The sequence below is a fragment of the Aplidium turbinatum genome, chromosome 7 (assembly GCF_918807975.1).
Source record: "Aplidium turbinatum chromosome 7, kaAplTurb1.1, whole genome shotgun sequence".
Taxonomy (NCBI): Eukaryota; Metazoa; Chordata; class Ascidiacea; order Aplousobranchia; family Polyclinidae; genus Aplidium; species Aplidium turbinatum.
In genome coordinates, this window is record NC_137478.1 from 23,977,176 (window position 1) to 24,049,264 (window position 72,089).

At 36.6% G+C, this 72,089-nt stretch overlaps 2 protein-coding genes across 2 annotated transcripts in view; both read left to right on the forward strand.

The window, feature by feature from the left end:
* Positions 1-24,470: 24,470 nt before the first annotated feature.
* LOC145774630 (kelch-like protein 6) lies at positions 24,471-53,743 on the forward strand. Its single transcript, XM_082585917.1, has 4 exons — positions 24,471-24,681; positions 45,395-45,553; positions 51,830-51,971; positions 52,316-53,743. Exons 1-4 carry the CDS (start codon positions 24,639-24,641, stop codon positions 52,416-52,418), a joined length of 447 nt encoding a protein of 148 aa, XP_082442043.1. The 5' UTR covers positions 24,471-24,638; the 3' UTR covers positions 52,419-53,743.
* Positions 53,744-62,444: 8,701 nt separating this feature from the next.
* Positions 62,445-72,089, forward strand: part of LOC145773871 (kelch-like protein 12) — an 18,121-nt gene continuing 8,476 nt past the window's right edge. The window contains exons 1-6 of the mRNA XM_082584992.1: positions 62,445-62,503; positions 63,199-63,322; positions 64,311-64,464; positions 64,897-65,114; positions 65,767-65,916; positions 67,599-67,701. Of these exons, the coding sequence (XP_082441118.1) occupies positions 62,445-62,503; positions 63,199-63,322; positions 64,311-64,464; positions 64,897-65,114; positions 65,767-65,916; positions 67,599-67,701 (808 nt within the window). The remainder of the gene's footprint in view (positions 62,504-63,198; positions 63,323-64,310; positions 64,465-64,896; positions 65,115-65,766; positions 65,917-67,598; positions 67,702-72,089) is intronic.

A 72,089-nucleotide genomic window follows, 5' to 3' on the forward strand; every position in this document is an offset into this window, starting at 1 on the left:
CGATTTTCAGCAAAATTTTTCACCGATATGTTTATTCCATACATGCTCAGATTTTGTTCAAGACACTTCCTTTGAGTTGCATATTTACTGCAATGAAATAGAAAATGATTCACCGTCTCAGGGGTCATACATGTGTCGCATAGTCCAGAAGTGTGGCATCCGATCTTGAAGAGGTGTTGGTTTAAACGGCAGTGACCGGTGATAAGTCTAAAGACGGTTGGATGGTCAGGTACTTTGTTGGTTTCTGCTCTTTTGGTGTCAGGATATATAGATTTGTAGAGTTGGCCTGTGATACTGTTTATATAATGATTATTCCATTTTTGCAGAGCTAGATCTTCGGTGAGGTTTTTGACATCACTTAGGCTGAGTTTTGTGTTTGCGGAGATGGGGGTAATGGCTGATGTTGGTATTGCTGGTATGGCTCCTGAAGCAAGTTTTGCTAAGAAATCAGAAGTTTCGTTTCCAGGAATGCCTACATGACTAGGAATCCATAAAAACTTTACTTTTGTTGTATTTGATATAATGCTGGAGTGAAGCAGAAGTATGTCATTGATTAAGCTGTGTTTTGTCCAAGTTGGATTTGAAATCGTCCGTAGTGCACTTAAGCAGTTGCTAATGATGACCGACTTACTTGGTTTGGTCTCTTTTATCCATATAAGTGCAGCCTTTATTGCAAACAGTTCGGCACCGAACACAGATGCGGATCTATTAATTGTGAAACAGCGTTTTATTCCATGGCGGTTTACAAGAAAGGAAGATCTGGTTTGCGTGTTGGTCTTGGATCCGTCTGTGTATATGTTGAGAAATTTTGAGTAATTTTTTGTGAGGTACTCAGCGACTATTCCAGAGATGGCATTTGGATGGTCAAGCTGGGAGGTTTCAGTTACAAGGATGTAGTCAGTTGTGGGTATATAGACTTCCCAGGGTGGGATAGATGGTTTTTGGATGAGGTTTACGGTAATATTCGTGTCTATTGTCTCGGTGAGGGAATGGAATGGTTGGTAGTTACTTGTGTTGATCAAATTTCTTGGCAAACTTTCCTCGAGGATGTCATGTGCTGGGTGGCGTAAAAATGTCAGAATGTGGGCTTTGTAGTTTAGACAAAGTTGCTCGTATCTAACTGACAAGGGTAATTCATTGCAGTAGTGTTGTAGGTTTGAAATTGGGGTACCTTTCATTGCTCTGGAGCATATTCAATTCAATTCAATTTATTTTTCTTTGTCGGAAAACAACAGTAATGATAAAGTTACAAATAGTGAACGGGAACAAAACCAACAAAAGGAAAAGGTGGCAAAACTACAAAAGTTTAAAACGTGCATGCGATGCAAATTCAAAGGTTACGTACACGAAAGTAAATTAAGCACGGCCACCAAACCTAACAGTTTAAAGTAGATGAATTAGTTGGAAGAACCAGTTGGCTCCACATACCTAAAGCAACTGGAGGTGTGCCAGTTGATGAAACCATGCGGGGACGACTGAACCTTACAACCAATATAAAAAAGAAAAATCAACAACACGAGCATTTAAGAATAAACAATGAACATACGGCTTATTATTACATATTAAACATATTACATATTATTTACATATTAAATATTCATACATATTCTTAGAGCTTCATTTTGTAATGTCAGAATTGGTTGGAGTGTGGTTTTGTTTGTGGCAAAATATGCTTCCATACCATATTCAATAACCGATCGTATTATGGCTCTGTAGATGCAAAGAAGTTTCGTTGCTGATTTTCCTGTTCCCCAGTTTGTGCCCTTCAGTACACGAAAAACATTTAGTCTTGATTTGGATTTTTCTGCAACATGTTTAGCATGGATGCTATACTGTCCATTTGACTGAAATGTGATTCCAAGGTATTTGTAGTCTTTTTTGATGGGGATTAACGAATTTTTTATTTCGAGTGTACACGGATCATATTTACGTTTGTTTGTAAAGAGCACAACCGCTGATTTGTTTGCGGAGATCTTGAAGCCCCATTTATCACACCAGTCTTTGGTTTTTGAAAAGTCAGATTTGATTATATTAGACAGAGTTGAGATGTCTTCTCCTGTTTTCCAAAAACAGAAGTCATCTGCAAAAAGTGCTGTAGAAGAGGTAATTGAGTTTGGTAAATCGTTGATCGCTACGTTGAATAGTAATGGACTAATAACGCTGCCTTGAGGAATTCCGTTTTCTAGTTTTCTTGTGGTAGATAAAGCTTTAACAACCTTGACTTGAAAAGTATGATTTGACAGGAAAGATTTGATCCAAGATAGCATGGCTCCTTTGATACCTAAGTCATATAGTTTTAGGAGGACTGCGTCGTGATGCGTGAGGACTGTTAGGAGGACTGCGAGGACCATATCATAAGCTTTCTCAAGGTCAAGAAATACTGTTTGTACTGATTCACCGCAAGATAAAGATTTTTGGATGGTGTCGTGGAGTCTGATAATATGATCTGTCGTTCGACGTCTTTTTCTGAATCCAGACTGTTGAAGATGAAGTAGATTGTTCTGTTTTAGATACCATCTGAGGCGATTAGTTACTATTTTCTCCATAGTTTTGCAAAGGGTGCTGGTTAAAGAAATTGGTCTATAGGAGGAAGGTATACCCGTTGGTTTGTTTGGCTTATGAATTGGGATGATGATTGAATGTTTCCATTTGAGTGGCAGTGTACCTGGTGACCAGACGTAGTTAAAGAAGTCGAGGAGGATATTCAAACTGCAAGGGGGTAGATGACATAACATTTGATAATAAATGTCGTCCGCTCCGGCGGCAGTGTTTTTATTACCTTTAAGGACTGTCTTCAACTCGTTCATTTGCAGGGGTGAATTGTAAGATTTATTGTAGAAATGGGTTGCCAGTTTTGTTTGTAGATTGTTCGAAATTGAAAGACTGGAATTTTCACGGAATGTTTTTGAACAGTTGGTTGAGCTGCTAACTGAGAGAAATTGATCTGCAAAGATGTTGGCTTTGTTGGTATCACTTTCTACTTTAGTGGCAAGAGTGGGAATTCTTTTGGTTTCCTTTATGCCTGAAAATTTTTTAATAATTTTCCACACTTTGTCAAGCTTTGTTTTACTATCGAGAGAACAGCAGAAACTTTTCCAGCTTTTTTTTTTGCTTGGATGATGGTTTTTCTGGCAATTACCCGGAGGCGTTTAAAGGCTTGGATGTCTGTTGGGTGTCTGGTACGATGAAGACGTTGTAGTGCTATTTTTATTTTTTTGTTCCTTACTGCTCGTTTACAATCGTCATTCTACCATGGAACGCCATTTAATTTGAATGGTTTGGTTTTAGGAATTGCTATAGACGCGCAGTGTTAGATAGTTTCGGAGAGGTTTTGGTTAAATGTATTTATATCATTTGAGACAACAGAAGAATATAGATTTTCTTGGCATAATTTGGAATACTTTGCCCAATCAGCTCTTTGGAATGCCCATGATGGTACAAACTCTGCATTATCTGAGGAAGAAACATTGACTGTAGTAGCGACTATGCAGTGGTCACTACCCAAAAATTCATTGGTGACATCGGTGATGCATTTGTGACTAAGGGAAGTAGAAGCAATAGTGAGGTCTAAAGTGTTCCATCGGTTTTCCGGCTTGTTTAAAGACATGTGGGTGGGAACAGTGGTGTTGAGGATTACTGCGTCATGATTTTCAACTAGTTCAAGTAGAGCATACCGTCTATTATTATTGTTGTTGCACCCCCACATGACATGGTGGGCATTGAAATCACCGCAAATTAATAAATTATCATGGTTAGAGAAAATACAGTTTATTTGGTCACCTGCAAATGAGTTTGTGGGTGGGTTATATATACTGCATACCGTCAGGTGTTCGATTTTAATTCCAATAATTTCCAGCCGTGGGTCTGCATCCGGGATGGGTAGCTCTGTAAAGAAGATATTTTTTTTAATGCAGATTCCAACACCACCTCCTTTTCCCAAGTAAGCAGGTCTGTCTTTTCTGTAGAGATGATATCCATATTAGGGGAGTATTTAGGAGTTAGGTGTGTTTATTGTAAGCAAATGATATCCGGTGGGGTTTGTGAGCTTGCTATTAGTTGATTCAATTTCGGGATTTTCCTATAAATTGACCGACAGTTCCAGTGCCACACTGTGAGGAAGATTAAATTATTAGTGATTTTAGCATGTCCGAGTTTGTTAGGAATCCCATTCTAAAACCTGCTGCATCGGCGATAATTTGAAAAATGTCAATTTCTTTATTTTGGCTTTGAGCAAACATTGTTTTTGTAATCACTTCTGCTAAAAAGGCAAGAAATAGGATTGGGTTATTTATAAAGTGGCCGCTCTCGTCTCCTACATTGGTTGGTTTAGAGCAGTGGTTCTTAACCAGGGTTCGATCGAACCCCTGGGGTTCGACGAAGCTGTTTCAGGGGTTCGGCGCTAACCTCCTCTGAAACATTAACACACGGCCTACTGAATGGTATATCAGCGAATATTTTTGAAAAATATTGTCCAGCTGAAACTTGAATGCGGCTTACGTGATGGTAAATAAACATCTGTGTGTGTGACGCGTGATGTAATGATGTCATCTGCATGTAACACACAAAAAAATTTTTTTACGTAAACACTGTAAAACAATCGCTAAGAAAAACGTCATTTTCTCCAAAGATGAATTTCCTCACATTTGTATTTGGTATGGAACGGCAGAAGCAGGAAGTTTTTGATTTTTGAGGAAATTTCCTTAAAGTTCAAGGAAATTTAGTTCTATTTTCAATTTTTTTCAACTACAGCAGATATAAAAAGTCCATATTTGGATGACATTATCGAGTTGCAAGAAAGCGAGATGCAAAAAAGAAACTTCAACACAACAAATCTTCAAACGTTATGGTGCCAACAAATGGAAAGTTATCTTGTTATTACAAAAGTTGCTCTTAAAGTTCTCATGCCATTCGTAACTACTTATTTATGCGAGCATGCGTTTTCTATTCTGGTGGAAGTTAAAGCAAAAAAGGAAACCGGCTGCATGCGAAAATGTCATGAGAATTGCTGTTTTCGAGACCAAGCCTCGAATCTCACTATTGGTCACAGAAAAAGAACAACAGAAGTCTTATTACTAAATGTGGTAGATTCTTGTTTTTCTGATTCAGCAAAAATTTGGGGTTCGACGAAAGCTTGCAGAATAGCGTAAGGGTTAGGCAGGTTAGTAAAGGTTAAAAACCACTGGTTTAGAGGGTCCGGGCTTTTCCATTGTGACTGGAGTTATATTTATACTGTCATTCGTTTGGTTAGAGGATAGATTTTTATTCAATTGGTTTGTTTGAGTTGTGCTTGCTACAAGAGGAGAGAAGTCCAGATCATAACTTGGCATTTCTGTATTTACAGCTCTTTGCTGCTTGCAGGCTTCAGCATATATGTTAGGTTCTTAGTGGTTTTTATTTTCTGAATGGCTTTTTCTTTCAAGTACTTGGGGCAGTTTTTAGAAATAGCGACGTGAATTTCCACCACAATTTGAGCATTTTACTGCTATACTTGGGCATTCATCATGCTTGTGTTGTTCACCGCATCAGAGACATTTGGTTTTAGATCTGCAGAATTTTGCTATGTGTCCAAAGCGATTGCAGTTGTAACATCTTAAGGATTTTGGAATGTATTGCGAGAGTCTAAATCGTTGATAACCTATTTTTTTGAGTCTGGTAGTGATTTGCTATTGAAGAATAATAATACAGTAGTAGATGCAATTAGTTCAGACGAGTCAGAATTTCTTTTATTAAACCTTTTAACCAACCTTATGTTCGCATCCTCCAGCGCCGCAAGAATATCTCCATCCTCCATGCCGAAAGGAACATTATATATTACTCCACTTGCTCCAGGTGGTCTTTTGGCGTAGGCGGTGATCGGAATGTTGATGGTGTTTCCATCCGTCAGTGTCTTCGTTTTGAGGATAACCTCTATCTGGCTTGGGTTTGCATTTATCTGAAGTCCTCCATCTTGTCTTGCTGAGCAGATTTGTATTCGCCTATTAGATATTGCAGACATCGGTCGATCAGTATCGGCGAATACATTTTTAATGTTTTTTTTTTGCTCTCCCGGCTGGTTCGATTTCAATATGACTGTAGTAGTATTGTTGCCATTTTCGTCTGGGTTGTTTTCCGTTTGGTACTCCTCTTCGGAATGCATTTGTTTTCTTTTTAGAGACGGCGTCTCCTTCTTGTTTTCTGGGTCGTCTGTCTCCAGCTTGGTTGAGTTGATTTAAAATTGAGAGCTCAAATTTGTATTTCAAACTGCACCTTCCTTCTTGTTCTGCACCACGCAAAACACTTGCTTCTCTGGGCAACTCGCAAGCAAAAAATTGGCTATGCTTGCTAGAAAAAATCTCACAAAGAAACTGCAAACTCTACTGTAACATATGGTACACAACGTATGTCGTATAGTATAGTGAATTCCGGTAACCAACTGACTGATGTTCTTCATAAATTGAAAAACCAAAACCGATCTACATACACAAAAATCGAAAAAAGAAACGCATAAGAAAGAAACGGCAAGGCAGAGGAGAGGCAAAATCACATGACGCTTAATTGCCTTGAAAAAAAACAAGGCAATTAAGCGTCATGTGATTTTGCCTTTCCTTTGCCTTGCCGTTTCATTCTTATGCGTTTCAATTTTTGTGTATGTAAATCGGTTTTGTAATTTCAACTTATAAAGAACATCAGTCAGTTGGTTACTTTAAAAGGGCTAACATGAGTATGACCGAAAACTTTTGTAATTTTCATTTTATTTTCGTGTTATTATGTTAAGGTTTGTTTGCCGTCCGGTTGGTAGGTTTGTATGTCTATGGTTAAAAAAATTGCTTCTCTACCAAAATTGAATCTTAAATTCTTCATCAAGTTCATGTCCTTACATATCGTGTGGAGCATTGTTATTCTTAAATTTTGTTCTTGAATATTTGTGGCTATGCTTATCAAGGAAAAGCACGATTTCGACTCTGGCTTGATATAAATCGAGGAATAAATCAGTTTTGCTGATGTTGTGTTACCAATTTTCTTTTCAATTATTCTCTAAAATTCATAGATGAAAGTTAAAAGACGTTATTATTCTGTAGTTCTTTTGGACGATCAAGTCTATGCAATAGGTAGAATGATTTGTGTTATTTCATCATCTTTTATTACCATGTTTATATTTATCTGCAACAACTCATCATCATCATCATCGGCCATGCCTGAATAAGGCGTCGTCTACCGTGAGTCTCCACAACGATCGATTGTCCATACTTCTAATTAGGTTTTCAAAATTTTGGTTTGTCCATGTTAAAAGATTTTTGAAGATTTCCAAACGTGGACGCCCCTGGTGTCTCTGACCAGGAAATCACCCCATCATTGCCGAGTGTTCAATTCCGCGTTTGCGGTAGACATGCCCGATAAATGTCATTTGCCTTTTTTTGATAGTTGTGATGAGGACGCCAGGGGTGCGCCCAGAGCGTCTCCACACTTCATCGTTAGTGATTTTATCCATCCAGTTAATTTCCATCATTCTACGAATGAACCAAATTTCAGCACTGCAATTTTACCAAATTTCTGCAACAACTAGGACGTCTAAAATCTGAAGTTTTTCTGAGTAGGCTGAGTAGACTATAACACAACAAACCCAAGTTGCTCCAGGCAAATATAAGAAAACGTTTCGAAGTTGTTAAATCAATAAGAAACCAAAAAAATTATCAAATGAGTGCTTTTACAAATTTTGAGATTTAATGTTACTAACCAATTTTTTGACCTTGTATTTGGATCGTTTGTTTATACAGCATTTGATTTGATAATAAGCGAAATAATTTAACTAAACAAACCAAATCTGGTACCCACAATCCTCCCTTAAGGTGTTCAGACTAAAGCAATATGGAGCAACTACTGTAAACAGACGATTGCATCACAAGACCAGTCCTTCACTGGCGTGTACTGTAGACCAGTGCTTCCCAACCTTTTTCAGTTCGCGACCCACTTTTGATGCAAGTTTTATTGTGCGACCCACAATGAGATATGACATCTTTATTGTGGCATCTTTACTACTGGCGTACGTACTGAAATAGTTAATGCAACACAACCGTGGCCTACGAAAATACACACGGTATACATTTTCGTAGGCCAAGAAAATCTATTTTAGTAGGCTACGAACACAACACATCTAATTGTTACATATTTGTTGCATAATTGTTGCGTAACTATAATGCGATAATTTCCCGATCTAATAGAAAACATGGTGCACAATTCATGAAAATGGAAAGTCAACAAATGAAGTGAAGATAAAAGTAGCGATGGCGAAGTCCTACTGTTCAAGACCAAACTGCGGCTTATTAAATCCATAGCAATGTCGGTATTTTTTAGAAAATTGTAACATTCAGTAACATTTAGAAATGCTTCGCGACCCATCTGAAATAGTTTCGTGACCCACCAATGGGTCGCGACCCACCGGTTGGGAAGCACTGCTGCAGACTACAGCGCTTTGAGTTGTTTATTTCGCAACAGTCGGAAAAGTCAGTAGAAGTCTGCAAGTTGTAACAAGCCATTGAAACAAGTGAGCCAGAATTCACGAGCATATTAGTTGCAGCAAAAACGTCTATATTTCTGTCAAAACGATGTTTTATAAATAGTTGTCACCAAGATTATGGAGAGAAGTGATAAACGGAATCAGAAACTCATGCAATTTATTTTCTCTAAATCGAGGTTCAGCCATGGCCACCTGGAGATGCGGCCTGATTTGTCACATTTTGCAGATTTTCATTACTGCTACTGCTAGTGCTTGACTGACATTTTCTGGGATGTTTTTACTTTTTACGGTTTCCTAATGACATAAAACTTTTTTGTTGCCTTGGGGAAGCAGTAGCAAATGAGAAAAAGTAAGTTGAAAAACGCAAAATCAGACTGTTATTGAAAATTAACAGTCTGACTAAAATCTTCGAAATCAAATTTTCTTTGTTTTTCAACATGTAAGGATGTTAAAACCTATTGTATCATCTGGGGAAAAGAATAAAGAAAGCGTAAAAATCTAATTTTTAGAAAAATGTATTTAAACTTCCGCCCAAAGTTAGAAAAACCTGGAAATTTCTGCAAAATGTGACAAATCAGGCCGTATCTTTAGGTGGCCATGGTTCAGCTAATCATCATTCAGAGGCGTATCCTCAATGGAAGCAAGGGAAGCATTGCTTCCCCTGTTAAAATTGAAAAAAGAGAAAATTATATTTTTCAGTAAAACGGTTTCGTAATTTCTTTACCTGAATACAAATTAGAACGGTTTCTAACTCATGTCAGCGTGTGATTTCAGCTCGGTTTTAATTTTAAAAAAGTTGGAAGCTCAAGGAAGTAGAGATTCGTATCGCTTCCCTTGCTCTCGTTTTTGCTACACTAAGAAACAAGTGAGAGACAAAGGAAAAAAAGCAGAGCAAAGTTTGCGCGAGTTACGTTTCTTTTAACTAATCCATGGAAGCAACTTTTCAATCGCTTCCCTGTCGCAGGGTTACCAGATTGGCTAAATTCCTCAAATTAGGCTTTTTTTAAATTAATTCTTCAAAATGCATAATAATCAATAGCTACTTCTCAAATATTGTAACCCTACCAGATGAAACCATGTTCTCCATTGTTCAATATATGTTCTATACTTGTTGTAATACTCGTAATGTGGCGGATTAAAACTCATCCACTACAGTCCTTTTATACTTGCTATTTTTCGGGCTATACTTGCAGAATTATTTTTGCTACAATTTATTGAAATCCGCTACAAGTCATAAAATGTATGTACATTTTAGTATTTTTAATAGAAACAGGTAAATATATCCATTTGGCCCTTTTGTCTAATATTTTCCTTGTTTTGGCCTATTTTTGTATTATTTTAGCTTTTAGACCTTATCATAGTCTGGCAACTTTGCTCTGTTGGATTTTGCGTCGCGGGCTAAAAATGAAAAAATTTAAAGCGCTGTTATGGTTATAATATCGGCCTAGTAAGCAAAAGTTTGAGCCAAATGTTGGCTTTACACTGCTATCCTGGCTGGATAAACTTTGGCATAAAACAGGATATGTGAGGTCGAGGCTAAGCGTGACTGAAATGAATTCTGGCTTAAGCTAGCAGTAGGTAACTGTAGCTGAGTTTTTGGTGTTTTCCAATTTTAGCCGTATTTTTTGCCCGTTCGTGCGTAAGAACTATACCATTAATAAGTTAATAGCTGTTTATCTGCTTATAAATTTTATACAAATATTACCCTAAAAGTGTTTCCAGAAAGCACTATAATCCATTATTTGAGTGTAATTTTGCAAAAAAATTTCCGGGGGGCATGCCCCCGAACCCCCCTAGAAACCACGTGCCTTTGGCACGCTCTGATCCCCCACGAGTTTTATTGCTTCCCTTGCTCAACCAACCAGGATACGCCACTGTCATCATTTTTTTACTAGTGCGTTCTGCTACGTATGATAAGTTATTTTCAAATGCAATCATTCACTGCTGTAGCTGTTCGTTATGAACAACCTTGTTTTAGGAAGCATTTTTGAAGAATTTTGGTCCCATGTTTTGACAGATTCAAACTGTAAAAATCTAAATGCAAAACATGTTTGCAGAATACGAAGAAACTTGACGCATAGGGTTTTTCAGCATCAATTAGTTCTTTAATAACTTCAGTAGCGGTTTTTTTATCATATCATTGACATTATCAGTAATTTAAACATCCCCTTTCTTATAGTTTCAAAGTTTGCGCGCAATAATTTTTTGTCTAAAAGTTCAATTTTGGTTTTGCATGTTTAGTTGATTTCAGCTACATGGTCCTGTGTTTTGCCATGCTAGACAGGTAGTCATTACCTGGTCTAGCCCCCTGAAGAAGTCAGTCGTGTCTGATTGACGAAACGTCGGAATAAAAACAGATAGTCAAATTATACATCTTGTGATAGTTCAGCTTAATTTGCACCAGTAGAACATCATGTTATTTAACTAAATGCCTGGTGAACAGCCTCATTCAATTTTTAGTTATATCACTTTATCAGTAGGTGTTGATGTTTATAAAAGCGCTTTTCGTCATTGCCATCTTGCATTACAAAATGATGCAGAGTCACTTAGTTTATCCATTGCTCAGCTCCAAGTTGTTCATTTGTAACATGAGAATTTTTTATCGTAAAAACAATGCAGAAATATGTAGAAAACTAGTTTTTAAAATCACGTCATTTGCAAACCCTCCTATGGCTAAACAGCCCAGTGCGTGACTGGCAGGCTCGGCCACACAAACAAAGCACAAGTTGATGCAAACTCGGAAACTTTCACGGACTCCTTGAAAACGCTTTGCGGACCCTTTGGGGTCAGCAGACCCCGATTGAGAACCGCTGGTCTACGCCAAGCTGTAGACGACGAAACGTTGACTTAATTCACTTTATATCAGAAATGTTTGGGTTTTTTCTGTTTTCCCTCCAACTTCTGATTGGTTGAAACGCTGTTCCTGTAACTTTTGATTAGTTCAATGTTTCATTGGCTTTACAAAAAAGTTATATTTAAAAGTGCCTACCTTTTTTTCAGTGAGAACACTCGTTTTTCTGACATGCTTTATGATTTACGTTTATGCTTGTCAATGTGAACCCCGCTTAAGAGTTGACGATCAAGCCTGATTTGTTATATTTTGTTTTGCACCAATCTACTGTCTGAAAAAACAAAAACTGGTAATCAGAACAAATATAAAATGATGTTGCCAAGGTTCACTACGTCATTTCAATTTTTATTATATCACTGTGCCATAAAACTGCCAAATGGTTTTGTCATTTAAAATAGTTCGCGTTCATCGTAAAATTAAATCTTATTTGTAAAAGTGTTGTTGCTGAGCAACTGCAACCAAACAGGGTTTGTTCACCTCTATTAATGATTGAATGGATTGGAAATATGTTTGTCATGACATGGTGTTTCTGTTGACTTTGCTTTGCGTGTGATCAACTTGGTTTGATTGTTTGGTGCCGCAGTATTCTCGTATCGTACTAACTTGAAGAGTTGTAAAGTACAGTAATACTGACTTGAAGTCAAACTCATAAGCGCTGTCAAAAAAATGCAAACGAAACATTTTTGTGTGAAGATGAGAAAGTCAGTGGCAGATTTAGGAGACGGGACGAGTGGGAGAGGTGATTGAGGTAATAGCCCCTCCTTAAAACACAAAAAAGCATCATTTATATGATGTATTTGCAAGGTCGCTTTAACGTACGGTATTGTAGATCTGCACATCATTGTGTTTTGTTGAAACTGCTCTCTCTAAAGCTACTTGCTGGATCCACCCATGGAGGAAGTTTATGCAGGTTGAGAAGTGGTAGTTGTTCAAAGACCGGAAAAAACGTATATTTTTAAGATCAAACTTTTACAGTAGAATCGCATTCAATTTAAATACAACAGCAGTAGTTATATAATGTTTACAACCAAATTTCTTTTGATTTAATGAATTCCGCTTTTACAGGATATTCTTGAAAGTAATCTAAGTGTAAATTTCAAAAGACTTTGATTCTTCTCAACCGCACCTGTTTATCAAATACTGAAAAATCTCATCTACTTTTTACTGCAATTACATCTAAGGTGAATAATTCTGCACAGAAGGGATTACAAATGTTTAACGAAACACAGAGTTGGCATTTGAATCATCATCGATGCATTGCATAGCTACATATTTTATGTTACTTTTGTTTATATGCGTTTTTCATCCCTTTTTTGTAAGTTTATAATAACACAATTTTAGAATGAGTTATTGCAGCATGGTGAGGTTTCGTTCATAACTTTTAATTTTTTTCTGTGCACCCCAATATCCTGATTGAGCTTGCGTAATTATAGACTTAACCTAATTCAATTTAAAACATTACCGTTAGCATTTTAAACTAAATTTTATCGTAAAAACAATCCACATTGCGTTGATAACATACATTTTGAAACTTTAATCATGGTTTTGGGATAAAAAAGTTTGGCGAAGAAAATTAAAGCAAATGTGAGTGACAGTGCTTTGTTAAGTGGCAACCATGTACTGAAAAACAATCATAGCCAATGTTTATTATAACTTATGTTGCAGAAAAATCATAAAAAATGGGCTTCAAGCAATTTAAAAGCACGCACATGGAAGACATCATGCACAAACTGAACGAGTAAATACGCTTCTTTATATTTTACCTTTTCATTTGTACACACTGGTTTGTTGTGGTGATAATTGTGACAACTCAGTAAAGCAGAAATGGCATTGAATTGCTTTTGGTTTCACATAGAAGCCTTTTATCATTTTTACCATAATATTAATATGATGTAGAACTGAAAACATTTGTAAATTCAATGCTTCTGCTTTTTATGCACAGTATATCTTGAATTAATTTTATATATAACGTTGATACAGTAGGCTACAGGAAACTATAGGCTATGCATAATGCACTAATCTTGCAATGGTAAATTATATAACAATGCTATTTTCTCTGGTGTCATGCCTTTTTCTTCTTTCCAACACTTCTTCCTGATGCTGAAATTGGCTACTTTTGTTCCAAATAAGTTTCTGTAACATTGTATTGAACATAATCCTATATGGATATGGAGTTTTTTTGGTTCTTCTTGGTTTTTTTTGAAATGTTTTAAATCAGCTTTTTATTTCAGCAAAACAAAACTTCAGTGGATTCAAAGCAGTTGCTAACAAAATGGCCACAGAGAATTGTTGCATTGAAATAATATCTTAAGTTTTTTTAGTTTATTAAATTCAAAAGTACTTTGGTTTCTATGAATTTTTACAGCAGTTGTTTAAATTGTAATTTAGTTGCTTTGATTGATGTTTCTTGGAGTGAATCTACTGAAGGTTGTAAAAAAGTATTTGATTTATACTTGAATTTGTTCAAAATAGAGAAAGGAAATCTGGAAATGGTTATTGTGACGTCACTTTGACTGCTGGAGATGGTGAATTTTCCAGCCACAAATGTATCCTTGGAGCGTTTTCAACCTTTTATCAAAAGCTTTTCTCTGCAGAGGTGAATTTTGTATATTATTTGTTTCTTTGTTGATAGTGAGTATGGAAAGTGGTTACACATAAATTACTAACTACAGCCCAAAATTTGTTTGCTTTTTTATTTAAAATGTAAAAGTTTTACGAAAAAGTGGTAAGCCTTTTTTGGTTATAACTTGAACCAAATTTGAGAATCAACGCTTTTATATTTTGTAGATAATTCAGAAATTTAATCTGTCATCGTTTATTTTCCTAAAACAATGTATGGAATTATTCATGTACCCTGAAGAAGTTGTTTTTCCATATTGTAACTAAATATTGGAATTCCTTAACTTTGAACACACAGGACTGCTACATGCATTGTGAATTTATTTGAAGTGTGAAATTATAATTTTAGAGCATTTGTACAGAAGATTTTCCTGCTTAACAGCGCCAGTCCTGGTATTGACAATGCAGCTCTAACTGTAAACAAGAAAAAAAGAACTATTCATGAAATGATATAGAAAAAAAAGGTTTTATGAAGATTTACTAAATTATAAAGAATTGAACAATGCGGTTATTACTTTTTTCAAAACTATTCAATCACAAAATACATAGCAATTGTATATTGCGGTCTAGGCTTGGCATAAAAAAAATAATTTATTGGCGTGCTTCTGGACATTTTTTGTGTAAGCAACTTTATATAACAAGTACATTGACTGTGGGCAGAGACGCCGCTGTTTCGACCTTAAAGTCTCCTCCATGCAGTAAGCGTTGATGTAGATCTGACAACATTGTTAGAAAAACAAAAGTAACTAGATAAAATGTGATAACGTAATTTAAAATTGTTTTCACTTGAAATTTGGCTAGGCTAGAGATGATATTATTAGTTAAGCTGAAAGGCATTTTCATTTCTGTACAGCTCCCGATTGTTTATTTGTACAAACTCATTCATTAGTCAAACTCATTCATCAACATCATAATCTTGGTAAACGCGAAATGCAATCACCCAGCTTTGATCATTTTGTGAATTGTTAGATGAAGGAAAAATATGAAAGCAAAGCAAATATCCACGGAGTGAAAGAGGATACTATGGAAGCTGTTTTAAACTTCATGTATACTTGTGAAGTGGTGGTCACAAGTGAAAACGTATACAATTTGCTTGAAGCTGCAAATTATTTGCAAATTCCAAGTAAGTGTTAACGATTGCTTAAAAATAAATTAATCTTTTTTTGTTCTACGATTGTGAAGAATCGTTTTTCACAACAGCTTATGATACCTTTAATCATTCAAAACAATCAGTTTTTTTTTGAACATTTTTTGTTTTTAGATTGTGGCGAAGAAATCAGCACAACGGCAGAAGTTATAATTTTTAACTTGTTGATGAATAATTTTGAAGCAATTTTTATTGAACTTACTTGTTAGTGTTGGCTCCTTTCCTGAGCTCATTTTTGGTCACAGTAGGCTAGGTTACCTCGAAACATTAACAAACAATTATTGTTTCACGTTTTTACATTTATTTATATTTCAAATTTCATAGCAAAGGCACCATGGCAGGAGTTGGCAGTTTTATTTATTTATAAATTTTTTCAACAGGTTTCATTGCACAATAAGGTTTTTCATTGTTGTTTAGATCTCAAGCAATATTGCATCGAATTTCTTCTTGATGAAATTGATGTGACGAATTGCTTAACAATTCAAGCATATTCGAAAATGTATGATCTGGACCAAGTTGTAGCAAAAGCAAATATCGTCATTGCTGAAAACTTTGAATCAGTCATCGATGGAAAAGAGTTCAAAGAGCTAACACCAGACGTGATGTTTGAAGTGATGCAAGTGAAAGAGAAAAAGGTTTGTAGGCCTATTTAAAATTAAGACTACAAACAGAATTTGACAATCACAAATTCAACTAACAAAATTAAATCAGACTTTTCGCCAGTTATTTAATTTGTGAGCATTGTACATGTTCTCGGGCAAGTCGCATAATCATGGCAAGTGCTACCTGTGGGTGCGAAGAAATGCAGACGGCAAGTCACATTCAAGTAATCATTGCCCGTACAATGCAAACCATCCCTTGATATCAAATGCCTATTATCCATGGTAAACACACAGTAAGCAATAACTAATTGGGGAGTGCCTAAATAGTTAATAGGCTACGCGACAAAATATCGATGTTTACATGATTTATAAAAGCTTCAATAAGTGAATTCTACTTAAATGTACGGTAAGTCGATTTGAACCAGTGCAGAACAGCAGCTTTTAAGGTTGTAATGCTGATACTTACAAAACAGTTAAAATTTGTGACTGCCGTTCTTATTCATAAGTGTAAATAATGTTAGCAAGTACTGGATTTAGCGGTGGGATGGCGCAGCGGATAAGGAGCTCGTTTTCCAATCATGCAATCCTGGTTCGACTCCTGGCTTAAGCTGGTTGTTGAAAAACACCGCTCACCTCTACCCAGGGTGTAACAAATTGGGTGGGCGTAGTTGCTGAAGGAAAGGCGGCTGAGAGAAAGGAACTGGCCACCCTACTCTCGTTAATGCCGAAGGCTTAGTCTAATGAGAACCTTATCTTCTCGTTCCCCGAGGCTTGGATCAAGTATGGGACTCACCTTTACCTTTTACCTACTGGACTTAACATTCTGGTAAATTGTTGACTTTGGCATTATCTGCTTTCCATTCAATGAACTGAGCAGAAGAACATGGAGTCGACATTTCATATCTTGTTCTGTGACGTAATACTCATTTGTGATGAAGTGCAGTAATAATTGATGTCGTCATTCAGGTATCCTCTGAAGAAAATGTTTTTCGTGCGCTCATAAGTTGGGTCAAACATGACATCGCCACACGTAAGAAGCACATGGTTAAACTTTTCAGTTTTGTTAAACTTGGAAAACTATCCTGGAATTTCTTGCAAAATGTTGCATTGAAAGAGGTAAATCTGACAAATATTACAATTAGTAATTGCTAACTAACAAGTACTAACAGTGAGCATATGTTGTGAATGATAATTCTTATATGTTTGTAACGGGCATGGTAGTGCTAGGAAAAGTAATGAAATAAATATCAACAAAACAGTGTTGCCCAATGCTCATTCAATATTGTCACTTACGTGGTCACTTTGAAAGTTTGTAGGAGATGGCATAATGTACTATATATAATACTTGTACAACTCGTGCACGGACATTTTGCCGAAAGGACATTTTGCCGAAAGACATTTTGCCGAAAGGACATTTTGCCGAAAGACATTTTGCCAATGGACAAATTGCCGAAAGGACTAAAGTTGTGAACGATAGACTAAAAGTCCTTGTGGAGATCAAAATGGCTTTCGGCAAAATGTCCTTTCGGCAAAATGTCTTTCGGCAAAATGTCTTTCGGCAAAATGTCCTTTCGGCAAAATGTCCGGGTACCTGTACAACCATAAGTCTAAACCAACTTTTTCAAGATTAAATAGTAAGAATTATGAGAAGTGTTACATTCAGCTCACCATACCGATGTGAAAAATAACACGAGTTATTGCAATGACAAGAAGTTTTTCAATACAACGTTATAAAGCAATAAACTAACGTACTGATGTAATCAATATAAACTAAGCAAAAGTGGTTCCACTCCAACATACGATTTATAGTGTAAAAGAACTTGAATATTTTTATCTGCAACCATTTGTGAATTTTGGTGCCGAAGTCTAATTCACAAATGATTTTATGTAAATTTGTGAAACCGATTTTGCAACAAACAACTAGCTCTGATAAATATTGAAATATTGACTCTAAACTTGCGTGTAAATTTGCTAAAGTTCCTTTCAATTCATCAGGAATTGATTACGACTTCATTGGAATGTACAAATATTTTACTTCTATCCGCAATTCCACGTGCTGCTGCAACTGAAGTTTTTCCCGCTTCTTCAGCAAAGGAAGGTTTGGACAACTTTTTTAGTTTAAAATTTTAATACTGCATGTAAGAGTTGTTCATTGAGTCACAATGTCCAACAGCTTTTATGACCCACAAAGTTTGTGTCGCATTATTGATGAAAGTTGTTTAAAGTGGAGTCGAATGATTTAAATCGTTTGTTTATTGACGTCACAAATCAAAGGTTGGAGTCATTTTTTTGATTTTTTTACATTGATCCAGCGCAAATTTAGGAAGGGATACAATTCGAATTGTCTGTTCAGTGACTCCAAACGTCTAAAAATATCTGTGTGATTTTTCTGAAGGTTAATAAATCAATGAATATTGTCCAATCAAATTTGTCATGGAAATAGTGCTAACCAAAGTCCACTACTAGCTGTTACTTAGTCCTTAAACAGGGATGTCTCACGATCGGTCCGCGATACGTATTTGTATGGCCCGCGCCTGTTGTTTCACAATGTGTTGTTTTTGGCACTCGGACCCACGGAGATCACATCAATTCAACTTGCATTATTAAAAAAAAATTATACCGTGTTACATTATTGCGTCATAATTGCGAAATCAACTATTGTCCTGAAGAACATAGTAATGAGTGATAGACGAGCATTCATTCATTTCCTTGCTACCGAATTAAACGAACAGCATTCGAAATTTATTTTAAATCGAAACGAGTTGACCCCCATGTGCTAATAATAATACCCCCTAAGTCATATTGTGTAAGATTAGCTTACCATACTCAGCTAGCATTGACGATAATTTTTTAGTTTGAAGCAACTAGTTTACTTATTTTAATAGATTTTGTATTGAAAACAAAAAATGTGATATAGCACTCGCATACAATGGTTTACGTACACGACGTAGTTAGCTTACTCAACTCAATGAACCACTAGTGTTAAAGGTACGTTCAGTGGCGTACACAGAATATTCTTACTGGCGGAGGTGAGCGTTCGATATACCGTAATTTGACATTTTGTATCAAGAGTAGCTTTGGATTGTATTATTAGATATGTAAATATCAAAAGCATGATGGTAGGCCTAAACGGATAAGCAAAAACTGATAGTTCAATATTAACAGGCAATACTTTTAGACTAAAGAATAAATCGAACCTCTCTGTAAAAACTATAAATATCGAATGCAATTTATTACGGTAGGTAGTTTAAACCAAACTTATCGCACTCTGAATTATACCCTACAGTATAACGTAAAAGAAGGCCTAACCGACAGGACCGTGTGAGCACCATCTCGCCCCCCCCCCTCCGAAATTTACTAGTGGGTCTCTAATTTTTAGTAAAGGTGCCTAAAATCTTTTTCAAACCATTGCTTGTGAGTTCGGATCAAAAATATCAGACTGACTCCACAATCTGCATAGCCGAGTGGTGAGAACACTGGAACGGCAATCGAAAGGGCGCCGGTTCGACACCGCTTTAGAGCATGCGGCTGTGTCTGTGGCAGGACACTTAAAGGCATGCCTGAAGGTGGACACGAAGATTGGCTTCCTTGCCTTCCCGTCCACTTAATCTAAATCTTCAACCACCGGGTGTAAACCTGGATACGACAAAAAAAAAGTGAACATGAGTATTAGCAGTGAGACATGAGACCATTTGCAGACAATCGCTAGTAGGGGAGAGTGGGGCTAGTCGGAAAGATTTTTTTTAAAAGTGAAATTTAAAACAATTGGTGCATAACCTGACAACTTGAAGTGGCTTAAATTATCATCTATGGTGTCCTCTACCATACAACCAAAAATAAGTATTGAGTCAATTCAGCTTTTAATGAAAATTTAAAATAAACAAAACATTCAATTGATTTTTCAACTAACCCCATGCCTGGGGTTAGTTGAAAAACGTCAGTTTAATGCCCACTAATGAACTGGATACCCTTTTTTCAACCAACAAACATGTAGGGGAGAGTGGGGCTAGTTGGAAAGATTTTTTTTTTAATTGAAATTTAAAACAATTGGTGCATAACCTGACAACGTGAAGTGGCTTAAATTATCATCTATGGTGTCCTCTATCATACAACCAGAAATAAGTATTGAGTCAATTCAGCTTTTAATGAAAATTTAAAATAAACAAACATACAATTGATTTTTCAACTAACCCCATGCCTGGGGTTAGTTGAAAAACGTCAGTTTAATGCCCACTAATGAACTGGATACTCTTTTTTCAACCAACAAACATTTACATGGGGTTGTAAGCAAATATGTTTACCTGCTTTAAAATCAAAATGCAATGAATTCTACACCTAATCATCGTAAAACCATTTTTTAATAAACGCATTGTTAAAACTTGTGATGCCGTATAAATAACTCTTTCCAAGTTATTCAAATTAAAATTTTACAATGTATGTCTGCTTAAAACAAATACATTGGAGCTTATACTACTTATTATCATACCACGACGTTATACTCGTATCGTACTACGTAGTCATACCGTTATCAAACCACTTTCCAACTAACCCCACCCACTATTTTCCAACTAGCCCCATTAGCACATGACAAACTATTTTCCTAAAATATTCAAGCATGGCGCATTGGACTAAAATTTGTTTATGTCTTAGTGTTGTTGAACACCTACAGATGACACACACCGAAAAACTTCTGCCTATCTTTAACGATATCGACGCATAAGATGTTTTTTAATACGCCAAAAATTTTACTTCGAAAGTAAGAAAATAGAAAATTGTCAGCCAAACAGGTATACCTTGACTCAACAAATCGAAACTAACATGGATTATGTGTTTTTATAAACTACTTCACATGTTGGCAGTAACTATTTAAAAAAGTTATCGAGAGTTAAAAAAATAATCATTTTTCAACTAACCCCGCCTTCCAACTAACCCCACTCTCCCCTACATGGGGTTGTAAGCAAATATGTTTACCTGTTATAAAATCAAATGCAATGAATTCTACACCTAATCATCGTAAAACCATTTTTTAATAAACGCATTGTTAAAACTTGTGATGCCGTATATATAACACTTTCCAAGTTATTCAAATTAAAATTTCACAATGTATGTCTGCTTAAAACAAACCCATTGGAGCTTATACTACTTATTATCATACCACGACGATATACTCGTATCGTACTACATAGTCATACCTTTATCAAACCATTTTCCAACTAACCCCACCCACTATTTTCCAACTAACCCCATTAGCATGTGACAAACTATTTTCCTAAAATATTCAAGCATGGTGCATTGGACTAAAATTTGTTTATGTCTTAGTGTTGTTGAACACCTACAGCTGACACACACCAAAAAACTTCTGTCTATTTTTAACGATATCGACGCATAAGATGTTTTTCAATACGCCAAAAATTTTACTTCGAAAGTAAGAAAATATAAATTTGTCAGCCAAACAGGTATACCTTGACTCAACAAATTGAAACTAACATGGATTATGTGTTTATAAACTACCTCACATGTTGGCAGTAAATATTTAAAAAAGTTATCGAGAGTTAAAAAAATGATCATTTTTCAACTAACCCCGCCTTCCAACTAACCCCACTCTCCCCTACGTCAAACTATCAGTGATTGCTTGTAGACCTACATCAACATGGATATGCCAACTTCTCTAAATATAACACAAGACCTACTATTTTGAGGTAGATGGACGGTAAAGATCGCAAGAAAAAAAAGCCAAAAGCAAGGAAGCAAAAGTGGTTTTCAGTTTTCACAAAAAAAATTGGATTTTGCACAATAGCCTAAACGAAACTGTGACGTATAGTAAGCAAAACAAAGAGCGATGTAACCGGAAAAGCCGCTTTTGCTTGCAATTTTGTAGTTTTCATTCCACATGGTATTATGTAACTGTTTTCTTAGAAAATATGCAGTGATAAAAAATTCCTTAGAATTCATTATGCAAGAGCACGCTTGCAATCTCGAATGTAATGAGAAGTCGTATACCACGAGCTGATGATGTGTGAATGTCAATGTGTGAATGTCAAGCTTGCGGGTTCTTCCACTGTACTTGCTGTAAAAGTCGTGCAGACACGCTGATTATTCTTAAATATTTTGAATTTATTCCTTTTTTGTTTGTTTCAGAATCGAGGAATCAATTTCTTGCGTTTCATAAAAAGAATGTGTGGATGTATGACGTAAGAAAGAAAGAAGCAACTGACTTCTTGGTAAAACATTAAAAGTTTTTGGGTTTACTGTTACTAGGATGAGTGCATTTATTGTTTGATGAGGTGCGCTCAAAATAAAAATATTGTTGTACTATGAGTTGTGAGCTCCAAGCTGTCAATATTTAAATGTTTTTGTGTTTGTGATATCTTGCTCTTCAGCAAATACATCACATGAAGTTGCAATGATTGCACTCGACGTTTCACAATTGATGCGAAATTATGTCGGACATTCAAGCAAGTCTTGTGAAATCGTGACGTTGTTGATCGTCCACACTTTTAACAATTTATGTTTCTTCAGAACACAAACTTTGAGCACTTAGACGGATCAGCTGTTTGTCATAAAAGTGAAGTTTTTGTTATCGGTGGATATGACACTAAAGTGGTTGAAAGATTCAAGTTAAATGATGAAGAATCTGGTTGGACTCAACTTGCTTCGACAAATGTTGTGAGAGATGAAGCTGCTTCTGTGGTTTGCAATGGTAAGAATCCACTTGAGTTTAGATTCAAATTAACTTGGTTCCACAACAAGCAGATAAAGCATGGTTATTGGTTATGTTTATTCTTAGGGAACTTACTACGTCGCTTCCCTCCCTCTTTCTGCTGAAAGTTATTCTACATCAAAATCACCACTTTTATTTTATTTAATGTCACATAAAATTGATCAAAAGGTATTTGAAGTGGTGATTGCAAACGTCTTCACTGAATAACAGAAAAGAGGGCCGGACGGTTTCATGACAAACTATACTAATGGAGGGCGCTGACTTTCTCAACGGTTTTCACCAACCTATTTTATTTTTTGCAGAGATGGTACACGACAGAAACAAAAGTAGGTCTGTGATACGTTACGAAAGGTAGTTCTGCAATTGTACTGATCATCAAGGCTCCAAAATGTCGAGTCAGCTTCACCAACAATAAGATTTATGGTTAAGAATTTGTACATACATTGGTTTAGTAGAAAGCGCAATGTATTCCATGAATGCAATCCGCTGTCAGCAAATATCGAACGCGGTGTTTGGTCGGTCTTCACTATGGAGTACGAAAACAGTTTTCATGGGACTTAGCCATGGGACTTACAATGAAATTCCATCTAATGTTTATAGCAAAAGCGTACTTTGAATACTTGTTGTAGTGGTTAACTTTCACTATGGTGCAGAAAAAATTAGCTCCAAGATGAAAGTTTTTATTAACCCTGTGACAGTCTTATACTCATGTTGATACATCGCCTCGACCACACATGTCATATTGACTACTATGACTAGCATATTAAAACAGATTTAAATAATCTAGTTAAGTTATGGATTGAGAATCGCTATTGTCAATCTTGAGTGAGCAATGAGCATCATCACTAGAGCGCAAATAAGGTTCCAAATAGCCAAGGACAAAATTAAATTGAACCCCACTGATCTGCAATATTTCAACAGGCCTATTTTGTTGAAAACAAACTTTGATTGCTTTTGCTGAAAGGTGATCAAATAGTTTTTTTTTGGCTTAAAAAAAAAAGAATCAAATAGTTATTAACTAGTAACGTTTGAAGCAAATCTGGTAAAGGAATTTCTTAAAATGAAAAGTTACAGATTTTTTACGCTTTTGAATAGAAAAAAGAAAAATTATCTATTAAAATCAAACAAATTTTGTTTTAAAACTTTTCAACATAAAACAAATCTATGCTATGTTTCTCAGCAATCTAGTGTAACAAGAATTGACAATGACAGACACCAGTGTTTCCTCCATGAGGCTGGGCTTTTTTAACTTCTAAAGTTTAGAAGTTAAACCTTTAGAATCTAAACCATTGCAGCTTTGATGACGCATATGCATATATATCTTCATTTGCAATACTTGGAGTGATTGAACAACGAAAAGATGAAAATATTAAAAAGGTTTCAATTGTGATTCTCTCCCCCCAGTAAACATTAAACTTTCCTAACTAGCCCATGTGTTGAAAAAGGGTTACTTGCCCCTGGCATAGAGGGCAAGGACGTAGTTTATTTAAATTTTCATTTTTGTTAATGTTTTTTTTTTTCAAAAAACTCCTTGCCATTCCTCATTTTCCACCGCCAAATATCTTTTGTTAGAGAAGTAATAAGCATAATCTATATTATAGATTATAATAATATGTATTTTTTTCTCGTCTATTTTTATTTTTGAAAAACCTTGTGCCATCCCTCATTTTCCTCCTCCAGGAGATCTTTTCTAGAGAAGTAGCAAGCATAATATACATATACTCACACGTAGTGTTGAATGAATAATGAAACTTTCTGGTAACAGGGTTTCCACTTAACTGAGTGAGTTTTTCGATCCAGGCTACTTCCAGAAAATCATCAAGATTCTTTTTTTAAAATCTTTGAATCAATAAGAATAGCAACATAAATTATTGGTTTGTTATTGATTGTTATGTAATACAAAATAACAGGATTTTAATTATGCTTTATTTCCAGCGTTTATACATAACAAAATTTGTTTGCATTGTTTAATATAAAATTTATATTCTTTTTGGCAATACTTATGAAAATGATTAAATCTATTCATTTAAGTTTCTGTTATTTATTTAATCTAATTATTAACAATATTACCCTTGAAGAGAACCATTGTTTATACATGAACAGATTCCATCTTCACTGTTGGTGGCAGGAAAAGTATTACGACTGGTTTGACTACATGTGAAAGTTACAACATTGTTGAAGACAAATGGTACTACAGCGTTGATATGAATGAAGGTCGTTGTCGTCATGCTTTGGCTTCCACTGGAGGTTTGAACTTGTTGAAAAATTAAATAAGTGTATTCAATGTGTTGTGATGAAGTAATTCATAGATGGTGCTAACACTGCTATACAGTAAAGTCATTTATTAAATTTATAATTACTTCACAGTGTAGATTCAAACGATCTGTTATAGCCTGATGCTGCGGGTTCTTTTTGGCAATATCAAATTACACTAGCTTTCGGAACACAGTTCCCTAGTCATGTGCTATGACGAATGGGGTTGAAGTCAGTGAGTGGTTTTTTAAAATGGCTCTTTGTTTTAGCTTGAGGCTGCCGGCTGTTGAGTTTCTGTGCTGTTAGGCGTTATTGCTGTGAGGTTTTGTTGGATCAGTTGATTAGTAGATTAGGTGACGTAGTTCTTCCCTTTCGGCGCGGTTGTTGATTTTAGGATTTTGTTTGCTAATGAATATGGCCTCTTTGAAACGTAATTGTACCGCGTCATTTTCTTTTCCAATAATTTTAAATTCAAAGTCTGCTTGGCATTGTTGTTGGTGATCAAATACCGAACTTTTATCCGAGCTGAGATGTTCTTTGAGGCGGGAATGGAGTGGGCGAATCGTGCTGCCTATGTAGCTTTCCTTGCATTTTTTACATAATATAATCTTATAGACACAGTTCTTGGTGTTGCACATGTTGTCGTTCCGTAGTTGGCAGTTTTGCATCCGGCAGGGTTCGGGTTTTTGTGGTTTTTTAAGTGCGTTTCGGAGGGTTCGGGAGCGCCGAAAGAGGCGGACTGGTAAGTCCAGGTCTTTGAAGATTTTCTTTATTTTACGGTCCGCGTCGTCGCTCATATAAGGAAATTCGAAATGTATTGGGTTGTATGATGTCTGAGGGGAGGGTTGTTTGCTTTGTCGGTGTCGTCGTCGTCTGGGTGGTTGTTTAAGGAAGTTTTTGGGGTATCCGTTTTTCCTGATTGTCTTTTCGAATTCAGTCAGGTGTGGTGCTGCTTTATTGGGTGAAGAACATCTATCCCTTCTTCTCTGTATTTCGTTTAAGAGTATGGTCTTCTTAGTGCTTGTGGGTAGGGCCGAGTCGAAGTGTGGGTGTAGTTTTGCCTTTGCTTTTTTCTGGTAGAACTCGTGGTGGACTGTGCCGTCTTATTCGATTTTTATGGTGAAGTCCAGAAGTGAGATGGTGTTGTCTGCTGTTGGTAATTCTATTTCAAAGTTGATGGCTGGGTGCGCTTGGTTGAGAGCATTTTGGATAGCTAAGGCTTCCTTATTGTTGATTGTCAGCAAGAATGTGTCGTCAACGTATCGTCTGTAGAGGGTGAGGTTTGTCAGGTTCCGCAATGTTTGCTTTTCAAGGGTGTCCATGAAGAGGATGGCGAGGACTCCAGATACGGCGTTTCCCATTGGTAGGCCGTCAACTTGGCGAGTTGACGGCCTACTGTTGGCGAGATTGGGGTCAGGCAATCTGTTTAAGCAATAATGAGTAGGCTATAACTTTTACATGTAGAGTTATGATATAGTTTGACAAAATAACCCACTTTTTTAACTTTGATTCTTTTGATTCATTTGGTTTTTATTTTGATCATCAACAGACTACAAACTGTATGAAATTGTTCTGCCTTCAGCTAAATCTATAAACAAATTCAAACACAAAAAGGCACTCTGTCAGGAAGTAGCAGGTGCAAATGCCTTTGTTAATAGGAAGCCCACAACAAAAGTAACTCTACACTTTGACACCACACAGAGAAGTAGGATAGACGCCTAGACGGTGATTGCCCCTGTCTCATCTTAAATTTCCTTGATGTTGATTACACTGAATGTAATAAGATGATATCTTTACATTCTCTCTTCTTTGCATTTGAAGATAGAGACCAAATAGTTGCCCTTTTATGTTGAGACGATGAAGAGACTACAGGTAGCTGCCAATGACCCTCGCTGGACTGCAGTACGTCTATGGGAGCAGATTGATGCCCTCATGACAAATGCCACAAGCAAAAATCTCAAGATTGAGATAGGTGTTGCAGAACAACTTGCATCAAAGCATGTGCCATATCATTTGCTTAGTAAGTCCCATACATATGAACGGTTTGATACAGACAATCTTACAGCTATGGCTGCTCTCGAAAACAAAATTAGTCTTCGTAAACTCATTGTAAAGATAGAGCCAGCATTGCAGGCCTACCTCCGGCAAAACAAATCTGTGGTTGAAACTGTTCTGGCAGCTCTTTTAAAGCTCGTAGCCCGTGAGGGAGATGGCAAGACAGCATCTTTAGCAGAACAGTTTGATTTGATTTTAGAAGAAACTGGAGTATATAGTATAAGTCGTTTAGCCTCTACAAAGAGCGGCGTTTTACCCGACTTGGATATCAGGTGGATGCAGTCTATGATTGCATTCCATATATGAAGCAGTTACTTGCCAAGACATCGCTAAATAATTTTGTTGGAGCTTGTAAAATTTACCTTGAAAATGATTTCATCATAGCAGGATTAAAAGCACTTGCAAATTTAACATGCCGAGTGACAATGCCCTTCCTTAACTGTGTAGAATGAGCAAACCAGGATTTGGTAATTGACATCTTTCCTCAGATCTGCAGTGAACTTCCTGAAAAAAGACACACCCTTTGGGACTACCATGTAGCATGGACACATGTGAAAATTCTTGGAGAGATGTGCATCCAGGCTGGAAAAGGAGTAGAAATGCAGTGCAAGCTTGAGTATTGGAGTGTTGATCTTAATGCTGCTAGAGCAACTTCTCTCCATACACTGGTATCAGACCAACGAAAAAAACCTGCCAACGAACAACTTGAATGCAAAGAGGTACTTGGCCAAGTTTGGTTATCTTGCTACACCATCGACCAAACACTCAAACAGAATGTTCACGGCAAAGAGAATCAAAGATGACCTTGTGCTATCAGAAAGACAAATCACTGAAGTTGAGCGGTCAACCACTACTATTCTCAAACAACTAGTTTAATGGAGGTGACCTGAAGCAACAAGCAGAAACAGAGGAAAAAGCTTAAGGTTGAAAGAGAATTTACAAAAGAAAGTGAGAGCCAGTGATTTTATTGACCAACTCCTTGTGAAATGTAAAAAACATGGGGGGCCTTTTACATCTGTCCATGAAGTAAACACTCTTGTTTCTAAAAAAGCCACCTGAGCTAAAGACATTCTTAAGGCAAGAAATCCAATATCAGAGAGTCATCCACCAACATGATGCAGATGTCCGCAGAGATCTTTACCAGGTCAACCAGGTATCCCAAGAGGAGATGATTGAGAACCTCACTGTACTCCTTGGAGATGATTTCCAAGTTGAGGAAGCAGTGGTCTTCCCTTGTGAAGAGGAAATAGTGCAAACACTTACAGGAGCTAAAGAGGCAGAGGGTCGGGATAAGGAAGGTCTGGTGTTCCAGCCAAACCAATCACATGCCGTCATATAGGATGTGGGAGAAAACAAAAGTTGGTACTTTGGGTTTTACCTCGACGATGATACCAGAGGACCCAAGGAGTTATCGTCCGATATCCCTCCTCTGCGTTCCTTTCAAAATCCTTGAAAGGCTGATCTATGTCCGCGTCAACCCAATCATCGACCCGCTCCTTCCTAAAGAGCAAGCTGGGTTTCGGCGCGGAAAATCCACTGTAGATCAGTGTCACGATTTCTTTCTATCTCTTACCAGGAAAAAGACTTGGAAAGATTCAATGACGTAGTTTGATGGGTCAACCGAAAAGCAGTCAATTAAATGTCGAATAATTCTACTAGCGAAATGATAATCTGACTTCTTGAAGAACTTTAACGAACAGCTTCTCAAATAACTCTAATTTCTGCATCAACTACCAATCCACAACTCATAGCACACTCTCATAATCAACTCATAATAATCACCATAATAATCATCATCTCAGAATCTCAGAATAAACATTACACAAACTACACCACTATTTATAGTTGGCTGTTCAGTCCAGTAACTTCGAGAAGGTTACATCATAAAGAACCATCGTTCGGTCACGTAGCATTTAAATGTCAACAAGCAGAAGCTTATAGAATTCTAAAGAATGTCACGTTCGCAAGAAGATTCTTACATAATAACGATTTCGCAATCGGACATTTACTGATAAACAACCTTATGACGTCATGACAAACGACGCTCAGAAATCATGGAAAACAACAGAACCTTCTAGATTTGCATGCTTACAGATGATTTTAGAAATACGTTACATAATACAAATTTCTCAATCAGAGGTTACTTCAGGTCATAACCGATAATAACACAACGCACCAGAATTCCATAATGAAAATAGCACATTCGCTGAAGATACAAAGCAAGCCATCGCGAGGCATTTGCACCTTGATTGTGACATACGCCCCCCCTTAGAATATTGTTGCAAACAATATAACAACACAATCAATACAAAACACACCATAAAACAATTAATTACTCAATAATCAGTTCTCATAAGTCTATCGTTGCATGATCTACCAACGATAGCTTTTCTCAAAACAATAGTCACGTTTTCTGCGAAAGTCTCCAACGTCCTCAACATCTTCAGTGCATCGGCGAGCGAGATGACCCATCTTCCTACATCGGAAACATCTCCTCTCCGGACAGTCCTTGGCGAGATGACCTTCTTTACGACAATTGTAGCAAGCCTTTTCATCAAAAGGGCAGCTCCTGGCTATGTGTCCAATCTCCCCACATCGGTAGCAGTGGTTGTCACGGCAACGTCTATTTTCCGAATGTCCGCCGTCAGCAACGCACTCCCTGGCGAAGTGTCCGCGTCTACCGCATCTATAGCAAACTCCAAATGGTCGTCGCCTGCCTCTTCTCCTTGGTTCATCGCGCTCGTAATATCCGTCATCGTGAGATCGTTGCTGATTATCTGCAGAACAATCTCGAGCAAAGTGACCATTCTTGCCACAAGAATAACAAGTAACTTCAGAATCTCTCTCAAAAACATTTCCGATTATCAGATCAACTAAAGAGTTTTGTAAACATAACGCTTTCACAGTCCCACTACAATACGGAGTTTCGATAGATATCATCGCTAACGGTCCTTGGATTGAAGTGGTATCTATTTTTGTCACATGGCCAGTTTTTCCCGTTAATTGACTGTCTTTAACCAAATCTCTCCTCACTATTATACCAGTAGAACCAGAATCACGTAAAACTTTTACCTTTTTGTCTCCAACTTTTCCATCCACTACTGGCAGGTGATCTTCAGGTATTATTTTTCCGCAAACATCTTCATCCGGATTCTCCTCGTCAAGCGTGGGTTCAGGAATCATTAACGCACAACCGCATCGATAAACGTCCGTGTCTTTATCTTTTCCAGACTGATTAGGTAAGGAAAACGACTTGTCCTTGCATTCCTTCGCTTCGTGTCCCTGCCTATTGCAACGATTGCACCACTTCCTCGATTCCTGATGATTTCTGTTAGTCTTCCTCCGGCAGTTAACAGATTTATGACCTAAGCCATTACAATTAAAACAACGTACTTCTCTTGGAACAGCACCTCCTTTAAAATTATTTGTTTGCTCCTCGTCATTATCGCATGACAACGTTTCTTCAGTCGACAACTTCTCATCATGAGCAACTAAGTACTGTTCTGCCACACTGGCTATTTCTTCTAGATTCTTTGGACTTCTCTCCATTAAATAAACAGACAAATCTTTTGAACATGAATCTGTGAATTGTTCCTTAACTATAAGGTTTGCCAATCCGTCCAATGATTGTTCGGCCCCCGAAAGCTCAAACCATTTTAACAAAAGGTTTCTTAAACGTTCAATGAATTGACCTGGGCTTTCGTGTTTTTCAGGCTTTGCCTCACGGAATCTTTGACGGTATCCATGCTCGGTAAAATTGTATCGTTTTAACAGAGCTAACTTCAATCTGTCGTAGTTCATGGCTTCTTCTTGCGAAAGTCTTGAATATACATCAAGAGCTTGTCCCGATAATAACATGCTTAACTGGGTAGCCCACGTCGACTTCTCCAATTTGGCTATTGTAGCATATCTTTCAAATCTTAACAAATAACTATCCAACTCATCTTTTTCTTCAACAAATGATGGCAAATCTGGACGTCTAACTTGCGCCACAATAACATCTCGAGCATTATCATTAGTAGAATTAGATCGCTCACCAATGTCCAGCTTTTGTCTTTCTAATTCAAGTTTTAACTTTTCCAATTCATATTGCGCTCTTCTTTCTTCAGCTTCTGCTTCGCGTTGCGCCCGATTCTCTTCGGCTTCTGCTTCGCGCTGTGCCCGCTTCTCTTCGGCTTCGCGCTGCGCCCGCTTCTCCTCTGCTTCGCGCTGCGCCTGCTTCTCCTCTGCTTCAAGTTGTGCTCGCTTTTCCTCAGCTTCAAGTTGTGCTCGCTTTTCTTCACGAGCAGCTCTTCTATCTTCTCTTTCGTCAGCTTCTCGCTGAGCTTTTTGGTCCATTATCTTGTGATACTCTTCCATCACAAACTGAGACTTCTCATTACCAGTCAGCCCCATTCGTTCAGCCATGCTCCCTAAGTCTTCAATCATCTCATGTTTGACAGTATCTGCCATTTTGACAGCTTGTTGTTAATTTATTATTCCTTCAATAAATCTTTCGGTATTCTTCGGTTTTTCGGTTAAATCTTTTTCGGTTGTTCCCGGACGAGCCCCCAGAATGTCACGATTTCTTTCTATCTCTTACCAGGAAAAAGACTTGGAAAGATTCAATGACGTAGTTTGATGGGTCAACCGAAAAGCAGTCAATTAAATGTCGAATAATTCTACTAGCGAAATGATAATCTGACTTCTTGAAGAACTTTAACGAACGGCTTCTCAAATAACTCTAATTTCTGCATCAACTACCAATCCACAACTCATAGCACACTCTCATAATCAACTCATAATAATCACCATAATAATCATCATCTCAGAATCTCAGAATAAACATTACACAAACTACACCACTATTTATAGTTGGCTGTTCAGTCCAGTAACTTCGAGAAGGTTACATCATAAAGAACCATCGTTCGGTCACGTAGCATTTAAATGTCAACAAGCAGAAGCTTATAGAATTCTAAAGAATGTCACGTTCGCAAGAAGATTCTTACATAATAACGATTTCGCAATCGGACATTTACTGATAAACAACCTTATGACGTCATGACAAACGACGCTCAGAAATCATGGAAAACAACAGAACCTTCTAGATTTGCATGCTTACAGATGATTTTAGAAATACGTTACATAATACAAATTTCTCAATCAGAGGTTACTTCAGGTCATAACCGATAATAACACAACGCACCAGAATTCCATAATGAAAATAGCACATTCGCTGAAGATACAAAGCAAGCCATCGCGAGGCATTTGCACCTTGATTGTGACAATCAGGTCACACTGTTGACCCAAGACATCGAGGACTGCTTTGAGGCAAAAAAGAAATCCGGCGCTGTCTGTCTAGATCTCACAGCTGCCTACGCTACTGTATGGCATCGCGGCCTTACTTACAAGCTGCTTTGCCTGCTTCCTGACTGACATATGGTCCATATGTTTATGGAACTTGTCAGGAATCGAAGCTTCACCCTCACCACCGGCAATCCACGGCGAAGCAGACTGAGACGCCTGAAAAACGGCGTCCCACAGGGATCGGTCCTGGCTCCACTTCTTTTCAACTTCTGCACCCACGACCTGCCAACCACGGTCTCCGCAAAATATGCTTATGCAGACGATCTGGCAATTCTCCACTCCGCAAAGTCGTGGGAAATTCTAGAAGACACCTTGAACCAGGACATGCAAACCATCTCAGCTTATCTCCAGAACTGGCGACTAAAACTCAGCGAAACTAAAACTGTGGCAGCAGCTTTCCACCTACACACACAATCGGGAAGCTGATAGTGAGCTACATGTCCACAACAACGGAAAACCTCTGTCCTTCTGCCCCGAGCCAAGGTATCTTGGGGTGACACTAGACAGATCGCTCACATACCGCCACCATTTGGTGTCACTGCGCAAGAAACTGACATCCCGCGCTGCACTACTGAAGCGCCTGGCAGGCTCTAGCTGGGGGGCGAGGGCTGACACTTTGCGAATAGCAGCCTTAGCCCTTGTCTACTCTTCTGCAGAGTACTGTGCACCTGTCTGGTGCCGCAGTGCTCACTGCTCACTGCCACAACATCGACACTGCCATTAACAGCGCTCTGCGCACAGTGACCGGATGCCTGCGTCCTACACCATTGGACAATCTCCCCATTCTCGCTGGCATCCAACCTGCTGAGCTTCGTCGCGAAGAAGCCACTCTGTCCCTCGGTCGACGGGCACTGGAGCCTAACCATCTTCTCCACCACAAGATCTCTGCCTTCCCAAACGGGCACCCCCACCGACTGAAATCAAGACACCCATTCGTGCCAGCCGCTCGGCTTCTAAACAACAAAGCTGATGAACAAGACATCTCTGCGGCTACTTGGGCGGACCATAAATAGAATTCTGAATGGAGGTCAAACACCACCAGACTCCATTCATTCATCCCCGACGCCGACACACGCCCCATCGGCCTGACACTACAGATTGCCTGACCCCATAAACATAGGGTTGGACACCAGAATCAGTGAAAACAACCACAAAATAGTGAAGTTATGGCTAAAAATCTGATTTTTCATGGAAAATAGCGGCCATTTTAGATTTTTGCTCTGCACACTTTTTTCTTGGATACAATATCAAAAATTTTGTCATTTTATGTTGAGATAGGTTAAATGGAATAGAAAAAAACTGTCCCCAGTGAAAAATAACAAAAAAAGTATTTTTGACCCATGTATAGCCCACTCCTAATTATAGTCCAAAAATGAGATGGAAAGAATATTGCGAAGAATTATACAAAGAAAAAGACCCTATCGATAATGTACAAACAAATCCAATTACACAATGCAAAGATGAAAATGATACAGAGCCACGACCACTGCTGAGTGAAGTAGAAAATGCCTTAAACACTATTAAAAACAAAAAAAGTCCCGGATCTGATGATATACCCATCGAACTATTGAAATATATTGGAGAAAATGCAGTAAGAACAATTCATAAACTTTGTATCAGAATATGGGAAACCAACATTTGGCCAGATGATTGGGTAAAGTCAATATTTGTCCCATTACCAAAAAAAGGCGATATAACGGAATGCAGCAACCACCGAACAATTGCTTTAATTAGTCATGCCAGCAAGGTAATGTTAACAATAATTAAAAAAAGATTAGAAAACAAAATTGAACACGAATTAGCTCCTGAACAGGCTGGTTATAGACCCCGCAAAGGAACAAAAGACGCAATATTCAATCTTAAAATGCTGATAGAGAAACGAAGAGAACGCAACCTTTCAACTCACTTATGTTTTCTAGACTATCGAAAGGCTTTTGATTCAGTGAAGCACCAACAATTGTGGACAATTCTGAAAGGTTATGGCTTTCCTACACATCTGATCAATTTAATGCGAAGCCTGTATACTGCTCAAAAAGCAGCAGTAAGAACTGGAAATGACCTCACCGAGTGGTTTTCCATTGGAAAAGGTGTCAGACAGGGATGCATATTGTCACCATATCTTTTCAATCTATATACTGAACACATAATGAGAAAAGTTTTGGAGAATTTTGATGGCTCTGTGAAAATTGGAGGAAAAATGGTAACCAACTTTCGATATGCTGACGACATAGTGTTGGTCGGTGGAAGTGTAACGGAACTGCAAGAACTTTTGAATAGGGTCAAGTCAAGAAGTGAAGAATATGGTTTGCTATTACATCCCACAAAAACAAAAGTGATGGCCATAAGTAAAAAGGATGAAATTTGTCCAAACTTATACATTGGTGGTAATGTTGTTGAAAGTGTAAGTAATTTCTGCTATCTTGGCAGTGTCATAACTGACACTTATGATGATAGCACGGAAATTAGAAGGCGAATTGCTATGGCAAAAACAGCTGTGACATCACTTACAACGGTGTGGAAACAGAGGTCAATTGGTAAAAACACAAAATTAAGATTGCTGCGAACTCTCGTTTTCTCAATTGCCACATATGGATGTGAAATTTGGACATGCAAAAAACGAGACATTAAAAAGTTAAAAAGTTTTGAAACGTGGTGTCACAGAAGACTATTACGCATCAGCTGGATGGAAAGAAAAACAAATGAATTTGTTTCCCAACAAATAAACGATAAATGGAGTCTGATTAATAACATTAACCTTAGAAAATTGAGATATTTCGGACACATAGCAAGAAGCAACTCGTTGGAAAATTCAATGTTGACAGGGATGGTGCAAGGCAAACGAACTAAAGGACGACAAAAAATGAAATATTTTGACAATATCAAGCAAATTACAGGAATAAAAAGCATACCGGAAACACTAATAAAAACAAAGGACAGAACAAAATGGAGGCAGTTCATAAGGGAGATCACAGCTGATCAAACATGATCAATCTGTTGAAGAAGAGGAATTATAGTCATCTCATTGGTTATCGACTACGTGTCTGAGAGGTGAGAGCGCTTGCACGATGCTGGTGACGTCGGTTCGACACCTATTCATTGTGCCTTGGCACACACAATGACACGCTTGAAGGTGGCACATAGGTTGGCTTCCTTGTCTTCACGTTCACTTAATATAAATCTTCAATGACAGAGCATAAGTCTGGATATGACAAAACTGCTCACTTGGGTTTCGAGAAAATATAAAAAAACAAATAGTTGGAAAGTACCAGCTGGAAATGTTTAGAATGAACTCCAACAGTTTTGGAAACCCAATGGATACGTACCAACTAATGTACCTTTAATTAAATATTGATTTTAATATAGTCCCGCGTCTCAAAACCTTTTGTGGACTGCAAAGAAAAAACTCATTGTGTGAAATTCGTTACGAACCAACGCAACGAATTTAAAAATGTAGAAAAACACATTTGCTGCGGATTTTTCACAGTTAGCAAGAAGATTTTTTGAAGTACCGTAGTAACTAACGTCACACTGATGTAGAATAATAACCTGTTCAAATGTTTGATACCTCACGTTCCCATGACTTCTTGCTCGCGCCTTCCGGCATTGGTTACTTGCAGTGATTATTTCACTCAAACAAAACGTTTTGTTTTAACAGTTTTGCGTTGCTTCATTTTTAAATTGTAAATGAGACTCAATTTCGCCAATGTTTATCATGTGCGTTTCTTTTTTACTTCCAATTGAGCATAAAACTAATTAAGTTTTTCGTCCATACGACGTCAGGAAATTACATCTCAACGCAGCGTAATGACGTAACATTATGTCAACATTTTATCGAATTATGAATCAACAAATTCGATCACCACAAGTGGTTTGGTATGTGAAAAATTAATTCGCTTTGACTTTGAAGTTCAGTTGAACAAATTATCCATTAATCAATATGTGATATATCATACGTAGTCAAATCACATATCAAGAATAAGTCCATATGATTTTTAAGATTTACATCAGTTCCGCAGATCAGAAAAAATAAGGTTGAGGCGTCACAAAATCTTTTGCTGATTGGTTCAGTGAGGATTCGTTGTCCCATTGCTTTCATTTTGAGTGATTGGACTTGTTTTCAATTCATTCTTATTAGACATAACGTATTAACATTACAATACATCAAAACAACATTTCGTAATTAATTAGCATTCATGGATTGTTTTTTGAAATTTTTTACAGACCGACATTTTGTTGCATCAACGCAAACCAAGCAACGCAACAGAAACAGCGAAGAGCAATTATTGCTAGGCCTATAAGAAACCACAAATATGTGAGGCAAATAGGGATGGGCAACTTGGGCATTGTCGAATAGTTAAGGATTCGAATCTCAGTCAAGGTTTTGTTTGGGGCACAAACTATGCCGGTCAAAACGTAAGTAATTACAGTACAGTGTTTATGGCTTTCCAAACCTCTTCCTATCCACTGACAAGATTTTGTTTTGCTCCCGTTGATACAATAAACTTATTTAAACATAAAACAAAGCAACAGACAATGGGTTAGATTGATTTATTGTCTGCAAACGTTGAAAAAATTAAAAGCCCGGTGTGCTACGAGAACGTCATGCAAGAAAAATGCTTATTAATCTTGGTGTTAGTGAAGCAAGCGATTAGTATTGCACTAATGGCTGTTGCACTGTTGGATGCAGTGGTGTTGACCACACAAATCAAATACTAAAGCCTAACGTTTCGTCACGATAATTATTATAGACTTTAAGAAATGAAATTAACAATATTATATTAATTAGAAAAATACGTATGTTGGCTAGTGTTACTTGTTTCACTTGCAATTTTCCCAAAAGTTCTGCTTTAACGTTTCCAGAAGCAAACGTAGTTTTCATCTACCCTACTTTTCTTGTAAAGTCAAACGGTTTAGCGTTATAAATTTTCCTGACGTTGCTGTGAAGTGACAAATTGTGAAAAATCGCCGCAAAGCATCTTGGTAGAACAGAATGGCGTTCATTCAAGTACAGAAATCGTCGATTTGCACGACATTTTGTTTGTCAGACCGTGACTACGGACGCTGGTTATGTCGCCTACGAAAGTAGGTACAGGCGTTCAAAAGTAATTTACAAAAGTAATTAACGCTCAAATTTACATGAAATAATAATCTCTAATTGACTGAGGTGAAAAATATGATTGTTCATTGTTTGAGGATATCTGTCAGCTACTCTCAAAATTACGATCTCAAAAATCAGCCAAACAATGCAACATTACATCAATTAAACGCAATAAAATTGCTGATCACAGTAATCCCAGGTCATAGGCCTATAACGTCGAAATACCGGACAAATACTTGCAACTTCTAAACGAGAATTGTCACAGTTCTGAGGGAAAACCTCGAAACTGGCAACTGCAATCCCAATCGGTGTGTGTACGCTTGCACAACGTATTTGTGACTCACCGAGTCGGACTCACCGAATAGTAGCAGACCCGCTACTATTCGGTGAGTCCGATTCGGTGAGTCCGATTCGGTGAGTCCGATTCGGTGAGAGCCTTTTTCGGTGAGAGCCTTTTTCGTTGAGAGCCCTATTCGGTGATTTTTTTGAATTTTTTTTTGAAAATTATCGGGTACCGTAGCCTAATTAAAACCCCATAACCCCAAAACCCCAAAACCCCAAAAACCCAAACCCCCAAAAAACCCCAAAACTCCCAAAAAAACCCAAAAACCCCCAAAACCCAAACCCCCCAAAAAACCCCAAAACCCCCAAAAACCCCCAAACCCCCAAAAACCCAAACCCCAAAAACCCAAACCCCCAAAAAAACCCAAAACTCCCAAAAACACCCAAAACCCAAACCCCCAAAAATGTTCAATCCTGGCGAAAGCAGCAGCCAAACAACAAGCGTCCTTAGGTTGAACACTTGTCGAATAGTTTTGTATGACTACAGAAATGACTTGGTTTAAATTTTATATGTTATTCCAAATTATGATAGCCTATTTAGAGAGTTTGCTCAAACACTTTATTAATTTTTCAGAAATCGCAATTATGATGTTTGTTCCTTTATGCCCCAGTCCTCAATCATGGCGGCCTTTTATTACTAAACACTACTATTATGGCACAACCATGCAGAGAAATTGCATTGATTGAATCTTTAGAACTGAAATATGCCAATTCAAAGCTTTTTTTAATAATTTTATGCAAATAAGGTCAAACTTAGCAAACTTAACTTTACATCTTTTCCCGCGCTTTTATAAAGTAAACAGCAAAGATTTTGCTCTCCAGGTCTAAATATATAAATTGGACTCAAGAAAAACTAAGACCTGGAGAATAACTAAATTCGGACAAATTAAGAAAGGAATTTAATTGTGATCATTTCAGTAGCAAAACTTTCGAAATTGAAAAAGAATTCGTAGAAAGAGGTCACTATAAAGAAACCTTGATTTAGGCTAGCTAGAAGCTATCAGTGAATTTGTCAGCCATTCAGTTAGTTGCATTTTCTGAGTTGGATTGCTCAGAGTTAATTGAACTTTGAAGAAAAGTAACAAGAAATCTTTTCGGACGTCTTTATATTTTACCTAACCGTTGTCAACCTTCATTCTCACCCAGAACAAGAGAAAACCCTGTCCAGGCTTGGTGCTGTAACCATTGACTCAGAAAAAGGTTGTTTATGTCTACCAAATCAAATTTCTAAAGGATTAAATCTGGACTGTTCATTGTAGGCCTACTGCATGTTACAACTCTGCTTTTTCTTTAATTTTCTTTTGTTTGGCCAATAGTTTGTATTTCACCACTAACTTTTTATTGCAAATTTCTACTTAAAAACACTAACTTGGTACGTACGGTAGAAGGCTGATGTTTTAACTTCCTTGTTAAACTTTTTTATTATGACGTATTAATAGTGATTTTGTTTCTAAGTTTTTTCTCACACTACTTCGACTTGATTTGCTGTACGTTCTATTTAGTCTTAATTAATTACAAGTCCTTGCATTAAATTGTCTCTTGTCACCCACAGCCTAAGTAATTTCTCAGTTCTGTTATATTGATTATAAGATATAAATGCAGGTGTTGGTGGTTTATTCACTTATTTGTTTTGTTGTACAATCATTCCGTTATCTTTTGTATCCTATATCATTGGTTGTTTATTTGTCTATTGGAAACATTTTCTTTCTTGCAATGTCTGCTGACTACGTAAATTCTTACTCAAAAAACTCCCTCTCTAGCAACAAAACATATTCTCATGACCAGAACACATTTACTACGCCTGCAAATTTTGCCACTGAAAACACGTCAAAAAAAACCATCGTCACCACCTCTGAGTATGCAGACGTTGCTGAAATACGAACAAAACTAAAGCATGGATCAAAAAAAATTTCTCAATATTTCACTTCAACATGGTTAGCTTAATAAAAAACAAATTTAAATTAGAAGAATTAATGACTCAGTTGGATTTTAAACCTAATATAATGTGCATATCGGAAACAAAATTAAAAATGGAAAATCCATTAGTTAATATTGCTGAATACAAATTCATACAAGCTGATTCTCCAACCACTGCTGGTGGCGTTGGAATGTACCTTAATAACTCAATCATTTACTCTGAAAGACAAGATCTACAATTTATAATCGAAGACTGTGAAAACATGTGGATAGAGCTGTCTGATTCCAATTCTAAAAAAATTATTATAGGCGTTGTATACAGACATCCATCTTACAGAAATTATGAAGTTTTCTTGGATAAATTCAGTGATACTTTACACATGATTCAAAAAGAACGTTGTGACTTCTTCGTTTTGGGTGATTTCAACATTGATTTAGCCAAATCTAATAAAGAATCCAGAATTTCTTCTTATTTGCAAGCTGTAACTGCTTTGGGATGCTCAAACTTGATTAATGTGCCTACCAGAATTACCGAAAGTTCGTCAACATTACTTGATCACATTTATACTAATAACAGTGAAAGTGCACAAACTAATGTATTGACTTATGATATATCTGATCACTTACCAACATTTTTATTAATCAAAACTGTACCACGCAAAATGAAAAAACGTCCGTATTTGACAAGAAAAATTGAAGAAAATAAAATTGATGCTTTTTTGAGTGAACTTTCAGATCAACTTGAAAACCTAAAACTAACCACAAGCTATAAAAATATTAACGACAGCACTAATAAATTGATACTTATTTTGCAAACATTAATCAACTCTCATTTCCCATTAAAAAAACTCAGTAGGAAAAAGTCTGGATTGTACAACAAGCCATGGATCACAAAAGGAATTCTGGTTTCAATCAAACACCAAAATAAATTATTCAAACTTTGTTACAAAAAAAATTGTCCTGAAAAAGTATCTTTTTACAAGAAGTATAGAAACAAATTAACTCACATTAAACAAATGTCAAAACAAAACTACTTCAAACAACGCTTCAATGAATCGAGACACAACTCATCAAAAACATGGAAATCTATCAATGAACTTCTTCAAAGAAAGAAAGCTAAAACGAATACTCTTCCCAATGAACTTATTGCAGAAAACATTTCATACAAAAAACATGAACAAATATGCAACCAACTTAACTACCACTTTACACATATTGGCGAAAAATTAACTTCACACTTAAAGCAAAAGTCAAACTTTGATTCATTCATGGGGCCTGCTTTAAAACAAACATGTGCGGTATATGAAACTGATGAAAATGAAGTCGAATGCCTAATAAACAAACTAGATGTTAAAAAATCGGATGGACCAGATGACATCTCTTCTCGAATGTTAAAGTTATCAAAAAGTATTATTGCACTTCATTTAACTAAACTTTTTAATGCATGCTTGAAACAAGGAATATTTCCTGACGCTCTAAAAATTGCAAAAGTTATTCCTATTTTCAAGAAAAACGCAAAAGCAGATCCAACTAATTACCGTCCTATTTCCTTGCTTTCAAATATCAGCAAACTTTTAGAAAAAATTATTTACAAACGCTTGATGAGCTTTCTTGACAAATTCAACGTGATTAATGATCAACAATTTGGATTTAGGGAAGGTCATTCTACAACGTTAGCATTAAGTAATCTTCATGAAAGACTAATTGAACTCAAAGAAAAACATCATTACGTTTACCTGTTATTTCTTGATTTAGCAAAAGCGTTTGACACCGTTAACCACCAAATACTTCTAAAAAAGCTGGAGTTTTATGGCCTGAGAGGTTTAATGGGAGGCCTTATAAAATCTTACTTACACAACCGCCAACAATATGTTTCTGCTGATGGCTTCAAATCAAAGCATGAAAATATCACATGTGGTGTTCCTCAAGGATCTATACTTGGACCATTGCTTTTTCTGCTTTACATAAATGATTTGCCTCTGATAACAACTTTCGATTTTCAGCTATTTGCTGATGACACTGTTTTTTTTACTTCAGCAACATCTATTTTGCAATTGCAGCAAAACACTGAAATTGAGATGCAGCGTATCACTGATTGGTTCAATGCAAACAAATTATGTATCAACTACTCCAAGACATTTTACATGTTACTTGAACGAAAAGGAGGGTCAACTTCAAAACTAAATGTAGTCTTAAACAACACAAAAATTCAAAAAACAAACAACATCAAATATCTTGGCATATTTCTTGATGACAAACTGAGTTGGAATTATCACATTGAAGATCTATCTGGGAGATTGGCAAAAATATCTGGAATATTTTATAAAATTAGAAACTACACAAACAAACAAAGCATGTTAACGCTGTACTATGCTCTTGCACGCTCAATAATACAATATGGCATTTTATGCTGGGGTTCAAGCACACAAAAACTGCTCAAGAAAATTTCGACAATGCAAAATCGAATCATTCGCACAATAACCTTTAGCAACAGAAGAGCAAAACTTTCACTACTGTACCAAGATCTTGACATACTTCCCATCACTAACTTGCATCAATTAGAAATTTCTAAATTTGTCTTTAAATTTAAAAATATGCTATTGCCAAGCTACTTTGAACCTTACTTTAAGGAAATTACTGAAGTACATTGCCATGGCACGAGAGCTTCTCAAAAAAATAACTTTCACTTACGTAGTGTCAGCTCAAGAAAAGGCCAAGGCAGTTTGAAATTCTTAGGCCCAAAAATATGGAATGATTTACCTTCAGAAGTAGTAGGGGCTACGAGTATAAAAACTTTCACAAAAAAATGTAAAATTTATTATATGAAAAAACTTTGTCTGTGACTGTTTTTATTGCCACAACATTGACGAGTGTTATCGCAAATTTTTCAAATTGAACATTGTTGATACTACGTAGACCTAGGCCTACTACTCACAAACTGGTGCTAATTACTATTTATTAACGGCTGTCATCTTATTAACTGTATTCAAGTCGGCCTATAAACTGACTGATTTTGTTAAGGTTTAAAGTTATATACTATGATTAGGCCTACTTTTAGTGTTTCTGTTTCATCTTTTATGCTAGCAGTTAGAAGTTGTTGTTTATGCATAGTTTTTTGTTTTTTTTTCTCATAACTTACTACTTTTGTAGGGCATTTTTTGATATTTGAATAAAATCACAGGAATTCACTTGACTGTCGCAGCAGTAAACAACTTTTTGTTTTCATCTTTTACGGAACTTAAGCTTATCCTGTTTTAACGCATATCTTGGTTTCAACGTAATGCCGGTGTTTGACATTTGTCACATTAAAAACACGGGAATCAGCTGACTCGATGACTAATATAGTCTTTCGCTGCTTCCTGTCTGTTGTAGATTCTAGTTATGGTGCTATTTTATTTGCATTGTCTATATTTTGTACCGTATACTTTTCTCGCAACAGACAAAATAAAAGGTTTCTCTCTCTCTCTCTCTCTGATCTAATTCCTTGCTAATACCAAAACAGTTCTTTTTGCAACACCAAAGTATCGGCAAAATATCGGCATCGACCTAAAGAAGTGATATCGGTATCGGCGATAATATTGGTATCGTTGCATCTCTTCGAATCAAAAGTATTTGTCTTAACTTTTTTGAATTAAACTTTTTGTGAAGGAATTCGTTCGTTTTGACCAAACAAAGTTTGTTTCAAGCAGTCCTAGTGCAATAGTGCATGCGTATGAAGAGTAATGAGCAACATGGAAAACACACAAAAAGTATACCATGCATCTTACATTCTGTGTATCCAACTCACTACAACGTAATGCGACATGAGACCAAACAAAGTCTGTTTCAAGCAGCCCGAGTGCATGCACATGAAAAGTAAGGAGCAACATGGAAAACACACAAAAAGTTGAAACCAACACAAAACTTTTTCGTTTATACCATGCATCGTATATTCTGTGTATCCAACTCACTACAACGTAATGAGACATGACATCGAAGCTACATTCGCAAAATAATGATCTTCCAGTGCAACACACTGTTTGTAGTGAAAAAAATCGTTAGAGTAAAACCCAAGAAATGAAATAGATGCAAAATGTTTGCACGTTTGTTCATCCGGAAATTAACTTTTCAGTGCTTTTGTTAACATTATCCACTTTGCACCAAATGTTGGTTCCGTTCTTTTGTTGATTTCTTTTTTCAATAAAATTAAAATAATTTGTGATCTTAGCGTCCCAAACAAATCTTGAAACTTTTATAAAATTCATGTCTTACATATCGGATGCAGCAATTGTTATTTCTAAATTTTGTATTGAATTATTTGAGCTTATCAGGGTTGTGGAGTCGGAAGGTTTGTGAGGTATCTGGAGTCGGAACCGGTGGAAAAAGCACGATTCCGACTCTGGCTTGATATAAAACGAGGAATAATAGCACGTTTGTTGGTTGTGTTTTGTTTATGTCTCCGATTGTTTCAATTTTCTGTTTTAAGTTCATTTCTTTGTCTCAATGATTGTTCTTTTGCCTTAGTGGTAGGTACAGTAGCTTATGTTTGCTCGAAATGACGTTTTTTTACAATGAAAACGAAATTCTCAGCCATTTAATTTTAAATTCAGTTAAGACAAACTCTTTTGCGTCAAATTAAAGTAAGTGAAGTATTTTTGAAATGTTTTCGTGTCGGACACTTTTATGCTTGAGCATATGTAGTCACTCTCTTACAAGTTTTATGTATCTTTATATCAAATTAAATAATGATTTTTGGTAGTTAAGTGACGATATACCAAGAACATCATTAAACCGATCACTCTTCTCACAATGTAGCTTTGAATTTGAAAAAAGTGCCGGTTTTGAACGTTAGATTGGACTTAGCCGCACAGTTAGAAATCAAGAATTTGTAAATTTTCGTTCGACTCCATAGCTTTGATTTTCATCGAATCGATTTTTATGCAAAAATAACTCAGTCCTAACTCAGTCCTCAGTTGCAATTCGGTGGTGGTATCCACGTTTTTCCTCGTTATTTCAGGAAAACTTTCGCAAGTGCTGTAGCCTATTATAGCACACAATCACTAATTATTGGTGGTTGGTCAATTCTTGGTCGTTGGTTTGAATCTTCATCCTCGGCTTACTCAGTCTGAGAATGCAGATTCAAACCAACAGTAGTTGTTTTTCAATCTCAGTGGCGAACCCTTTTTATGCAATGAAGTAGTGTGCCTGCCTCTGCACACTAGTGTGTATGAATGTGTAGTTAGATTTACTGTGATGGGGTGGTGGCTGACTAGATGACTGCTTATGGTCTTTCGCTACCATCCTGATTGCGCCATAATCTAACCAACAGTTGTACAATGCATTGTTTTGACAATTACATTTTACTCTGATTATTTGTTAATATATGGCGCTGTTAAAACAAAATAAATTGAATTGACTTGACCTAGATTGGTTCATTGAGTTATTTTTGTTTAATGTATGTAATGATGTTCGCCAGTTTTCATCATGGGAACGGCAACATACGCATGCAAATGCTGTCACTGACAATTGCCGAGTTTGACATTTTGTCGAGGTTGCCATATTTGTGTTGTCATGAAATTAATTCTTTGTGTAGGCCTTTGTAGCCTACAATCACACTTGTTGCTTATCAAAAGATGATGAAGTTACAATGCTAACGTAATAATTTTTTTCTTGACTTTTATCAAAACAAATTTCTTTGTTGCACTTTATTTTGGTTTATATTCATGTTTAATAAGAGAAAATATTTTTTCAAATTTAAAAACTTTTGAGAAGTAAATATTTAATGTCAAATTTTTGAGTTCGTAAAATGAACAGGATGTAGTTGCTGGTGTGCAGCACTCCTGTAGTCGTCGGATCTTCCATTATTACTATTGACACAGTTGCAACAATCACTATTTGTTGCATTTTTATATTTAAAATATGAGGATAAAATTGGAATATTATTATTAACAAACCATCAATCTGCAACAGGGTTGATATACGCTGTCGGTGGTTATAATAACGGAGAGGTGCTGAACACACTGGAATGCATGGATCCACGAGAAGGTCGGTGGAGAAGAATTCCGTCCATGAAAGTTGAAAGATTTGGTTTATCTGCAGTTGTTTTGAACGATCAAGTCTATGCAATAGGTAGGATCGGTTGTATTATTATGATATCAACGTTTGTTGCCTTGTTTATATTGATCTGTTTGTAACAACTAGGAGATCTAAAATCAGAAGTTTTGCTGAGTAGCTCAATATAATTAATAGAACATACGCAACTAAGTACCAGGCGAGCATGAGAAAAGCTTTCAAAGCTGATTAATAAAAAAGTTAATGTTAAATTAAATGATTTAATTAACGAGTTTTTTTCTCAACTTTTGAGAATTGACTCATGGCTGCCTAAAGATACGGCCTGATTTGTCATATTTTGCAGAAATTTCCAGATTTTGCCAACATTAGGCAAATGTTCAATTGAATTTTTCTAAATATTATATTTTTACGCTTTCTTTACTGTTTTCCCCATACGATACAATAGGTTTAAACATCCTCAGATGATGAAAAACAAAGACAATTTGATTTCGAAGATTTTAGTCAGACTGTTAATTTTTCAATAACAGTCTGATTGAGCGTTTTTCAACTTACTTTTTCTCATTTGCTACTGCTTCCCCAAGGCAACAAAAAGCTTTTATATCATTAAGAGACCGCAAAATGTAAAAAGGTCTCAGAAAATGTCATTCAAACACTAGCAGTAGCGGTAATTAAAATCTGGAAAATGTGACAAATCAGGCCGCATCTTCAGGTGGCCATGTTTGACTTTATTAACCATTTCATTGGCTTGGTATCTGGATCGTTTGTTTGTACAAGCTTGGGTTCCATGACAAAGGAAATAAGTATCAAAAGTTTTAAAACAAACCAAATCCGGTACTCGCAATCCTCCTTCGTGGCGTTCAGAACAGCGCAGTTTGGAGGAAGTGAACACAAGATTACGTCACAAGACCAGTCCAACGCATTGAGTGTGGCGTGTCCGGCGCTTTGAGAAGTTATGTGAACAAAGGGAGACAAAGCATAGATTGGCGCCACCCTATGCCCAGTGGCTCCGAGAGGGGGGGGAAGTCGGGCCAGTTTCCCCCCTAGCAAAACATTGTAAAGGAAAAACGAGTAGTTTTTTTGTTTTTACACTTTTGAGGGGGGCCTATTTTTAGTACTAAAGTAAAAATGTACCAACTAAATAATCAACAAATTTTCAAATGAAGTGCGTAGTTCCAAGTATTTCTCAATCATTGTAAATGTCACTCTCGATGCTTCTCATCAAGAACAAATCATTTTCGTGTTAAGGTAGGCGATGTTGAACAGCTTCAAGACGTAAAATCTGAAGCTGAAATGATTTCTGTATCACTGAACGGTTTCGATTGTAGCCTATTGATAGTTTCAACTTGAAAACTGGTGCTGTTTTAGCTAAGCGGGAACTATTTTTGCTTGACAACTGAACCTTAACTTCAAAATTTGCGTTGGCCAGGCATAAGATGTTGTATCCAACATAAGTTATCTGGGAAAGTTAAAGGTATCAGTCCAAGCACGATTAAAGAAAGTAAATTCTGTATATTTTTTGTTTATGGATTATCAGCATCATCTCCGTCTGCAGCAGATTGCGCATCAACATGAGTTATTTGCTTCCAAGAGTGGCGATTTTAGCCAGCTCGCCCAGTGTCGTCAAGTTGAGTCCGGTCCATGATTGGATGTTGTCTTGCCATCGTTTTGGTTGTCTGCCACGTTTTCTTTTTCCTTCTACTTTTCCTTCTGTGCAAACTTTGCTGATTCCGAATTGTGATCTTTTAGTGTAGCCAAACAGTTTTAAAACTTTTGATTTTATTATTGCTGCAATTGGATGTAATTTTGTTATAGTTAAAAGATCTTCTGTTTTCGTGTGGTCAAGTAGCCTTTTGTTGGTCATGCTTCTCATGATGTGCTTTTGGAAAGTAGTGAGTTTTTTTATATTTTTTATTAGTTTTTTTGTTTATGGTTGTTGTTGCTTAAATATAGTTGGAATTCATAATGTTGCCTACAGACAGCGTTGTTCAAATGTCTTATCATTTTTGGAATAATTGATTAATTATCTGTAAGCTTGTGGCATCTTTAAAGTTATAGCCCAGTCAGAGGAAAAATTCTGAAAAGTCTAAAGAAAGCTGTCCTATCATCTTGCAAAGAAAATTGACTTCGAGAGGGTAATCAAGGTGTGGTGCAGTCAAACCCAATGCTTTACATTACCATTTTGAAATTGAAGCTCTAAAGACGTTTGTTAAATGCATCAAGTTGGAACCAACAAGAGCTTGATCGGAAGCTGAGTCAATGCTGAAGTAGGCTACAACTAGCAGTTTTAAATTTGTGACTGCTTTGCATTATGTGGATTACGGTCCTAAACAAGATTTACTGATGAATTTAATGAAATTAAAGGAAGATGTAATCTAAGTAAGAGAAAGCTGAAAAGAGTAGGCTACTACTCGCAAGCTAAAGTTGCAGTGGCAATTACAAATTTAAAAGAAAATGATTTTCTTTTCCTGAGGACAGAACGCTTTTATAACTCCACTTAACTAGCTGAATCATTCGAAGGAAATGTATTCTACCGTCCATTGCAAAGGATTCGATAGTTGTTGGAATTGACAAATGTATCAACAAACTCAAACTTATCGTCGATGAGTTTGAAGTTCCATGAAAATTTCATCGTATGTCTGCTGTGCATTTGCGGGCATGTGGACAAATTTAAACCATTTGTAGGCTACAACAATGACATTTTTCAAGACATTTTGGATGAATTGGTACTTTTGACAGAAAGCCACACAGCAAACTTCAGTTGCAAACCAGAACGAACCACCCCATAATCTCTACACAAGAAATCATTGATTGCAACCTTCGAAAGGTTTTTCCAAATAGTTTTGTTATGATTTTTTGTGTGTTCCGGTAGGTATACCTCCAACGGTTCCGCTTTGAGAACATGGTTTTAGCACTTACTGAAATTTGTAAAGAATTGTGTGCGCTCCAGTAGGCCTATGACTCAAAACCGATTAAAAAGCCTAACTATAGGCTGCATGTTGTGCATCAATTCAGACGTCGCAAAATTTTATCATTTGATGCTGTGATCCGTGATTTTGCATTGCAAAAAGTCCAGAATGGGTTGAATTAAATCAAGGATGTTCAAAGTCCGGCCTGCGCGCCAACTCCGGCCCACGAGACGTTTTTGTATGGCCCGCGCCTGTTGTTGTACAATGTGTTATTTTTGGCCTGCAGACACACAAAAATCATATAAATTCAACTTGCAGTTTTCCGAAAAATTATTGTGGCTGTTGGCCCGCGAACACTTATTATGAAATCTGGCTCGCGTGGGAAAAAGTTTGGACACTCCTGAACTAAATGCTTGGTTGAACTATTTTCGTTGCCTGTAGGCTTATTGTGTGTTTACAAAGCTTTCTAGACAAAATAGTTTGCCTCAATGGCATTTTTGCTGCAAGTGTAATCCAGTGATTATTGATGATTTTTACATTGACCGAAGTTCTTTTCATGCTGAGGAAAGCAGGCTAATTTCAGCTTAACACGAACATGCAACGCAAGATACAAACTAGTTGTGTATATTTGCTAAAAAATATTATGGGGCCCATTTTTCGCATTGTTTCCCGACCAGTGCTGATTTCTCTCGGAGGCCCTGCCTATGCCTAACCAGGCACGGGAACAACTTTAACTTGACTCAGTGCTACTCGACCACTGGGTTGTGACCTAAATGTGGATGATCCTTGGATGTCAATGGTCAAACTAACATTGCTCAATTTGACACAAATCTTACAAAGTTCCAAAAATTCAAAACTTTGCAAGTTTTGCTGTTTAGTTTTGCAAAAGTATCAACAAGTTCTGTTGATCATGAGCAGACCTGCTGCATTGCATTAACTTCTCTTCTGTCTTGTAAAGTTTCGAAACAAACCATTGCCAGTATGACGACTGTCATTGTGACGTCACAAGGCTACACGGGTACGTGGCCTTCCATGTTTTGTTAGTTTTTGATCAGCTTGCAACTGTTAAATTTTGTCTTTTAACCTGCTTGATGCAAAAATTCGTGAACAGCTAAATATAAGTTTTTCTTTCTCGAACTTCCAGTTTAGTGATTTACATTGCTGCACCTAATGACAGAGCAGATATTGTCAGATCATTATATGAAAAAAACTTGAACTTAAACATTTCCTTGAATTTATAAAGAATTGGTAGTAACTTCAATAAGAACATACAGTAGTTGCTTTTAAAAACAAAACTTTGATATTAAATTCCAGTAGCCAACTTAAATTTACAACTTAAAGCAAACTGAAATATTCGCTTTGTCGTTGCGAAGTACACAGGAAACTGCTGTGCGTCCACGATTATGAACAGCTTGACGCTTCTAAGATCATTTTCTTCATCTATGAGTGTATCTGAGTTTTGCTTCCAAGTTGAATACTTAATGAATGTATCGGTCCACCAACAAAGATCGACTTTTAACACCAATACATGATTTGCTAGAAGATCGCCATTATCGAAAACATTTCCAGCATAATCGATCTTGCCACATTTTAAATATTCCACTGGTTTGTAAGCTTCACTTTTGGAAACGCAGGCTTGTCCATGGGAATGGGATTCCCACGGGAATCCCATGGGAAATGTCCCATGGGATGGGATGGGATGGGACAGCACGAATTGCATTTCCATGGGACAGTAGCTAGGCATTTTTATTTAAAAATATTTTAGACAGATTGTCAGAAATTCTTCTTGCAAAACTTTAAAATTAATACGATATGTTATGCTTGAATTGCTTTCATAGTTCACTTCACAATCATACAACACTCAAGTCCGAAAGCCATGTGGCCTGGTGTAAGGTGCTGCAGTCTGACAGACAGTTCGAGGTTTTGGTGGTTGTAGACATAAGCAGTGGCGTATCCTGGTTGATTTTCGTAGGCATGCAGTGTAGGGAGGGTTATAGCCAATGTAAGGGGGTACATTTAGTCCTATCTAGTACACATTAGACTTAAATTTCCATAAATTTAATAACATTTATTGAATTGTATTTTTATGGGTATCCCATGGGATGGGATGGGATGGGACGGGACAGGCATGAATTGCTATGGGATGGGACAGAAAAAAATGTCCCATGGACAAGCCTGGGGAAACGGAATGTTGGCAAATAGAAGTTGCTTTAAGTTTTCATCTTGGAGACTGTTTGACAGAAGTTGTTTGTTTATCAACAGTCGGAAAAATCAGCTGAATTCTGCAAATTGTAACAAATCAATAAAACAAGTGAACCAGAATTTATCAGCATACATGTGCAACAAAAACGTTTTATATTTTTGTCAAAACAATGTCTCTGTGGAAAACACTTTAACCAAGATTATAGAAAGAAGTGATGAACGGAATCAGAGAGACTCTTGTAATTCAGTATTTCAAAAACAAAGTTTAGATCAGCATCTTTTGTTTAATATTCTGCTACGCAAATTGGAAATTTTAAATTGGAAATATCATCGACATTGTCAATAATTATACAATATGTTGATTTTTAGAAAACCGCTTGTTGTCACTGCCATCTTGCATTACAAAATGATGAAGAGTCACTTATTTTGTCTATTGTTTCAGCTCCAAATTGTTCATTTGTAACATGAGCATTTTGCCAATATTGAACAATGTAGAAAACTAGTTTTTAATAGCCTGGCATTCTTCGGATGTAAAACTGAGATGACTGACGACAGAAAGAAATGTTATATTTATGTTAAAATAAAACCGACAAGTTTGAAAATGCGGTGCCAAATATTTGTTATAATAAAAAAATAAATGACCAAAATAAGGCAATAAATGCAACCTCAGTTCATTATAGTGAAGGTGTTGAAGCAACATAGTGGATTCTTATTTAGCGCAATCTACATACACTGTAAAGACAACGTTCAGGCAATACACGCTCACGGCATCTCCGGCTGAACAAATGTCAACCCTAGGTGTCACTATAACGCAGATTCAAGATGATTGCGATATCTCACCACTTATGATTCCTAAATGGTTTCATTGCGTGACGTCACTCATTCAGTCTTTGTATAAAATGCAAAAATGTGTTTTTCAAATGACATTTATTTGCTTATTTTGCTACAAATTGCTATGAATGTTCGTCCCTGTGTGATGAAACAAAATTTTTCCATTTTTGCAACTCATTCGAAATCGTTCACTGAAAAAGCCAATGCAGATGCTATGACACTTTGTTCATCATGGGCGATATACTTTGCATGCATTTAGTTTACCTTGAGGTGTAATTTGGTGTAAACCTTGCAATAGAATAAGTTTGCACTGCATAAACGAGACAGCTAAAATTACCAGAATATTTCTACTGCACATTTCGTGAATATTGACTTGGAAACCTTATTTGAATAGGAGGATATTGCAATGGCGATCTATCTTCAGTTGAACGATTCGATCCACGGAAGCAAGCATGGTCCGATGTTGCTGATATGAACGTTGCAAGAAGATACCACGGTTCATGCGTCATAGACGGGAAAGTGTATGTCACTGGAGGGTGAGTGGTTGTTTGTGAACGTCATCAATGCATAGAAAGCATGAATAAGTTGAATTAATGGATTCTACCAACCTGTGAATAGAAACATACGAGATGCTAATAACTTAATATGAGTTCATTACAATTTATTGAAACATAGTTTGGTTGAATCTGTCCATCGCTGATGTAAAATTTCAAGTTTTAGTCCATTTTGTTTTTAATATTTTAACTTTACAATATCCAACTTTTGCAAACGAAGAAGTTGATTTGACTGAAATAATTCAATTATTATCAGTTTTGAACAATGTTTTGTCTTTTAATATTATGCTTCGTGTTCTAATTTTTTATTCGGTGATAATTTACAGAGGAACCGACGCAATAGAAACTTATGATGCAGCGAAGAATGCGTGGGAAGTAGTTGAAAATATTGAAGAAATTAAAGACGCACAATACATTGTTGCAATTTAATTGCGATAAACTAATCGTGTCATTGCATCGATGACGATCGTGACGATGTCAAAATATTTTACTTTCCTTATTATCAGAGCAGACTTATTTGTCTGGTTTTATGTTTTTTGCTTTTTCTTATGTTAAAAACAGCAAATAAACCTATTTTCTATTTTATTGTTGAAACCTCGTTTCATAATATGAAGCTCTTTCATTGTTTTGAAAGAATGAAATTATGTTTTTCAGAAAATCGTTTTCTTTAATTTTCAGCGCTGTGAACAAAGAGCGATGTATATGTGTTTTCAACGTTGTTTTATAGTAGTGCACGTTTTGGTTGATCTCATCACGCATTGTTTTGCTGTTAACCTCTGACCAGCTCTGGTGGAGAGATAGCATGCAAGCGATTCTCTGTTCATCATACTCAACCAACTCGTTAAGAGGTCACAGTCTCCTGAAATAATTAGTGACATATTATTCGACTTGTCTTTGCAAGTGTTATAATCAATACGTTGACTGAATTGTCATTGTTTTGTATTTCAATCGCATTTCCAAGGTTTTATCAAACGAATTAATATACTTGCTGAAGCGCAACCGAAGAAATTGCTCATATGTTATGTAATTTGATCGCTAACAACATTATGTTGTGCGTGTTTTTCAATACAAATGAATCCAGGCAGATATTTCCAACACAAAACCATTCCAGTCAAAATCTTATATTGATCGTCCAGTCATGCTATCTTTATAAGAAGTAGCTCTGAGCTGCTATCCGGAACTTAAGTATCTAGTCGCGGATAGATTGTTGTAGTAGTCACCTTGCGCATTGCGACCACAGCGCTGCCTGACCGTGCTGTAGGATAATGTTCGCCTGCTTAAAACTGTTGTGGTCACTGCACTCAAATTAAATTGTTCTTTGATTCTTTTACTTATAGAAATGTACGTAATACTGTATATAACTAATCGAAATTTGTAGGCTATCTGATATTTCTACTTCTTTTTCATTTATTTTATCATCAGTATAATCAAAGCTTCGAAGATAATGATCAAGTTCAAACCACTTGCACGTTCCAGCACTGGTGTGGTTCACACAAAGTTTTAATTTGAATTATTTGCTTTTTGCTCGATGGTTTACTTTAACGTGAATGTTTGGTGTTGACCTTGCAATAGAACAAGTCTGCACTGTTTAATAGAGATACAGTAGCTATGCAGTTACCATAATATTTATTTGATTCCTGGATATCAGCTTGCAAATCCTTTCCAACAGGAGGATTCGAAGACTCAGCGATACCGTTTTTTTGTCGTATCCAGGTTTACACGCGGTGGTTGAAGATTTAAATGAAGTGGACGGCAAGGTGCAGAACTTTTTCGAGTGTCGTACCAGGGCTTTCACCACTCGGCTATGCTGCCGACATAGGTGAAAGGTTGTCATCAGATGAACGTTTCGATCCACGGAAGCAAGCATGGTCACATGTTGCTGATATGAATGTTGGAAGACGAAACTACAACAACAATGTTTTAAGCAATTTTTTTGCGATTCTGTTAAAACTTATGTTGTGGCAGGCAATATGTAAAATTAAGCGTAGCAGCAAATAGGAACCATGACAAATCCTGAAGCCTAATTTTGCAACGTAATAAGTTACAAACACCGAAGGATTTCAGCAAACGTATTCCAATATGCTAATATATTTTCGAACCTAAGATTGGCACCAATATGCTTGAGCTGTTTTTAATGCCATCTGAACTGCCAGAGGCTTATAAAGCAATTTTTTGTGATATTACATTTTGGGCTAATCAAACTTGAAAATTATACTTCCATACCTTGCACATTTTTGAAGTCGTCACGCCGTCCCTTGGCTTTGCTACTGCTTTTGTGTACGTGGTGTGTTCTCATGAGTTTGTCAGTTCAACCGATTGGTTTTCTTTGATATGTCCATTTCGTTTCGAGCCAAAAGTATTTGTCTTAATTTTGTTTTGAATTAAACTTTTTTATGAAGACTTGCGTTTCGTTTTGACCAGACAAAGTTTGTTTCAAGCAGCCCTAGTGCATGCATATGAAGAGTAATGAGCGACATGGAAAACACACAAAAAGTTGGAATCAACTCAAAACTTTTCAGTTTATACCATGCATCTTATATTCTATGAATCCAACTCACTACAACTTAATGAGACAAGGACGAGAAACCACATAAACAAATGGTCTTGCAGTGCAACCATTGTAGGATAATGTCAAAAATTGTAAAAGCAAAACTCAAGAAAAATAAAAACGAATTACTTGCAAAACATTTGCACGCTTGTTAAACTGTTGAATGACTTATCAATGTTTTTTGTTAACATTGCCGCTTTGCCCCACCTTACAATTCGAAAAATATTGGTCCCAATTCTTTCCATGATTTTCTTTTCAATAAAACTGAAATCATTTGTGGGCTAAGCGTCCCAAACAAATCATTCATAGACAAATAAAACCTACCAACCAGACGCCATATAACATAATAACATGAAAATAAACTAAAAATTACAAACCCTTTCGGCCATACTTATGTTAGCCCTTTTCAAGTACGGTAACCAACTGATTGATTGATTGATTGTTATGGTTTGTTTTATGTCGCTTTAAAACATCTAAGTTCTTTTAGCGACAGTCATTTTTATAATAGCTATTTAGCACAGTTAGAACACAACAGGGCATAGTGAAGGGTGCAATACGACACAACATAATCCGATACAGTAGTTTAAACACATCATTAGTGGAAACGAAATTCTTGTAGGAGGTTAGGCCCACGAAAGTCAGGCACTTTTTCGGAATTACACGCTTGGTGTTACAAACTGAAACAAATAAGGAAAGCCCAGCCAGCAAATCAATCGCCTTCCACACCGAATCAATGTCTGTAGACGCTGAATCAATGCAAAAAGCGATCGATCTCTGGCTGAGAGCAGACACGACACGGGTGCACTACAGTATAACATGGATGATTACAGTGATTAAAATAATAATTTAAATGAGCTTATTGCAGGAGTTTATAAAAGCCAGCAGATGTGTAATAGTTGGACGATTTTCAGCAACATTTTTCACCGATATGTTTATTCCATACATGCTCAGATTTTGTTCAAAACACTTCCTTTGAGTTGCATATTTACTGCAATGAAATAGAAAATGATTCACCGTCTCAGGGGTCATACATGTGTCGCATAGTCTAAAAGTGTGGCATCCGATCTTGAAGAGGTGTTGGTTTAAACGGCAGTGACCCGTGATAAGTCTAAAGACGGTTGGATGGTCAGGTACTTTGTTGGTTCCTGCACTTTTGGTGTCAGGATATATAGATTTGTACAGTTGGCCTGTGATACTGTTTATATAATGATTATTCCATGTTTGCAGAGCTAGATCTTTGGTGAGGTTTTTGACTTCACTTAGGCTGAGTTTTGTGTTTGCGGAGATGGGGGTAATGGCTGATGTTGGTATTGCTGGTATGGCTCCTGAAGCAAGTTTTGCTAAGAAATCAGCAGTTTCGTTTCCAGGAATGCCTATATGACTAGGAATCCATAAAAACTTTACTTTTGTTGTATTTGATATAATGCTGGAGTGAAGCAGAAGTATGTCATTGATTAAGCTGTGTTTTGTCCAAGTTGGATTTGAAATCGTCCGTAATGCACTTAAGCAGTCGCTAATGATGACCGACTTACTTGATTTGGTCTCTTTTATCCATATAAGTGCAGCCTTTATTGCAAGCAGTTCGGCACTGAACACAGATGCGGATCTATTAATTGTGAAACAGCGTTTTATTCCATGGCGGTTTACAAAAAAGGAAGATCTGGTTTTCGTGTTGGTCTTGGATCCGTCTGTGTCTATGTTGAAAAATTTTGAGTAATTTTTTGTGAGGTGCTCAGCGACTACTCCAGAGATGGCATTTGGATGGTCAAGCTGGGAGGTTTCAGTTACAAGGATGTAGTCAGTTGTGGGTATATAGACTTCCCAGGGTGGGATAGATGGTTCTTGGATGAGGTTTACGGTAATATTCGTGTCTATTGTCTCGGTGAGGGAATGGAATGGTTGGTAGTTACTTGTGTTGATCAAATTTCTTGGCAAACTTTCCTCGAGGATGTCATGTGCTGGGTGGCGTAAAAATGTCAGAATGTGGGCTTTATAGTTTAGACAAAGTTGCTCGTATCTAAGTGACAAGGGTAATTCATTGCAGTAGTGTAGTAGGTTTGAAATTGGGGTACTTTTCATTGCTCTGGAGCATATTCTTAGAGCTTCATTTTGTAATGTCAAAATTGGTTGGAGTGTGGTTTTGTTTGTGGCAAAATATGCTTCCATGCCATATTTAATAACCGATCGTATTATGGCTCTGTAGATGCAAAGCAGTTTTGTTGCTGATTTTCCTGTTTCCCAGTTTGTGCCCTTCAGTACACGAAAAACATTTAGTCTTGATTTGGATTTTTCTGCAACATGTTTAGCATGGATGCTCTACTTTCCATTTGACTGAAATATGATTCCAAGGTATTTGTAGTCTTTTTTGATGGGGATTAAAGAATTTTTTATTTCGAGTGTACACGAATCATATTTACGTTTGTTTGTAAAAAGCACAACCGCTGATTTGTTTGCGGAGATCTTGAAGCCCCATTTATCACACCAGTTTTTGGTTTTTGAAAAGTTAGATTTGATTATATTAGACAGAGTTGAGATTTCTTCTCCTGTTTTCCAAAAACAGAAGTCATCTGCAAAAAGTGCTGTAAAAGAGGTATTGCATTTTGGGTTTGGTAAATTGAGTTTGGTAAATCGCTGATCGCTATGTTGAATAGTAATGGACTAATAACGCTGCCTTGAGGAATTCCGTTTTCTAGTTTTCTTGTGGTAGATAAAGCTTTAACAACCTTGACTTGAAAAGTACGATTTGACAGGAAAGATTTGATCCAAGATAGCATGGCTCCTTTGATCTCTAAGTCATATAGTTTTTGGAGGACTGCGTCGTGATGCGCGAGGACTGTTAGGAGGACTGCGAGGACCATATCATAAGCTTTCTCAAGGTCAAGAAATACTGTTTGTACTGATTCACCGCAAGATAAGGATTTTTGGATGGTGTCGTGGAGTCTGATAATATGATCTGTCGTTCGACGTCTTTTTCTGAATCCAGACTGTTGAAGATGAAGTAGATTGTTCTGTTCTAGATATCATCTGAGGCGATTAGTTACTATTTTCTCCATAGTTTTGAAAAGGGTGCTGGTTAAAGAAATTGGTCTATAGGAGGAGGGTATACCCGTTGGTTTGTTTGGCTTATGAATTGGGATGATGATTGAATGTTTCCATTTGAGTGTCAGTGTACCTGTTGACCAGACGTAGTTAAAGAAGTCGAGGAGGATATTCAAACTGCAAGGGGGTAGATGACATAACATTTGATAATAAATGTCGTCCGCTCCGGCGGCAGTGTTTGTTTTACCTTTAAGGATTGTCTTCAACTCGTTCATTTGCAGGGGTGAATTGTAAGATTTATTGTAGAAATGGGTTGCCAGTTTTGATTGTAGATTGTTCGAAATTGAAAGACTGGAATTTTCACGGAATGTTTTTGAATAGTTGGTTGAGCTGCTAACTGAGAGAAATTGATCTGCAAAGATGTTGGCTTTGTTGGTATCACTTTCTACTTTAGTGGCAAGAGTGGGAATTCTTTTGGTTTCCTTTATGCCTGAAAATTTCTTAATAATTTTCCACACTTTGTCAAGCTTTGTTTTGCTATCGAGAGAACAGCAGAAATTGTTCCAGCTTTCTTTTTTTGCTTGGATGGTGGTTTTTCTGGCAATTGCCCGGAGGCGTTTAAAGGCTTGGATGTCTGTTGGGTATCTGGTACGATGAAGACGTTGTAGTGCTATTTTTTTTTGTTCTTTACTGCTCGTTTACAATCATCATTCTACCATGGAACGCCATTTAATTTGAATGGTTTGGTTTTAGGAATTGCTATAGACGCGCAGTGTTAGATAGTTTCGGAGAGGTTTTGGTTATATGTATTTATATCATTTGAGACAACAGAAGGATATAGATTTTCTTGGCATAATTTGGAATACTTTGCCCAATCAGCTCTTTGGAATGCCCATGATGGTACAAACTCTGCATTATCTGGGAAAGAAACATTGACTGTAGTAGCGACTATGCAGTGGTCACTACCCAAAAATTCATTGGTGACATCGGTGATGCATTTGTGACCAAGGGAAGTAGAAGCAATAGTGAGGTCTAAAGTGTTCCATCGGTTTTCCGGCTTGTTTAAAGACATGTGGGTGGGAACAGTGGTGTTGAGGATTACTGCGTCATGATTTTCAACTAGTTCAAGTAGAGCATACCCTTTATTATTATTGTTGTTGCACCCCCACATGACATGGTGGGCATTGAAATCACCGCAAATTAATAATTTATCATGGTTAGAGAAAATACAGTTTAGTTGGTCACCTGCAAATGAGTTTGTGGGTGGGTTGTATATACTGCATACCGTCAGGTGTTCGATTTTAATTCCAATAATTTCCAGCCGTGGGTCTGCATCCGGGATGGGTAGCTCTGTAAAGGAGATATTTTTTTAATGCAGATTCCGACACCACCTCCTTTTCCCAAGTAAGCAGGTCTGTCTTTTCTGTAGAGATGATATCCATATTAGGGGAGTATTTAGGAGTTAGGTGTGTTTATTGTAAGCAAATGATATCCGGTGGGGTTTGTGAGCTTGCTATTAGTTGATTCAATTCCGGGATTTTCCTATAAATTGACTGACAGTTCCAGTGCCACACTGTGAGGAATATTAAATTATTAGTGATTTTAGCATGTCCGAGTTTGTTAGGAATCCCATTCTAGAACCTGCTGCGTCGGCGATAATTTGAAAAATGTCGATTTCTTTATTTTGGCTTTGAGCAAACGTTGTCTTTGTAATCACTTCTGCTAAAAAGGCAAGAAATAGGATTGGGTTATTTATAAAGTGGCCGCTCTCGTCTCCTACATTGGTTGGTTTAGAGCAGTGGTTCTTAACCAGGGTTCGGTCGAACCCCTGGGGTTCGACGAAGCTGTTTCAGGGGTTCGGCGCTAACCTCCTCTGAAACATTAACACACGGCCTACTGAATGGTATATCAGCGAATATTTTTGGAAAATATTGTCCAGCCGAAACTTGAATGCGGCTTACGTGATGGTAAATAAACATCTGTGTGTGTGACGCGTGATGTCATGATGTCATCTGCATGTAACACACAAAAAATTTTTTTTACGTAAACACTGTAAAAACAATCGCTAAGAAAAACGTCATTTTCTCCAAACATGAATTTCCTCACATTTGCTTTTTGTATGGAACGGCAGAAGCAGGAAGTTTTTGATTTTTGAGGAAATTTCCTTAAAGTTCAAGGAAATTTAGTTCTATTTTCAATTTTTTTCAACTACAGCAGATATAAAAAGTCCATACTTGGATGACATTATCGAGCTGCAAGAAAGCGAGATGCAAAAAAGAAACTTCAACACAACAAATCTTCAAACGTTATGGTGCCAACAAATGGAAAGTTATCTTGTTATTACAAAAGTTGCTCTTAAAGTTCTCATGCCATTCGTAACTACTTATTTATGCGAGCATGCGTTTTCTATTCTGGTGGATGTTAAAGCAAAAAAGGAAACCGGCTGCATGCGAAAATGTCATGAGAATTGCTGTTTTCGAGACAAAGCCTCGAATCTCACTATTGGTCACAGAAAAAGAACAACAGAAGTCTTATAACTAAATGTGGTAGATTCTTGTTTTTGTGATTCAGCAAAAATTTGGGGTTCGACGAAAGCTTACAGAATAGCGTAAGGGTTCGGCAGGTTAGTAAAGGTTAAGAACCACTGGTTTAGAGGGTCCGGGTTTTTCCATTGTGACTGGAGTTATATTTATACTGTCATTAGTTTGGTTAGAGGATAGATTTTTATTTAATTGGCTTGTTTGTGTTGTGCTTGCTACAAGAGGAGAGAAGTCCAGATCATAACTTGGCATTTCTGTATTTACAGCTCTTTGCTGCTTGCAGGCTTCGGCATATGTTAGGTTCTTAGTGGTTTTCATTTTCTGAATGGCTTTTTCTTTCAAGTACTTGGGGCAGTTTTTAGAAATAACGACGTGAATTTCCACCATAATTTGAGCATTTTACTGCTATACTTGGGCATTCATCATGCTTGTGTTGTTCACCGCATCAGAGACATTTGGTTTTAAATTTGCAGAATTTTGCTATGTGTCCAAAGCGATTGCAGTTGTAACATCTTAAGGGTTTTGGAATGTATTGTGAGACTCTAAATCGTTGATAACCTATTTTTATTGAGTCTGGTAGTGATTTGCTATTGAAGAATAATAATACAGTAGTAGATGCAATTAGTTCAGACGAGTCAGAATTTCTTTTATTAAACCTTTTAACCGACCTTATGTTCGCATCCTCCAGCGCCGCAAGAATATCTCCATCCTCCATGCCGAGAGGAACATTATATATTACTCCACTTGCTCCAGGTGGTCTTTTGGCGTAGGCGGTGATCGGAATGTTGATGATGTTTCCATCCGTCAGTGTCTTTGTTTTGAGGATAACCTCTATCTGGCTTGGGTTTGCATTTATCTGAAGTCCTCCATCATGTCTTGCTGAGCAGGATTTGTATTCGCCTATTAGATACTGCAGACATCGGTCGATCAGTATCGGTGAATACATTTTTAATGTTTTTTTTTTGCTCTCCCGGCTGGTTCGATTTCAATATGACTGTAGTAGTATTGTTGCCATTTTCGTCTGGGTTGTTTTCCGTTTGGTACTCCTCTTCGGAATGCAAAATTGCCAGATGGTTTTGTCATTTAAAATAGTTTGCGTCCATCGTAAAAATTTAATCTTATTTGTAAAAGAGTTGTTGCTAAGCAACTGCAACCAAACAGGGTTTGTTCACCTCAATTAATGATTGAATAGATAGGAAATATGTTTGTCGTGTCAGGTCGTATATGTTGACTTTGCTTTGCGTGTGATCAACTTGGTTTGTTGTTTGGTGCCTCGCTATTCTTATATTGCAGCAACTTGAAGAGTTGTAAAGTAATATTGACTTGAAGTCAAACTCATAAGCGCTGTCAAAAAATGCAAACGAAACAATTTTGTGTGAAGATGAGAAATTCAGAGGCGGATTCAGGAGACAGGACGGGTGGGGAAAGTGATTGAGGTAATCGCGCTCCTTAAAACACAAAAAGCATCTTTTTTCATGATATATTTGCAAGGTCGGATTGATGTACGGTATTGTAGATCTGCACATCATTGTGTTTTGTTGAAACTGCTCTCCCTAAACCTACTTGCTGGATCTGCCCCTGGAGAAAGTTTATTCAGGTTGAGAAGTGATAGTTGTTCGAAGACCAGGAACAAAAACGTAGTTTTGGTCTTATAAAGTTTTAAGAACAAACTTTCAGAATTGCATTCAATTTAAATACAACAGCTGTAGTTATATAATGTTCAGGAGCAAATCTTTTTGATTTAATGAGTTCAGCTTTTACATGATGTTCTTGAAAGTAATCTAAGTGTAAGTTTCAAAAGACTTTGATTCTTTTCAACCACACCTGTTCATCAAATACTGTAAAATCTCATCTACTTTTTACTGCAATTACATCTAAGGTGAGTAATTCTGCACAGAAAGAATTATAACAAAACATAGAATTGGCATTTAGATTACTATCGATACATTGCATTGCTACATATTTTGTTAATAGGCGTTTTTTCATCCCGTGTTTGCAAGTTTATCATGACACAATTTTAGGATGAGTTATTTCAGCATGGTGAATTTGCACGCCACTATTCTGATTGAACATGTATAATTGCAGGCTTAGCTTAATTCATTTAAAACATTACCAGTCGCATATTAAACTAAATTTCATTGTAAAATCAATCCACATTGTGTTGAAAAAATAAACGTTTTGAAACTTTTAAAGATGGTTTGGGGATAAAAAGGTTTGTCGATGAAGATTAAAACAAATGTGAGTGACAGTGCTTTATTAAGTGACAACCATGTACTGAAAAACAATCATAGCCAATGTTTATTATATGTTGCAGAGGAATCATAGGAAATGGGTTTCAAGCAATTTAAAAGCACTCACATGGAAGACATCATGCACAAATTGAACGAGTAAATACGTTTCTTTATATTTTACCTTTTCATTTGTGCACACTGGTTTATTGTGGTGATATTTGTGACAACTCAGTAAAGCAGAAATGGCATTGAATTGCTTTTGGTTTCAGATGGAAGCCTTTTATCATTTTCACCATAATATTTATATTAAGTATAACTGAAAGCATTTGTAAATTCAATGCTTCTGCTTTTTATGCACAGTATATCTTGAATTTTATGTATAACGTTGATACAAGTACAGGAAACTGTAGGCTATGCATAATGCACTAATCTTGTAATGGTAAATTATATAGCAATGCTATTTTCTCTGGTGTCAGGCCTTTTTTTTCTTTCCAACACTTCTTCCTGATGCTGGAATTGGCAACTTTTGTTCCAAATAAGTTGTCTGTAACACTGTATTGAACATAATCCTATATGGATCTGGAGTTTTTTTGGTTCTTCTTAGTTTTTATTGAAATGTTTTAAATCAGCTTTTTGTTTCAGCAAAACAAAACCTCAGTGGATTCAAAGCAGTTGCAAATAAAATGGCCACAGAAAATTGTTGCATTAAAATAATATCTTAAGTTTTTTTAGTTTATTAAATTCAAAAGTACTTTGGTTTCTATGAATTTTTACAGCAGTTGTTTACATTGTAATTTAGTTGCTTTGATGGATGTTTCTTGGTGTGAACTGTTTGAATTTGTTAAAAATAGAGAAAGAAAATCTGGAAATGGTTATTGTGACGTCACTTTGACTGCTGGAGATGGTGAATTTTCCAGTCACAAATGTATCCTTGGAGCATTTTCGACCTTTTATCAAAAGCTTTTCTCTGCAGAGGTGAATTTTGTATATTATTTGTTTCTTTGTTGATGGCGAGTAGGGAAACTGGTTACACATAAGTTACTAACTACAGCCCAAAATTTGTTTGCTTCTTTATTTAAAATGTAAAAGTTTTACGAAAAAGTAGTAGGCTAAATCTTTTTTGTTTATCACTTGCACCAAATTTGAGAATCAACGTTTTTTTATTTTGTAGATAATTCAGAAATTTAATCTGTCATCGTTTATTTTCCTAATACAATGTATGGGATTTTTATGTAGCCTAAAGAAGTTGTTTTTCCATATTGTAACTAAATATTGGAATTCTTTAATTGTGAACACACTGGGCTGCTACATATATTATGTTAATTGATTTGAAGTGTGAAATTATAATTTTAGTGCATTTGTACAGAAGATTTTCCTGTTTAACAGTGTCAGTCCTGGTATTGACAATGCAACTCTAACTCTAAACAAGAAAAAAAAACTATTTATGAAGTGATATAGAAAAAAAAAGGCTTTATGAAGATTTACTGAATTATAAAGAATTGAACAATGCGGTTATTACTTCTTTCAAAACTATTCAATCACAAAATACATAGCAATTGTTTATTGCGGTCTAGGCCTGGCATAAAAAAGATAATTTATTGGCATGTTTCTGGACATTTTGTTGTGTAAGCCACTTTATATAACAAGTACAATAGTACATTGACTGCGGGCAGAGACGCCACTGTTTCGACCAGTCTCCTCAATGTAGTAAACGCAGATGTAGATTTGAGAACATTGTTAGGAAAACAAAATTAACCAGATTAAACGTAATAACGTAAATTAAAATTGTTTTCACTTGAAATATGACTAGAGATGATATTATTAGTTAAGCTGAAAGGTATTTTCATCTCTTTTCAGCTCCCAATTGTTTATTTGTACAAACTCATTTATTAGTCATCAACATCATAATCTTGGTAAACGCGTAATGTTATGACCCAGCTTTGTACATTTTGTGAATTGTTAGATGAAGGAAAAATATGAAAGTAAAGCGAATATCCACGGAGTGAAAGAGGATACCATGGAAACTGTTTTAAACTTCATGTATACTTGTGAAGTGGTGGTCACAAGTGAAAACGTATACAATTTGCTTGAAGCTGCAAATTATTTGCAAATTCCAAGTAAGTGTCAACGATTGTTTAAAATTAAATTAATCTTTTTTGTGTTCTACGAATTTTAGGAAAGTTTTTTACAACAGCTTATGATAACTTTAATCATTTAATGCTATTAGTTTTTTTGAATATTTTTTGTGTTTAGATTGTGACGAAGACATCCGCACAACGGCAGAAGTTATAATTTTTAACTTGTTGATGAATAATTTTGCATCAATTTTTATTGAACTTACTTGTTAGTGTTGGCTCCTTTCCTGAGCTCATTTTTGGTCACAGTCGGCTAGGTTAACTCGAAACATTAACAAACAATCATTGTTTTGCGTTTTTATATTTCATAGCAAAGATACCATGGCAGGAGTTGGCAGTTTTATTTATTCATAAATTTTTTTAACAGATTTCATTGCACAATAAAGTTTTTTATTGATGTTGGTTGTTGTTTAGATCTCAAGCAATATTGCATCGAATTTCTTCTTGATGAAATTGATGTGACGAATTGCTTAACAATTCAAGAATATTCGAAAATGTATGATCTGGACCAAGTTGTAGCAAAAGCTAATCTTGTCATTGCCGAAAACTTTGAATCAGTCATCGATGGAAAAGAGTTCAAAGAGCTGACACCAGATGTGATGTTTGAAGTGATGCAAGTGGAAGAGAAAAAGGTTTGTAGGCCTATTTCAAATTAAGACTCCAAACAGAATTCGACAATCACAAATATCACAAACAAAATTGAACCAGACTCTTCGCCAGGTATTTAATTTGTGAGCAGTGTACATGTTCTTGGGCCAGTCATATAATCAAGACAAATGCTACCTGTGGGTGTGAAGAAATGTAGACGGAAAGTCACATACAAATAATCATTGCCCGTTCATTATTCAAACCACTCCGTGATATCAAATGCTTATTCTCCATGGTAAACGCACAGTAAGCAATAACTAATCAGGGAGTGCATAAATAGTTAATACGCCACAAAATATCGATGTTTACATGATTTATAAAAGCTCCAATAAGTGATTTCTACTTAAATGTAAGTCGATTTGAACCAGTGCAGAAGAACAGCTTTTTAGGCTAGTAATGGCGATACTTACAGAACAGTTAAAATTTGTGATTGCCGTTCATATCCATATGTAAAATAATGTTAACAAGTACTGGACTTAAAAATCAGGTAATTTGTTTGCTTGGTCATTATTTGCTTTTCATTCTATGAACTGAGCAGAAAAATTTGGACTCGACATGTCGCATCTTATTCTGTGACGTAATACTCATTTGTGATAAAGTACAGTAACAGTAATAGTAATTGATGACGTCATTCAGGTATCTTCGGAAGAGAATGTTTTTCATGCCCTCATAAATTGGGTCAAACATGACGTCACCACACGTAAGAAGCACATGGTTGAACTTTTCAGTTTTGTTAAACTTGGAAAACTATCGTGGAGTTTCTTGCAAAATGTTGCATTGAAAGAGGTAAATCTGACAAATATTACAATTAGTAATCACTAACTAACAAGTAGTAACAGTGAGCATATGTTGTTGCTGATGATATTTCTTATATGTTTGTAACTGGCATGGTTGTGCTCGGAAAAATACTGTAGATGAGTGGACTTTAAGAAAATATCATGAAAACAGTGCTTCCCAATGCCTATTCACTAGAGCAGTGCTACTCAAACGCCGGTACGCGTACCGGTGCCAGTACGCGAGCACTTGGCTGCCGGTACGCGAGCACTTGGTTACTGGTACGCGGTCAGTTAGGAGACATTGTAAATTGCGTAATTTGTTTTAAGTTGGTCAGAACGTCTATATAATAATTTTCAGGCAACGATAATGTTCAATCTGCTTTCCCAGCTATAGACTGTTTGGTGGCCCGCTACTACGACGACTTCCAGTTACGTCACAAAGAAATGTTATTTCGTAATTGTTATCCATTATTTCAACAAAGTATCGCAATGTTCGATGCTAGATGATCATCCTTTTTGGGTGTTTGTGCTGTGTCCACGTGCTTGACTATACCTGCAGCGTCCAGCAACGAGTAGAGAAGTGAGAGGCTCAATCGATCGGCCACACTCTGACTTCAAAATATCAGATGATTGTAGTGAGTTGAGCATGTTTTTACATAGATTTGTTGAAGCTATAAACCTTGTTCTTTCTTAGAAAATGAGTTAGCTGTTAGCCCATATTAGCCTATAAAAAGTATAGTTTCAGCTAAGTTTTACAAATAGCAAAGCGTGGTCCTATGGACAAATATATGAAACAAAGACAATCAGTTTCAGACCTACATGATGATTCTGATTCAAACGAAAGTAATGCTGGAAGCACTGAGGTGACAGGTGTTTCATTCCATTCCCTTCTACATATCTATGTGAAACAGGCTTTTCTACCATGAGCTGTTTAAAGGGAAAACACAGAAACGCGTTGGATATCCATGCTCCTCTTCGAGTAGCATTGTCTTCCATTGAACCGCAATTGGATAAGCTGGTTGCAAATAAGCAAGCGCACACTTCGCATCAAAATTCGAAAGACCATTAATAAAAGTGTTTTGTTACTTGTTTTTTGTGTATTTGTTACAAAAGTAATAATGACTTGGCTCTTGTCTTTTTTTTTTAAATTGATCGGGACGCCAAGTGATGGAAGGTGCTCAGCCGGTACACGACATAAAAAAGTTTGAGTAGCACTGCACTAAAGTCATATATACGATCACTTTGAAAGTTTGTAGGAGATAGCATAATGTACTGCAGTATATACATGTACAAGTATAAGTCTAAACAAGATTGTTCAACAATAAGTAAGTGAAATTGTAAGAAGTTTAACATTTAGCTCACCATAGCAATGGGAAACGTAACACAAATTATAACAAAAACAAGAAGTTTTGGAATACAACGTTACAAAACAGTAAACTAAGGTACTGATGTAATCAATATAAACTAAGCAATAATGGCTCCACTCCAGCATTCAGCTTCTGTTCTGGAAGAACTTAAGTATTTTTATCTGCAATCATTCGTTAATTTTGGTGCTGAAATCTAATTCACAAATGATTTTATGTGAATTTATGAAACCGATGTTACAACAAACAACAACTATCTGATAAGTAATGAAATATTGACACTAAACTTGTGCGTGTAAATTTGCTAATATTCCTTTCAATTCATCAGGAATTGATTACGACTTCATTGGAATGTACAAATATTTTACTTCTATCTGCAATTCCACGTGCTGCTGCAACTGAAGTTCTTCCCGCTCCTTCAGCAAAGGAAGGTTTGGACAACTTTTTTAGTTTAAAATTTTAGTACTGTATGTAAGAGTTGTTCATTGAGTCACAATGTCCACAGCTTTTATGACCCACAAAGTTTGTGTCGCATTATTCATGAAAGTTATTCAAAGCGGAGTCGAATGATTTAAATCGTGTGTTTATTGATGTCACAAATCAAAGATTGGATTTTTTTTGATTTTTTACATTGATCCAGCGCAAATTGAGGAAGGTCATACAATTCGAATTGTCTGTTCAGTGACTCCCAACGTCTAAAAATATCTGTGTGATTTTCCTAAAGGTTAATAGAGGTTAATAGAATAAAGGTTAATAGATTTTCCAGAATTCATGAGGCATTGATCATCAAATCTTTAAACCCAGGGCTCAACAGACAATTATTTGCTTGCTGAGCTTCTTACCTTTTAACAGTTTTTTGATTGAATTGTCACGCCTTGTGCTTTTCGCATTACTTTGGTTTTGTGCCACTATCTCTTGTGCTTCTGTCTTTCTTGCGTAATCTGCCTGAATCCTTGTCTGAACAAGCAATTAATTTTACCTCTGAAATACTTGACCCGTTGTGTTGTGTAATTTTCAGTTATCATTTTGTTTGAGCGGGGCAGTTTCTCAAATGTTTAGATTTGACCATATTTTTGCTGTGATACTATATGATTCTTTAGCATTTCTTGTAATAATGTATTTTTTCTTATAGGCTTGAAAAGGGCTATATGATTAGCCGAAAACGTTCGCTTGTTGTTTTTTGTTTTTATAATGTTAAATGTAGTGTTGTTGCTTAGTTATGTCTGTTTATGGTTTAAAAGAGTTAACTCTCTACCCAAATTGTATTATAAAGGTTAATAAATCAATAAATATTGTCCAATCAAATTTGTCATGGAAATAGTGCTAACCAAAGTCCAGTAGGCTACTAGCTGTTACATGACCCTAAAACAGGGATGTCTGACGTCCGGCCCGCGATACGTATTTGTATGGCCCGCGCCTGTTGCTTCACAATGTGTTATTTTTGGCACACGGACCCACAGAAATCGTATCAATTCAACTTGCATTATTAAAAAAATTATACCGTGTTTTACAGACCAGAGAAAAGCCCGCGAGAAAAGTTAAAATCATTATTGAGTCATAATTGCAAAATCAACTATTGTCCTGAAGAGCATAGTAATTAGTGATAGACGAGCATTTATTGATTTCCTTGCTACCGAATTAAACGAACAGCATTCGAAATTTATTTTAAATCGAAACGAATTGACTCCCATGTGCTAATAATAATAGCCACTAAGTCATATTGTGTAAGATTAGCTTACCATACTCAGCTAGCATTGATGATAATTTTTTAGTTTGAAGCAACTAGTTTACTTATTTTAATAGATTTTGTATTGAAAACAAAAAATGTGATATAACACTCGCATACAATGTTTTACGTACACGACGTAGTTAGCTTACTCAACTCAATGAACCACTATAGTGTTAAAAAGGTACGTTCAGTGGGGTACACAGAATATTCTTACTGGCGGAGGAGAGCGTTCGATATACCGTAATTTGACATTTTGTATCAAGAGTAGCTTTGGATTGTATTATTAGATATGTAAATATCAAAAGCATGATGGTAGGCTTAAACGGATAAGCAAAAACTGATAGTTCAATATTAACAGGCAATATTTTTAGACTAAAGAATAAATCGAACCTCTCTGTAAAAACTATAAATATCGAATGCAATTTATTACGGTAGGTTGTTTAAACCAAATTTATCGCACTCTAAATTATACCCTACAGTATAACGTAAAAGAAGGCCTAACCGACAGGACAGTGTGAGCACCATCTCGCCCCCCCCTCCGAAATTTACTAGTGGGTCTCTAATTTTCGTAAAGGTGCCTAAAATCTTTTTCAAACCATTGCTTGTGAGTTCGGATCAAAAATATCAGGCTGACTCCACAATCTGCTGGGACTCCATTTTTGACCACATAACAATGCAAAGGGCTATGGAGCTTAACTAATATATCTAAAAGACTTTTCAAACCATTTTCAGAGGACAATTAGGCAATGAAAAAGACCGTCTCTAAAGCGTGTAATTGCATCACTTTTGAAATACAAAACCAAAAACTAGGGAAAAGATTGACGGAGCGTTTATTTTGAAAAAACAAAAATAAGACTCTGAGTTGAATGCAAAACAGCCTATTCAAACAAGGTAGTTAAAAAAAAATTTGGCGACATGGAGTTTCCTTCAGTATGCGACCCCCCTCCCTCCTAAAGAGTTTTTGAATTAAAAAAATCATCCCGAATGCAAAAGTATCCTTTGTGGTGGATAGTCCGTGTCAACGCTTCTGGATGCTATTATTGAACACCTTCGTCGTTTCATGAGCATTTAATTTTGGACAAGTCTTATGCTATCAACCCTTGAAAGACAATTTTCAAGAAAGCGAGAGTGTAGTTAGTTATTATTTCTTCTGTAAACTCCGGCAAAATAACGTAGAATTACTGGTTTTGCTTATTTCAAATAGTTATTCCAAATGATCATCAACAATAAAAAACAGATGGATGCAGTCTAAGCCATAAAGTGTCGAGGTTTTGTAACAGTATTTTCGCAGTGTTTATATAAAATTACCGAAAAACGTTGCACCAAGTTAAATATAAATATAGGTGGGCCCCTAAACATAATGTGAGCCCACTAACTGAGGTTTTGGAAGAGGTAAATAGGGCCTTGCGTGATTAAAGCTATTGAATATCGAGTTTCTGTAGCAATATTTACAACAGAGGCGTGCAACATACGGCCCGCGGGCCAAAGCACGGCCCGCGGTACCCATTTACGTGGCCCGCACATTCTTCAAGTAGCCCATTATTTTTAAATACTTTTCACTGTTAGATCGGAGGATGTTGTTATTTGTAACGTCATCATTAGCATTATTGACTTTTAGCATTATTACATCATTAGCATTATTGTTGCGTCATTAGTAAGCATTGTGGAAAACCGCCTTGTTCTTCTGGCAATGATTCAGTAACATAAATCTTACTTTATGGGTGCAGTGTGGTGAATATATTAATATTTATTCTACAAAAAGCTTAGCATAGTAAAAATGTCTACAAGTAAGAAAAGGAAGGTTGATTATGAAAGGCGGAAGTTCAACAATGAGTGGTGTATAAATTACTTCGTTGTTCAACACAATCAAGATGTTGTTTGCTTGATTTGTCAAAACACTATAGCAGTAATGAAAGAGTACAATATCAAGCGATTACACAAATCTAGAAAATCACGCTAAAAAAATGATCTCTCTATTAAGAAGCACATACTGCTGTGAGCAGTTCTTTTAAAAAATGAAGCTGTTCAAGACAAAATGCAGGAATCAGCTTACAGATGAGCACTTGTCAAGTCAACTTCGAGTTGCCACTTCTTCCGTCAAAGCTGACATTGGCAAGATCTCTGGACAGAGAAGATATCAGACATCTCATTGATCACTCACTCAATGTGTAACTTGATTGTGTGTACTTTTCCATTAAATAAATTGTTCATATAAATTCATGTGTTATTCGATAGACTGGCCCTCAGCATCATTATAATTGTACGTTGTGGCCCATTGCGATAAACAGTTGCACGCCCCTGATTTACAATTTTTGTTCATTTCAAATAGCCAAAAAAGCATTAAACAAAATGAAATGAGTGGGCCCCTGAATAGTCGTACCCCTTGCCCCTTGGGTACGAGAGGCGGTTAATATGGCCTTGCTACCCAAAACCACTCTTGAACAGTAACATGTTTGCACTACACAATGACAACAACGCAAAAAAATCAACATTATAGAATGAATTGAGGCATGGCGCAATGGCCCCCTCTGCGTACACCACTGGCAGTGAACATGAGTATTAGCAGTGAGACATGAGACCATTTGCAGAAAATCGCTAGTACGTCAAACTATCAGTGATTGCTTGTAGACCTACATCAACATGGATATGCCAACTTCTCTAAATATAACACAAGACCTGCTATTTTGAGGTAGATGGACGGTTAAGATCGCAAGAAAACAAAATGCCAAAAGCAAGAAAGCAAAAGTGGTTTGCAAAAGTTTTTAATAATTATTATAACAATGACAAAAGTGCGATTTCAGAGGAAGCAAAAACAATTCAACGCAAATTTTGAGAAAGTTAATTTCCTCATTCCTGCATAACATAATATGCAATGCACATTGACATGACATCGGTTTCTTGATAACTAATCTTAACTAATCTATGAAGCACTTTGACTGGCTTCAAAACATTTTTTCAAGTATTTTTTTTTTTTTAGTAGTTTTCATCTGTTTTACTTTATCTTATCAAAATGCAACTTGATTGGTTATCATCGCCTTTCTTCAGTTTTCACAAAAAAAATTGGACTTTGCACAATAGCCTAAACGAAGC

Coding starts and splice junctions, on each gene's coding strand:
- LOC145774630 (XM_082585917.1), top strand. CDS start 24,639: ATGAATGAAGGTCGTTGTCGTCATGCTTTGGCTTCCACTGGAG. Junction 24,682..45,394: donor TGCTTTGGCTTCCACTGGAG/GTTTGAACTTGT, acceptor AATCTGCAACAG/GGTTGATATACGCTGTCGGT. Junction 45,554..51,829: donor CGATCAAGTCTATGCAATAG/GTAGGATCGGTT, acceptor TTATTTGAATAG/GAGGATATTGCAATGGCGAT.